The sequence below is a fragment of the Pleurodeles waltl genome, chromosome 8 (assembly GCF_031143425.1).
Source record: "Pleurodeles waltl isolate 20211129_DDA chromosome 8, aPleWal1.hap1.20221129, whole genome shotgun sequence".
In the NCBI taxonomy this organism is placed as follows: domain Eukaryota; kingdom Metazoa; phylum Chordata; class Amphibia; order Caudata; family Salamandridae; genus Pleurodeles; species Pleurodeles waltl.
This window is the reverse complement of record NC_090447.1, coordinates 705,916,535-705,988,623: the sequence shown is the minus strand read 5'-3', so window position 1 is coordinate 705,988,623 and position 72,089 is coordinate 705,916,535.

Sequence of the window (72,089 nt, the reverse complement as noted above, 5' to 3'; positions counted from 1 at the left end):
TGACTACAGAAGGTTCAGTTGGTGCCTACCCAAGATTGGCAAGAATCTCAATGCGTATGCAAAACTTTGTGTATAGGATAGTTTACACTCAAGTGAAGGACAATGTTGTTGCTGATTTTTTTGCCAGGAATGCCTGTTATGTTAGATAAATGTGAAGATGAGAAGTGGAATTAATTTAAGTAGCAATGATACAGAATCAGGGCTTTTCTGCAGTTAACAGGGATGAATAGTACAAGGACTATAGGGATGACCAAACTTTGCATGAAATTCTTTAATATTTTGTGAATGGCTGACCAAGAAAAGAATCCTTGAATTCATTAATCAAACCATATTGGGAGATAAGATCACAGTTGACTGTTAACGATGAAACCTTGTTAAGAAGAGAAAGGATTATTCCTCCTGAAAGCTTACGTGAAAGTCTCATGAAGTTATGCCATGAGGGGCATTCTGGTATTGTTAGAAGCAATTCAATTCTCAAGAATCTGTTCTAGTGGCCTAGAGAGGATTTACTTGTTGAGAGGAAAATGAGAGAGTGTTTTGCATGTTCAACAACTGACAAATCCTTGTACAAGGTATGCCCACCTATGAGTAATGTTTTTTCCCTAAGGAACCATGGTATACTGTTGCCATAGACATTATAGGACCTGTGGGTGAACAGCAAAAATACTTGTCAGCAGTTATGGATTTATTTTTTAGATGGCCTGTGGTTAGAGTAGTTGATAAGGCAGATACTGCCTCCATATTGGAATTTCTGGATGACACATTCACACATGAAGGTATACCTGCCTCTATTGTAAGTAATAATGGAGTTCAGTTTTTATCAAGAAAAGCCTAAACATATTTTGGCAAACTAGAAATAAAGCATAGAACTACCTTCTTGTATAATCCCAGTAGGAACAGTATGGTGGAAGTGTTTAACCATGTGTTAAGTGATACCATTCAGTTAGCTACAAGAAACAATGAGGATAGGATTACTATGACTGGAAAAACTGTTTGGATGTATCGTGTCACTTGCAACAAGGCTACTGGATAACCCCCTTTTGTGATTATATTGAAACCAAGTTCCAAGTATAATCCTGGATGGTTATTTTCAAAGGAGGAAGATTTTGGTCAAAAGAGGAGGTGAGGAACCGAAAGCATCTTTCCCATAACAAAAGCAAAGAATATTATGACGCTAAACATAGTATAAGCCCGCACATACATGTGAGAAACCCAGGGTTGGTACGCTACGGGGAGAGTAAATTCTATAACCCTAAGGAGGTGGTGGAAGTTTTGCAGAATGTAGTGAAATTAAAGAATTGCGAGGTGTAGAACTTGAACGGAATAGCAATAGCAAGAAAAATGTATTGTAGAAAAGATGGTGAATTTGAATGCCTTCAGGACGAAGTTGAGACACCAAGGGGAATATTTATAATTGGTTTGCACTGAAGTTGCATTTTTTTTTTACGCAAATTCGGTGCAGAACTAACACCATATTTATACTTTGGTGCTAGGCCCGTCTAGTGCCAAATTTATGGAGTTAAAGTCATTTTTTGGACGTGCAAACCTACCTTGGGTCAATGAGGTGCAAGGTGGTCATTCCCATGCAAAAAATTACTCTATGGCCTTAGCACCATATTTATCCCCCATGCTAAAATCACACACGGGGGAGTAGTGGTCAAATAATGGTGCAAAGCTTGTTTCACACCCTTATTTAATGCCTGGGTCATGGCAGGCATTAGGGGACCTGTGGGCCTATTTCCATGTTGGAACACTGTGAAATATGCCCACAAGTGCACACCCCAGGCCCCAGGGACACCCCCACCCGCACCAGAGGAGCAGCAGAGGATGGGGGACCCCATCCCCGGTAAGTACAGGTAAGTATATTTTTTTAAGTGCCATTGGGGGCCCTGAAATGGGCCCCCCCATACATGGCACTGGGTGCAATGGCCTTGCCCAGGGGACCTTGGTCCCCTGAACTGGCCATTGGGGTGGTGGGCATAACTCCTGTCTTTTCTAAGACAGAAGTCATGTGGTATGGATGGTTTTGCGTCAGAAAATGACGCTAGGCGGGTTAGAGTGATTTTTTAAATCTAATCTGCCTAGCGTACTTTTTTGGTACAAAACCCCCTTCTCCCATACCGCCAGACACACCTGGCTAATGTCATGCTTTTTTATGCTAGCCTACCCCTAGCACTGGCTTGCAATATTCCATAAATATGGTGCCCGGCTGGTGCTCAGAAATGTAGCAAGCCGGTGCTAAACTTTTTGGTGCAAAACTGTGTTAGTGCAGTTTTGCACCAAAAACTATAAATATACCCCCAAGTACTTTTGGAATAGATGAGCAGAGAGACATTATTAATGCACCTGGTAATTGTGAGCACAACGTACAAGGGAATTCTATGCAGGAATTTACCATAAATAAACCAGAGAATTTGGAATCGTCACAATGTACTATTGGCAACAGATTCAATACCAAAGACTTAAGAGACCAGATTGCTAGCCAAAACTCCATAAGGAGAATGAAGGCTCCTGGTTGGTTCAAAGATTATGTAGTAGGCTTTAGTAAGTAGTTACTTTGTGATACTGTAACTTGTGTGAGAGAAGGTTAATATTTATATATTTGATCTTCCTTAATATATATGCACCTTATTATTTGCATTTTTTTTTTTTCTTCTTTACATTCTATTTGTGTTTAAAGTGGAAAAGGGTTGGGTTGGTATGTTGCTTAGAAACATTGAATGCTTGGTCTGCAAGCATCCATGGAATGTTAGTATTCAACGGTGGAAGGATGCTAGCGTCAGTCAATGGCTGGACACAGGACTGTTAGCAGTGCCCAGATTTGCTCCTCAGCTGAAATAAACACCTTTGCTTATTACATCCAGTGTGCTCATTAGTCAACAATATCCCTTGCCAAACCTTCCAAGCATGCTAAGCAGCATCTCAACAGAACACACATGAAATAGATAAAAGGAAGGCAGAATGCCTTCCAGTGATATTTGCCATAACCATGTATCCAATAAGAATGATAACAATGTTTTGATGCAGTGACAGTAATGTGTAGATCAACTGAAATGAACTTCAAAGAGTGCAAGGAATACAGCAGTGATGGTTGTCAGTTTTGTACTTCAAAGTCACAGAACCTCTCATGTACACCAAAATGACTGAGTCATATAGAGTACCCCAACATATGAAGCCAATTAATTTGTTATATGACACTTCTTAGGCCTCCAACAAAAACATTGTATGTAACTAAGTATCACTGTGTAATGCATAATGGCTTTTGACTTTTTCAAAGGAGATGACTCCCATACATTTCCAATACAAATCATGCATTTCTGTACACCTCTACAATTCTCCAAATAATGATGTGCATGAAGTTATAGCACTGCACATTGTGTAACACCCCCTTTCTGAACAGGTGAAACCTCAAAAGCAAAATATGCCAGGTAACCCTTTGAAGATCTTGTTGTACACCAACGCAACTCTTTTCAAGCATCAATGGCAACACTGGGACATTGTAACTGATTGGGGTAATTAATAAACCACCTCACAACTACTAGCATGCAGGCAGTGCCCGATACACAGACAACACATAGGTCAGTAAAAGGCAAAGATGTGACCCCCTCCCCAAAATGAATTCAGACTTGATGACCATTGACATTGGAGGTTAGATACTGGAATCAACAGAAGATCATACAGTGTCAGAAGCACACAGCCACTGCTACGTAAAATGTCCAGTCCAGATCATGTAGATCTAGAGGCCATCCAAACACAGTTGGAGCCCAGATGTTACGTGGCTCAGCAGTCACAGCACGTCAGCAATTTCAAAATGGCAATAAACATTAAGGAAGCCATGTGGATGATCCCCCACTCAACCTGAGTGAGGAGACACTTGGCAAAGGCAAACGGTATGCAGGCTATAAGGGTGTAATCACACTTGGTTGGTTTCACTTTCAACCACAGTGGGGTGATTTCTGAAGAAAGGCACGCAGCTCCATTTCATAGTGCGCCACAGAAATGAAGACCATAAATCATGCAGTGCAGTGGAAAGAATACTGATCTCATGCATAACAGTGGTATTTATATGTACCTAGGGCATCTTGAACAGTACATAACTTCACAGTACTCAGTTTCATCATGCAGATTTAAAAAAAAGTCTTATGAGCAATCACTGATTTCCTAAACCTATGGTGCTTTAACAGAGACCTGCGTACCTATGAGTGTTTGACTCATTGGTTCATTTGTTTTTCAGTTAAATACTTTATTATTCCTATGCATATCTTCATGCGTGACAACTTGAAGATACTATGTTTCCTCAGAGGCACGTGCATGCAACGTGCTGCTCTATCTGTGGAACCCGCAAGTCAAAAAGCTTTGCATGATTTTGTAAAATTTCCTGTCACTTCATCTGTCCGTCACATGAGTCTGTGCCCATATTATGGATTGCTGTGATGTCCACCTCATGTGGTTGCACAAAGCTGTCTGGATATTCCTTTTGAGACATTCTACCTTATAGAACTAGATAGTGTATTGTGCAACAAACAACAATCATGTCATAAACAATTATGTGGCATTAAAGGAATCTAATCCAGCAGTAAAGGAATATAATTCAGACAGGTTTAGTCATGAGCCATCTGTGTCACACATAATTAGTAAGGTAAGCCAAAACTTGCACTTGGCATATTTGAAAATTTGTTGATGGTAGATTGATTGAACTGTTCATGACTACTCCTTAGGAACTTGGCTACTACATTGGTGAAGCTGTAGTTGCATCACAGATTGCCGGTTCATTTATGATCTGTGTATAGTTTTGCTTCCTGCACAAAGGTGCTGTATCTGTAGGCAGTGTTAATGTGAAATCCTGTGATGTGATGTACATGGTTGCCTCCAACACATATGGTTGTAATGCAGATATAGCACTTTGCGGCATACCAACTAGTTCTGTAATACGCCCTGGAACAAGTCTGATGCCAGTATATGCAGTACCACACTCACTTTGCATAAATATTTGCTTGCACAGCATACATCTGTGTTCATTTCAGCCCCGTTGTACCAATTGAAGTCTGTGTGAATACCAACATTTCCATTGTTTTTTTTCTGGGAAGGATGGCATTTAAGTGTTTTTACTAACTTCAGAACTGTGCGAAATGGTTGCAACTGTTTACTACCTCTTGGTATTCACAACTGCACTTTTGTAGTAACTTACACTTTTGTAGAAAGTCCAGCACTACACATGGTCAATTACTGGTACTATAACACCCTCCTATAGAAAATAATGAAAGTAGAGACCTAAAATCAAAACCCCATAGGAAATAATGCTAAATTTAATTAAATATTTAAAATAGTTAAACAAATTAATACATTAATATTAAATATATTCCCAGCAAAGATGCCGGGCTGCCCCCCAGAATAGATCTTTGTCACCTCAAAGACAAAAAGTTGGTAGACAAGATAAGGACACAGACAGAGCAATGTTTTCAGTAGAATGAGGGGTTGGTTTACTCTGCTTGTGTCCTCTGGGAAGCCTTTAAGGTGGTAATTCAGGGCCTTGCTCAGGCCATGAGAAGTGGAGAAAAAAAGAAACAGTGACTAGAATTTGATGAAGTAGAGAGGGAGGTTGCATTACTAGAAGTTTAGATGCTAAAGGAGGCAACGCCCAGCTCGCAAATGTGTCACTAGCTCAGCCTTAAAAAACAAGATTTGAGGGACCTAGCTGAAAATAAAGCCCAAGCACACATGACAGTGACACATTGCAGACTGTACAACATGGTGACAAAGCAAACAAACTAATAACCTGGCTCGAGAAGAGGGACAAGGGGAAGAAATTGGGTCCTAGAAATCAGAGATATGAGTGGGTCCAGCCACACCATAGGGATGGAAATAGCTGAGGCATTTGCGACCTACTATGAGAATGCTTACATGTCTACTGACAGATCAGTGGATGACTATATAGATCATATTAAGGATTTCCCCCTTTCCTCTCTCTCTGCTGAAGATGGGGGGAACAGGAGCAGGATTTGACAGTAGATGAGAAAGGAGGGCCCATGCGAGAACTACAATCGGGAAAGGCAGCGGGCTCAAATGGCCTGTCAGTAGAGCTCTACAAAAGCACAGCAGACAAGGTAGCGAAGCCCATGCTAAATATGTTTTGGGCTGCAACTGAGGAAACCTGCTTGCCCAAAGACCAGAGGTTGGCAACCATCGTGATTATTCCTAAAACAGGTATACTGCCTGAGGACTGCTGCTCAGACAGGCCCATATCACTTTTAAATCTAGAGGCCAAAGTGCGGGAGTAGACCTTAGCAAATAGATTGAAGACAGTAATAACCTCTGTAATACTTCTGAACCAATCAGGATTCATGTCTCACAGAAGAACCCTACTAAATCTACGGCACCTATATGGGGTGCTACATATGACAGTTGCCCATCGATCAGCAAAGGGTGTACTGCTCTTGATCCATATCTCATGGCCTTCAATAGCATTGAGTGGACCTATCTATTTGCTGCTTTGAGTAAACTGAGGTTCGGCCTGTGGTTCTGTGTCTGGATGAAGCGTCTTTGTCGAGACCCGATGGCGAGAGTGAGAGTCAATGGTACTTTGTCCCATCCATTCACCCTGCATAAGGGCACGAGACAGGGATGCCTCCTCTCCCGAATGATATTAGGGTCACATCCAACGCGGTTTTCTTATATACAACATGGCGCTGATTTAGAACGCCGCAACTTCAAGTTGGAATTTTTTCCAGGACCTTTGTATTTTGTACTTAGATGAGACCCATTTATTCAACATTTTTAAATCCATTCACATCAGATCTGAGTTTTTGATTTAACTCACAATGGTTTTGTCTGATTATGAATTAGCTAAATCATTTACTGGACATACCTAACATATATATGACAAGCTTTTTTCTTATATTTCTGTGACACGTAACATCATGATAATATTATACATACTTCTCTTGTATTCTCTACCTGGGGAACAATTTGTGTCATACTTATGTATATATTTGTTTTGGAGTTTGTCTATTTACAAGTTTTGAAATATCATTTCTCCTGTTAAATATTAGTTGTTTCGTACAGATTTATTTTAGGGCCTATATTGCCAATCAATTTTACAGTTTAAATCTCATCACACTAACAATTTAATTGTATAATTTGGTTATCTAATGTACTTTTTAATCTTTATATTCAGATTGCCAACAATTCACAAAATGGACCTAATTTGATGAGTACTTTAATGGTATGATATTTCTGCATGATAATTTATCTGATGACTACACCTTACTAACTCACGATGATTATTGTATAAACTTTGCAGTGCCAGCACTCTCTTTACTTCTTCATTGGTTCTGGATTTCTCATTTCCAGTCCAAAACTGAATTCTCTCATTCCTTAATATTTCATCTAGTTATTCATCCCTAAATATATTTTTTTAACGGACTGCCATACCTACACACCTTTAACCAGATATGAACTATATATATGAACCATTACCTTTTTCACTAGTTAGCACCTTTGTCAGGGTTCTTTTGCTTTCACTTGTTCTTATAGATTTAGACCTTGCACAACAGGGTGCACTTTTGCATGGTCCTCACTGATACCCTCTTCCTTAAACTTGAATAATCCTTTTTCTGATTTACTCTTACTTATTATTTGCAACCTTGGGTGAATGCATCACATGGGGCGAAACACGTGTCGGTTGTTCTCATATGTTACCTCCAGTACAATTATGAGCTTGGAATCAATAAACAGACTTGAACACAATACCAGAATCTGATGGATTATTGCCATTATCAGTGATTAACATTCTCAGCAAAAAAATTACTTCAACAAAATGAGTTAAGTGGGTTCTCAACTTTTGTATTCTTTGAGGTTTACTCACTCTGGGGAAAACTGGTGCAAACTCCGCCTTGATTACCCACAGTCTAAACTTATAATTTAGGGCATTAGTTATTGGAAGGGAGCATTGGACTTTGACCATTAATCTCAGACCCGTCATACAAATGTATGTTATTATGGACTGTTTGGCTTTAAGAGATGTCGAGAACATTCTATGCTATTCTCCTGTGATGCCAGTTGAGATATTGATTGTTTGAATCTGTCAGTGTATGCTGATCCGTTGTTCAATAAAAAGATGTAATTAAAAAAGTAATGTTATATATATATATATATACACACATATATATATTTATATATATACATATATATGTATGTATACATGCACACACACACATATATATAGAATGCATTTTTATTATTCAATTATGAAATATATATTTAAAGAATAGGTTACTAAATATTCTATACTGAAATGAAAAATATGTGCCATGTATTATTACAAATATGTTATTAAATATTTCGAATTAAACAATAAATATGTACTTTTTATATATATTTCTAACATTAATTCATATATATTTATAGTTTTGGCCATTTTAAATAATTTTACTTTAACTTTATATCTTAAAGGGTTTTATTTTAAATCTCAACATTCCTTATTTTCTCTGGAGGGTGTAGTAGTAACAATGATTGGCCATGAGTAGTGGTGGACTTACTACAAAAATGTGTGTTACTACAAAGATGTGCATTACTACAAAAGTGCAGCTTGTGAATATAAAAAGTAGTAAACTTAATCAAAAGTGTAATTTACTTTTGTGAATCAGGCACTCTTGGTGTGAGCTTACTGCAAAACTGTAATTTACATATCTCTACCCTGAGAGCAATGCAACTGGATTACTCTTGTGTGGGTGGGTGATGTCACCCCCTAAACCCCTCCATACCCCTCCCTAAACCATTCTTACTCCACCCTAACTCCACACCCTTTAGTATGCCCCTTTTCCCATCCACTTCCTTCAGTCTCTCCCACGTTTACTACTAAAAAGTATGCTTTCATGTGCAGAGACTCCGTAGATATAAGTATAGGCAGTGCAGAGTTGTAAAACTTCACATATAGTTTGTGAATTGCAATTTGTACTACGTTTTGTAGTACTTCAAAATGTACAACAAAGTGGTGTTTGAAAATCATGCCCAATAGGTTGCTCAACTCATAGTACTGAAACAGCTAAGATTCCTATATTAGACGATCTTCGTATTGTAGACGACTTGGGTCACTCATCGGCCTTGTTACTGCTAGATTTATCGGCCTCCATTGAAATGGTTTCTCACAAACATGTAATTGCTAAACTCTCTCAAGCTGGGATACAAGGCTAAAGCCTTAAACTGGGTTAAATCTTACCTGTCTTCCTAAGCAGGCAGTTTTTCTCCCGTCCTACTGCTCTGAATTTCAAACCATTGTGCAGGAAGCATCACAAGGCTCTTTTTTGCGCCTCTTTTTGTCCTTTGGCACAACCCATTTGCTCATTTGAACTGCGGTTGATGAGGTATGCTGACGACAGCCAGATTTTAACTGCGCTGAGTGACAATAGAAAATATCCTCTGCACGGTTTTTTAAAATATACGCTGTCCCTCGAAAAATGGTTAGGAAATAATGTCTGAAAATGTAACTCTGATAAGGCAAAAGTCTTCAACATCTCTTGCTAGAATTCACATTTGACCCCTGCCCCCATCCCTGACCTGATGACGTTTTATCTAACCATCACCTCTGGTTCCAATCCGATTCCTATTAATCACTAAATAGGTAAGGAAGTGTCATCAACCTGCTTCTTGTATTTGTCACGTCAGCGTAAGATCCTTTCACATCTTCCAGCACATACATGTCCTTTGGTAGCCCAGGTGACTATTACTAGTTGCTTTCCATTTGTTTGCCATCTTCTGCTGTATTGACGAAACATCTGCAAAGAATTCCAAACACTGTCATAGGGTTGGCCCTTCGGCTACCCCAGCAATCATCTGCTGCTTTGAATACGATGTTCAGGCTACTGGTGGCCAAAGACTTTTAAAGAGCTTTACTTGGTCTTCTAAGTATTTCATCACTTTGACCCTTCATTCTTACAACAATTGTTACATTATTACCGCCCCACTCCTGTGTTGAGATTTTTAGCACCTCATCATTTAGTCGTTTTGCAGTTGAAATGCTTACCAGTGGGTTATTGTGCTTTTTCTCTGGTAGGGGCTAAACTATGACATTCCCTACCTTCGAACTTGTACATTGTTAACTGCATACTTCCTTACAGGAAGCATTGGAAACGGCTGTTTTCTCAGTAGGCCAAGCAGTTTGTATGCTCTTATCTTTTGCTGGGTCAATCTTTTCATTAGTGTGTGCTCTGTATGGGTATTTTACATTAGATCACGTTCTAATGCCTGTGAGTGTTGCTGAGAACCCACTCCTGTAACACTGCAAATATTATGTTTTTTTTAGTCCAAAGCAACAAACCATGGGGCATATTTACAAGAAAGTCCTGATGAGTCACTTATTTTGCATCGTCCTGCGCCCCCGTAACAACACCACCTGTGTGCCGTAACTACAATATGCGCACCATGGCACAGGTTAGGACAATAGCATCAAAAATGTTTACGCTATTGTGGCGCTTTGCAGTATTTGTGCCAAAAATGATGGTGCTAATCCTGAAACGTTAAGGGAAACCCATTGAAAATAATGACAGCATCACTTTAACGCGGAAGCTAAAAATGGTGCAGTGAAAGCTTGCAAATTTCACTGCACCATTTTTAGGAGCCTCCTAACGGGGGAACGCCCCTCTTGCATACATTATGACTGGCGGAGGCATAATTTGGCACAAGCATAATTTACAGCAAGGAGTTACAAAATGGCGCAATGCATGCATTGTACCATTTTGTAAATATGGCGTGGGGAAATGGCCTCCTTAACGCTACGTTAATGTTAAGAAAATGATGCTAGTGTGGCATAAGGAGGAGCAATGGGCATGTAAATATGCCCCGCATTTGTTGCTAAGCTTCCACCATGCTTTGGATAGACCTTCCAGGATTTTAATGATTTCACAATTAAAAAAATACTTTCATATGGATTTGTGTAAAAAAACCACGATTTTTTACAAATGCGCCTAAAAAATGTACGTGATTCTACACTTTTTGTATTGCCCTCAGCAGCCACAGGATCAATAAAACTGGGGTGGCAGGAGAGTGACATTTTCTTCCCGTGTGATGCCAACAATGTCTTGTGAAGGCAAAACATGCCTCTAGAAAACCTGCTACCTGAAGAAAAAGGCTGCCGAAGACCCAGCAGGTATGTAAATGTCCTTGGTTTCATTTAGCAGCCAATTTCCTGGTCCCCCTTCCTGTGGCAAATCTTTTCCTTCACTGTGACAAATCTATTCCATCCGACCGGTCCTCTGTGTCCCTCGTCCACATGCCCCACTCACCCTGTTAAATTGGTCCTCCTGTTGCAATCACTGTGGCAACTCCTTTTCTCCCACTCCACCTCACTCGTATTCGCACCCCTTCCCCAACAGCACCCATTAGCAGTGTGCAAAACACAATGCTGTAGGGAGCTACTTGGCGGAAAAGGGCGAGAGGAGCTACTGTCACAACTCCCTCCTGCACTTTGTATCTCATTCTGGGAAGCAACATTTCAAAATGGGGGAGGAGACCACAACAAAAAGGTATAGCTGCACTCTTTCTGGAACCAAACATCTCTATTCACAGCTTTCTCCTGCTGCCCCTGATATGCTTGTGGTTATCAGTATTTTTGTGAGAAGCACATTTGTGCCTGTGGCAAGAATATAGCATAATCTTCATTTTTGCCTGCAATATTTTTGTTTTGTGGCTATATCACAGACCACAATATCCTGTAAGATCTTATTGGAGAAAAAAATCCTTTGGTACATGAAAATTGATCGACACAATTGTTTTTTTAATTTTGTGCGACACAGGTGCCTACCTTTAATACATCTGAGCCTCAGTATCGTATTAGCAGCGCTTGATTTGAGCCGGCAGTTTCCGATGGGGAGCACCAGTACTTATTTTTGAGGGCCGGCACTTAACGATTGTGCATCAGACATTTATTGTGAGCAAAAGACACATATGGGAAAAGTGGAGGAAGAGAAAAATGAAAAAGTATCACAAAGGGAAAAAGCAGAAAGCTGCAAGAGTGAGCTTAAGGGGCAGCAACTGACTGTAAATGGATTAAAGTGGCCCGAGGTGGCTCGCACATCTAAATGCAGCAGCCGCGTGTTTCAAAAGCGAGCTATGGACACTGCACGTTTTTATTTACAATTAAGCACTGCATATTAGTGCCTAAAACACAGTTTTGGTACTAATCAACTGATCCCCTCCGTTGCTTCTTTCTACATTGGCACCCAACACTTGCAGTAAATTGGACTAAGTTAGCCAGCGTATCTAATGAGAAGATTTTGTGATTGTGTTACATTACAAACTACAGCTTAAACTATGGCGGCAGAACACTGCAAAGAGAGCCCACTTCCAGACGGACAAGATAAATAATACATAAGATAAATCATGCTTTGACTTCTGGTTAAAAACAGCCCTGGAAAATGTTGTTCTCGAGGTACAATATCGTAGTAAACCCAAAAGCTACAAATAAAGTTTTAAAAAAAGTGGAATTAAATTATGTATTTTGATAGCAGAAATTTCCAGCTATATCGGTGTGAATCGTACGTTTTAAAGGCAGTTTAGAAGAAAAGCTCAAAAACGTGAGTTAACGGTGCAGTTCCCATGAACAATATATCTCTTCCTTAGAAAATTATGTGTGTGCCTACAAGAATACAGTTTACTTGATAGAAACACTGGTGGCAAATATTTGTGCAACAATGGAAGCAGTGCACATAAATGTCAGTAAATTCTAAGCCAGGAAAAATAAAAATAAAATAAAAAAATTATGAGAAGATATATAATGAAAACAACATTTCCGTGCTGTAATGGTTCAGCAAACTTTCGGTGCTAGAACAAAGCAACCAAGAATTGGAACTGATGATAGTCAACGAAGTATCCTGCCATTATTTAACTTTGGTCCCACATTGATCGAGTATGTAAAGCACACAAATCGTGGGTCAGATTTTGTTTTGTCCCAATAAGTAAGACAGTGTTGCTATGCCAGTTTTCACACCGGACTAGCATTCAAAGAACCTAGTAATGCTAATTTTCATATCAACAGCTTTTGAAGTCAACACTCCCAAGCTAATTTCCATATTGTCCCTATTTCTAAAGCAAAAGTGCCAGACCAGTTTTACAGGTACTCGGTGTGTAAATCACCAATACCATGTCAGCTTCCACATTATTCCTGTATAAAGCTTACTTTGGGATTCTAGTTGCTATGTTGCCCCATATAAGAAGCACACATCATAACAAGTTTTACTTTGGCCAGGAAAATATGCACCAATTATGTCCAGTTCTATATCACCCAGAGTGTAAACATTCTTAACCTCTGTTTCCACATTGTCCTAATAGGTAAAACAACATTGTCATGCCAAGATCGATATTGCGTCAATATGTTTATTAGATATTGCCATGCCAGCAGCCACATAGTCCCGTTTATAAGTCGTGCATTTCCATTCCAGGTTAAACATTTCCTTCTATGTCAAACAAATTCTGCCACACCAGTTAGTTTTCACATTGCCCAAGTCTGTAGAGAACAATGGCAATGAGATTTCCTTAATATTCCATCTTTATGGAGAGTACACATTCCTTTCCAGTTTATACACTGCTAATATGTAAAGTAAAACACTGCATGCCAGTTTCCATATTGCTCGGTATGTAAATCACACATTCCCATGCCGTTTCCCATTCTGCCCCGGAGTGACATGCACATTTTACCATCAGGCAGGAAAAGTAGGTTCTGCTGAGGTTCAGGTGGACAGCACAGTGTACCCAAAACGCAAGCGATATGCAGACTGTATCAGAAGTTCTCATGCTCAATTTAAATTACACCCGGAAAACAAACATTAATGAAAAGAAGATATCTGCTTCTAAGTGCACATCCAGACATTTGTAGTAAGAGTAGCAGGAGCATGGAGGGTGCAGGTTTGTATGCAACAATGTGGTCCTGTGAAAAGACACACTGCTAAAATAAACCATTATGGTTGATATCTGACTGGTGCAAGAGCCCCAGACCATGGAGTTTACGGGTCAGCAGTTCTACCCTATGAAGGGCTGTTGCTTGATTTTTAGGTTGAGCGCGAACGCGCTCTGACATATTGTAATATATCTGTGGGGTTTTAACCATGCCACCAGCACGCTCATCACTATCACTCATTCATGGGCGTGACTTTCCAAAATCCCTTGTTATAATTGGTAAATGGTTTACGTTTGTCATTCCTTGGGGCAGTTTTGTTGCCGCCTTGGCCATCGACCCTGTTAAATGTATAATTGCATGTTTGCCAATACGTTTGACTGAAAGCGAACATCTTTTTCCTTTTGTGTCTCTCCTTCGCCCTCACACTCATGGTGGCTGTGGCGTTTTGAATTGTCTCGTTTATGTCAACTGTTTTACTTTTCATTTTATATTTTTGTGGCAAAAAATTCCAGTTAGGCATTTACCGCGCTAATAGCTCTAACTCGAGCAAACGCAAGACCCATTGCATTGCAAATGCTTTTTTTTTTAGGTGGCAAACTGGTTGCTTTAGGCTACAGCATGGATATATTCCTGAAATACACAGTGAAAGAGATGACAGGTACACAGTGTTGCTACTGGCGGCTAATATTTCTTTTGAATATGTTCAAACGGTATTGTTTCAAGATGAAGCATGATCACCACACATCATTCAATGAGTGTAGTTATTTCTTTGACTTATTCTTGGTTAAGATTTACACAAAGAGGAAGAGTTAAAAACTGTCTTTTCTCTGGATAGTGAAATGATTATCTTGCGAAACTGATACTGAGGTGAACGTTTGTATTCTAAGGAAAAAAGTGGGACTCTTGCCATGGCAAGTTTTTCGTAAGGATATCTTTTTGGTTTAGGGCCAGCTTAGTAGCTTAGTTAATAAGAGCTTGCCAGCAAACTGGGTCTGTTACATAAAGGCAATGTAATGTAGATGTGAACCCACGTCTTGATACAATACAGGCACATGTTTCTCATATTTCTGTATTTTGTTTTGATGCTTTAGATTACTGCATTAATTGTATGTTTGTATATTTTCAAGAAGTACCCTCTGGGAGGAACTGTCCCTTAACACTCATGTATCTTTTCAAGGAATACCCCATGAAACTTTGATCTCCAGCACCCAATAGAACCCAGTTCTTGTCAATCTAGTTTAAAAACGGCGATATCCTTCTGGCTTTCTAAAGAAAAGATGTTGTCTTGTTGTCAATTTAGTTCAACTCAATTTTAGTAAGTAAGGCTTGTACCCATTACTACCTTTATTTTGGCCACAACTACTCATGTGTAGAGTAATCCCACTATGAACAGGTTAGTGTTAGTCGCCTTCCTTATTCAAGGGAAGCAATTTGAAATAAATAAAAAAAAACTCATAACGGATCTATGACATTTCTGAAAAGAATACACTCAATATTTCATACAATCAGCTTATACAAAAGTTAGACCAACCCCTATAATCTAAACCTCTGAAAAATGTCTATCTGCCTAATTAAGGCAAAAAACATCAGGAAATTCAACATTCTTAGGCATACAACGTATCATAACTAGCTAATGTAATTTTAGCCACAACAGTCATTTTGATTAAGGCATTAAAATCATCCAAATCCCATTTAGGGTGTCTATTAACTGTGTTTTGGCTTGCCCGAGATGAATGTTGTTTTTTTCAGGACAAACACTGAAATGTATTACACTGTCACCTCAAATGATGGCTTTTGAGATTTATCACTACTAATGTCAATACAACTGCATCAATAAGGTAATCTGGCACACTGAATTAAGACAACCGTCAGAAATTGTGAAATGTGTTATGTTAATTTCAAGTACGTATTGTTATCAATCAAACTTAGAGTGAGCAGAAAGGTATGCCAGTCTATCATTCTCACAAATAAAAACTAGCACTTTGCATATATTACTGTCATTCAACTTAAATTGGGGGACAGAAATGGGTACTATGCACACTGCTGGCAATTCTCTCATGGGCACTCATTACTAGGGTTTCATAAGAAACTAATGATTATGTTAGGCATGCTCTGATTACCGTGCACTGGTTCCACCACTGAGGTGTGCTCCATACTCAAAACACCACATCAAGGGTTGCGGAAGACCCAGGAGGACTCTGGCGACTCAGAAGGTGAGTGCAGGAATGCTGCTTGCTCAGGACTGGAATGAGGCCAAGCACTGGCTCAGATTCGAGTCACTCTTAAATACTCAGTAGGTGTGACTGAATCCTGAAGAGCACACAGCTCACATCAGAGACTGGAAAGTTCCAAATGGGCGCTGTGGAAGAACATGTTTGAGCATAATGGATTTGACCCTTACTAAAGTCAGGTGCAAATGACAGTTGGAACCAATAACCCAAGGCAGGTGGAATCAATACGCTTTCACAGGTGGAATCAGTTAAAATTAGCAGATGGAGTCAATAGGTCATGGCAGTTGGAGCCAAGAATCATGGCAAGTGGAACCAATTGACATTAGCAGGTGGAGTCAATAAACCTGGAAACACATGATTCTTCTTAACTAGTGAGCAAACCAAAACAAACTAAGAGAACAACGGTACATGAGGTTCACAGAGTTTATGTGCTCTGGGAGGGAGCCTCTTCTCCAAGACGAGTTTCTGTTCCTGGACATTTAGGGGTCCAATGAACAAACTTGTCTGTGTATGTGCACAGCCACCTCCAGCTAATTTCAAACTTAAAACAAAATATTTCACACTCTGGCAAAGACCTCAAAACATTCATCCTTAGAACAATGTTCGATTTCCACTGACAGAGTCATTGGTAAAACCGTCCATAATCATTCTCTTTTCTGTATGACTTAATATATGTGTATTATTAGAAGTTTCATGGATTGCAATCTTTTCAGATAAATGTACATTTTATAGTGTACTGTAGTATTTTCCAGGCATGTAACACCAAGCTTATTATTGCTTATCCCCTAAATACTGTGTTTGAAAAACCAAATAACAATTCACAATCCAATATGCCTACTTTGCGGAGACATTTACACAGTTGTTGCCAGACTCAGTCAGCAGGGGAATAGTACTTATCAAATGACTCTGCTTTGAGCTTTGCTATGATCAATACCTTACTACATGCTGAGCACTCAATCTGGGCGTAACTGAACTAAGGTTCTTCAACAACAGAAAATCTCCAACAGCTTCACTGGAAAACCATGCATGTTGCTCACTCCAAACTATAAACCAGACTTAAAACCCAAGAAAACCATGAAGGGTGATTGTTCTTCTCTTTTACAGCCTGATGCACATTTATGGTAATGGCATAACCATTACCACATTCGAATGATTTGACATATTCTACATGATCAATATCAATTACTCAATTTTAGCAGCCACATATCAAATACCATTCCATGGTGTTGCCTTCCTTAAGGAGTTCCTCAATCGTGTCTTTTGCCTTCAAACAGTGCCTCACAAAACCATAATCATGTAATGCTTCAATCTGTGAATTTTATATCAAGGACAAGAAGGCTCCACCTATGTAGAACATATGGGGTGCCATCAACAAACTAACAAGCAACCACCTCACAAGGCCTTACACCATTGACTGAGAGGTTCAGAGAGGTCTAAGGTTGTTGGCAGGCCAAGAAACAAATGGGCAAAAAACACAATGGATTAAACCCAGATCTTTATGACTGGGGGTAAATATTTGCATTGGTAAGCATTCCGTTCAACATCTGTTCTTTTTGCTTTTGTCACCCTAAGAGGGAAGGTTATGCCTGGGCATGGGTCCCATGGTCACTGCGCCACCGGATTCAAACTAGCCTGTTTGATGAGGGGTGGTACCCCAAAACTGGCCAGGATGCTTGATTCTGGTCTAGGGAGGACCTGGCCTGGCAGTTTGGGCTGGACTGTTCCCATGGGAAATAGGGTCAACACTGATTTGCATATGGTTGGGTCCAATTCAGGTGGTATGATGGTCAAATAAAGGATGGATTAAACCAAGATCTTTGTGTCTAGGGTGAATGCATGCATTGTTCAGCATTCCGTCCATCATCTGTTCTTTTTGCTTATGAATCAAGTGAGGGGCAAAACTAAAGCAACCTCAGCAAGCTCAGTCATGAGAGGCACATACTGTTTAGAGTACTCTGCAAGGGGGGGCGTGGCCGGGCCACGAAACAAGATGGCCGCTTAGAGCGAGAGCTCCGCGCCGAGGCGGTCCCGGAGGGGCGACGGGGGCGAGAAGACAGTCGGACAACACACCGGGTTCGGTGCCCCTCCACCCCTACAACAGCGGCGACACGGAACCATGTCCGGGGACCCCGTAGGAGCGGGACGCAAGGCAGGAAACTCGCGACTCGCCCCAGGCCGATAAGGCCTGGAAAAAGGGGGCGGAGTCGCGTCTTCGGAAGACCGCGGACGGCGTGCCCGTAGCGGCAAGGAGCAAGCTGAACAGGCCGCAGGGACTGCGGGAGTCGTGACGACCCGCATCCATCTCCCTACAACGCCAACAAACACCCGTGGACCTTCCCCCCCCCACAGGGAGACGGGAAGACACAGCAAAGGGGTGCAGCCCCTTCGACAGCCGGGAGAGAAACCCAAAGAGAGGTAGGATCGAATCTCTTCAAAATAAGAACGGCATCGCCGGAGGCAGAGGCACGACTTCTCCCCTCTTTTCCATTGCAGAGGGACAACAAAAACCCTCCCGCTGAGATAATAAACTTTCTCCCCCCCCCTCCAGACAACTAATACTGAGGAGGGCAGAGGGGCACGACGGGAGGCACGTGGAGGCGAGGGGACGAGAGGGGTGAGCGACTGGGGGGGCACCGGGGATGAGGAGAGCCAGAGGGAGCCAAGAGAACAGAGATACAGGAGAAGGGAGTGGACTGACACGAGTGTAAGCCACCGAACATCTATATCCTTATCGGAATCTACGGAGGGAATCTTGGGCCCCACGTGGTCAGACTCTGTAGACAATTGAGGCGATGCCCGGCAACAAACCGAACCATAAACCTGTCAGCAAGCCTGCACGACAACTATTATTCTCAGAAGCGCTACAACACAAACGCCTAACCCCCACGAAGATAAACCCTCAAACATCGCCACCTTTAAACGAGTTCACCACGATGCCTGATAAAGATCAATGCACGACTATGGACAGGATACTACAAGAGATCACCACCGTCAACCGCCGCATAGAGGGGATGGACGCCTCTATAACTTCATTGACACTAGAAACCAAATCCATGCGATCTGACATTGCCGGCTTTCAATCTAGAGTGACAGGGCTAGAACAACGCATGGGATCACTAGAGACGCAGATCAACACGTCTCAGGTGCGAGAACAAGACTTCATCTACCTCAGGAGCAAACTAACTGACATGGAGGACAGGAGCCGGAGAGACAATATCCGCATACTTGGGATCCCGGAAAACGAAGAAGGCTCGGATATGCAGACTTTTCTGACCTCCACTCTTCCAAAAATGATTTCATTGGACTTTGACCCGCCGCTAGAATTCCAACGGGCACACAGGATAGGCCCAAAACGCTCTGACAACTCCTCAAGGCCCCGCCCAATCATCGCATGCTTGCTGCGGCATAATCAAACCCGACAAATACTCCAAGTAGCACGCAACCACGGCCCTTTCCGAATAGACCAGCACGAGATCCGAATAACCGCCAATTACTCCAAGGAAACCAACAAACGTAGAAAGGCTTTCCTAGCCCTACGACCCCGGCTTCGCAAACTAGAGATGAAATACGGTCTCTTTGACCCTGCAAGAATGTGGGTTACAAAAAATGGAGTATCCAAGGACTTTTATAACCCCGACGAATTGAGACTCTTCCTTGACTCTTTCCAATCCCAGCCTATGGACTCTTACAACACAGACAGTGAGCATGACATTGTAGGAGGCAGTGATAGGGCCGAAACCCCCCACTCGGGAATAGAAAAGGTGAAGACGGCTCTACACGACACCGGAGCCAGTCATAGAGGTAGAGACATGGAGAGACTAACTAGATCATATGATGACAGGGGTCAGATTTTACACGCAGTAGTAACCCACACCCAATTATCGGAAAGAGACAAATCCCGCTCCCCTTTAAAGCCTACAACTGGGTCTTCTTGAGAAGGTAACGCGACAAGACGACTTATGGGACTATCGCCAGAGAGTCGAAAATAACAACTATAGACTCCGCGGAAGGAAGAGTACCTTTCCAGATCATATGTGTATTACTATTGTAATTGTCTAAGACTGCTAGTATCAATGTTAAAACCAGATACATGAAAAATATATGCTCTTTATGACTAGAGCCGAGGCCCTATAATGGAAACTACCAGTAAATCGTTATTTGCCCTCAGTACACAACAGATGATGATTACTAGAACAGGGATCAGACCCCACCAACTCACTGTATGTTGAATAAGGGCCCGGTCCCGACCCTATAACCCTATAACAAGGTAACAAGGTAACAGGGGCATTAAACAGATAACAAAAAATAAACACTAATTAACTATCATGGAACTTACCTTACATTCCACACACTACAAAGTATCTCATGGTAGTAAACAACAAAGTATGTGAAACTTTCCTAATACACACCACACTCGACCAGCGCCGACATTAGAACCGTTTAGCCCCCATTATCACCCCAAGGGATGGGACTAGACAACGTAAAGATAAATTAATTCCAATACAGGGACACACAATACGATATAACCTGAAACATATCAAAGCTCCCACTACTTGACTTTACCTTATTCTACAATAAGAAACTGGGGAAAAAAAAATAGAACACGAGGACATAATACAACATAATACCGCATAACAAAGCGAAATATTATGACATTCTACACTGCCACTCCACACCACATTATAACATCACAATGTAAATTATAAACTATTAGCTATTCTTTTCCCCAGATGTTCGTACCTACCCCCATCCTAATCATTATTACTATCTTAAACTATCACCAACAACAGAACGACTATGATGGTGGCACATACCAAGTAAGACCTTAGTAGGTCAGTATTATGATGTAATAATACACGGCAAGGAGTTAGTAATAGGATGAGATACGCACTATCCTCGCGTAACCCGGGGCTCAGCTACACTCATTACCTATCCTACGATTAATAGAGAGACGTTTGGCATAATGGCTCCTAACATGATAATGTGATAAGATGCCAGGATATGTTATGTTGATCAACCTAATATGTCATTGAACAGTTGTAAGGCGAGATGAGACGAGGCAGTGTTATAGTTGAAAAGAAATGCTCAGGAAGTATTATATTATACTGTATATTGGTATCTTTATGTACCCATGCATACGCGAGAACTATAATACTCTGTTTGAGCTCTCTCCCCCCCTCCTCTATCCTGCCCCCCCCTCCCCTCGCCAGCCGGTCTCGGTCTTTCTGTCTGCCCAGTCCCTACTTTAATTTACGACCCTATCTTATGAACTCCTAAACACCCTACGATACCATACAACATCAAGTACTAGGCACAACATCCTAAACACCATACCCCATCAACACCCGACACCCCCTCCCTCCTCTCCAGCGCCGCTCAGGTACTATAGTTATTAACCGATCATTACTTCTGCCAATATACACTTTAGTTATATAACTAATACACTAGCCACTAACCACCGATGAACAGACCCACTTCCCGATACATAAACATAAGCACTGCTGTGTGCCCCCCCCCCACCCCTCCTTATCACCGACATATCGATAACTGGCTGTCTGCTGTTTCCCCCCTTCACCCCCCCGATCGAGACCGCCCGACGGCACGAGAGCTCCGAGAGAAATCGGTCCCGCCGTTTACAGACCTAACGGACGAAGGAGGTTGGACTCCTAACCTCCCTCATCCCTACCCTTCTCCACTTCTTCCCCCAAATTGCACGCTCTCTTGCTATACTCTCAATCTCAACTTCAGCACACGCATCCATCCCTTCCCCCCCTTCTCCCTCTTTTCTTCTCCCTCTCATTTCTCCTTGCCTTCTTTTTCCCTCATATTTCCCCTCCATCTGGCTCTCGTCCTACTTATATTACCTCTCTTCCTTCACCCTCTCCTCTCTCTTCTCTTTCTTCTCCAGAGGATTCCCTTGGCCTCCACCAGCTACTAACCCCCGTATAAAATAAAATAAAATAAAACACCGTATCATATCGAAACACAACTCCCACTCTAACTACTAAGTCAATATCTCCCACCCTCCCTCTCCCCCCCACCAACACCAACCCCGGATCGAGGGTGCTTACTTACTCACAATTATCCAATATGTCGAAGCCCCACCCTCAAGCGACGCGACCATTATGCATACTCTCTTGGAATGTACACGGCATGACGAGCTATGTTAAGCGGAAAAAGATACTGTCCTATCTTCAATCCAAAAAAACAGATATAGCTCTGATTCAAGAGACTCACCTTGACACTCTGGAATCCAGTAAACTTAAACGGGATTGGGTAGGGAGGGTTGCCTTCAGCTGCCGTTCAACGAGTCAGGAATCTGGAAGTAACGGACCCCGCAAATGTGGAGTGGCGATACTAGTGCGTAAATCCCTCCCGGTCACTATCATTAAAACCTGGAATGATATGGAAGGAAGGTATATATTTGCTAAATTAAAACTAGGGGACACTGTTTTATGCGTGGGATCCGTTTACGCACCAACCGGCCCAAAACGCCCATTCCTTCTACAGCTAAATCGCCTCCTGACAGAAATCGGAACTACTCGATACATAATCGGGGGAGATTGGAATCTCGTCCAAGACGCCATAATGGATAGGACAGGCCCTGTCGATGTATGTAACAATCACGACAGAGCGCTTCTGACAGACCTGACCACTGACGTCGGTCTGGTGGACTGCTGGAGAATACAACACCCGAAAGATAAGGAATATACTTTCTTATCCACCGTCCATGGCACCCAATCGCATCTGGATTATTTCTTAGTATCACACACTGTAATCCCTCATATACAAGACACCTGTATCCTAGACAGTGGGCTCTCAGATCACTCCCCAATACTAATCCGGATCCAGGTGGGACTCTCCTTCTCTGGTCGTAAACCATGGCGATTGGCTGTACACAGATATCGCTCTCCACAAGGGAAGGAACAATTAAAAGCTCATGTAACCACATACATGGCCGAGAATTCAGGCACTGTATCCTCAAAAAGGATCCTATGGGCGGCAGCAAAAGCAACCCTAAGAGGGAATATGATGCGAGATGCAGCACTGGCCAACAAAGACAGAATAGCCCGCCAAACCACCTTAGAGACCACGATACAGGACCTCACTAAACAATATACCGCCCAACCATCCCCTAGGCTGTGACACGCCTTAGAACAGGCCCGCATGGCACACAATGAACTCTATACATCTCAGGCGGAATACGCACTGCAAAAATTGCGAGGCCGCCATTACGAACAAGGGGAAAAAGCAGGTCGCCTCCTAGCGGCGCAGCTTCGACAAAGAGAGGCAGCCTCTGCCATTGCGGCATAACATCTTCTTCAGGAGCAGTGCTAACTCGCCCACAAGACATTGTAAACGAGTTCGCCAAGTACTACCGACATTTGTACACTCCTGAAACAACGACAGATCAAACACAAATGGAGACATTCCTTGCCGCGGCCAATCTACCCCGTCTGTCTGAGGCAGGCAGGGCCCTCTTGGACGGTAACATAAGCAAAGAAGAGATAACCCAAGTTATAACAAGCCTCCCGTACCATAAATCACCAGGAGAGGACGGATTCCCTGCGGAATTCTATAAATGGGCTGGGGAGAAGGCAATAACCGCAGTACATGAAGCACTGACGGAAGCATGTCAATAAGGCTCCCTGGGCGCTCTATCCAATAAAGCCACGATTGTCATCTTGCCTAAGCCAGGGAGAGACCCCCTTCTTTGCGGCAGTTACCGTCCTATCTCCCTTTTGAATGGGGATGTCAAACTCCTAGCCAGTGTTCTAGCAGCGCGGGTCCGCAAGGTGATACCATCGTTGATTCACAATACCCAAGTAGGATTTGTACCAGGCCGTACCTCCAGAAATCATATGCGAACTCTTTGCCATACACTGTTAGAATCCATACAATTACCTGACGAAGCCCTAGCCCTGTCCCTAGACACGGAGAAAGCATTCGACCGCATTGAGTGGCCCTACCTATTCACAACCATGAAGCATTTTGGCCTGGGGGAACAATTTATCTCTAAAGTACGTTTATTATATGACCACCCCACAGCACAGGTTAACTGTGGGGGCATCATGTCAGACCCATTCCCTATCGGAAGGGGCACACGCCAGGGATGCCCCTTGTCGCCACTTCTATTTTTATTGGCCATGGAACCCCTAGCTGCCACCATACGAAATTCTCACCAAATAAAAGGGATCCATATCACCGGGGGCATATCCAAAATATATCTCTACGCAGACGACATTCTGTTAACAATGTCCGATCTAGAAACCTCGCAACCAGCACTACTTTCCACTATAGAAGACTTTGCATCCCTATCCGGATATCGGGTAAACTGGGATAAAAGTGAGGCACTACCATTATCCCGCATAACGACGAGGGCAGCGATACATGGCCTTCAATTCAAATGGACCCCGACCCGCCTTAAATATTTAGGAACGTTTATTAACAGAGGTCTAGAACATATGGTCAGGGACAACATAGACCCCCTTATATCTAAAATGAAACAAGACTTTGCCAAATGGTCCCTACTAGGCCTGTCCATGTGGGGCAGGACACAGGCGGTCAGAATGGTCACCTTACCACGCTTCACATACGTGTTAGGCATGCTTCCCCTACACATACCTCTTTCCTCACTCCGATTAATAGACGCATCCATAAGGGCCTTCGTCTGGGGCTCCTCACGCCCAAGACTGAAACCTGCAATAATACTGGCACGACGGCTCTACGGAGGATTAGGACTACCCTCGGTAGAACAATACTCTCTGGCCCTACAACTCTCACAGCTAATATATACGCTTCCGGATATAGCCGATCCACCGCAATGGGTGATCACAGAGAAACTCCTATATGGACAGTATACGGAGATGGGAGGAACATACGCCGACCACGTTCCCTTAATTAACCCCATCCTCAAGGCTACAAACACAGCGTGGTGCAGAGCCCATCGACTACTAGGAGTACACCCCTCCCTGCATACTCAGGCTCCCATAGCAGGGAATAAAAGCATTAAAATAGGAGGGACTATTCTCAGATGGCCCCAATGGTCCGAGGCAGGTATCCACAATATATCTCACATAATAGATGGAGATAGCTTCCGCACATTCGCCTCCCTCCAGGAAGAATTCGGTATCCAAAGTAACCAGGAGTGGCGATATCTACAGCTCAAACACTGTATGCGGAGAACATTAGGAACCCCCCCGTGGCTGCTCAAAACCTCACCCATCGTCACCTATCTTCAGAAATGGGGCCGACAAAAAGGCGTCTTGGCTGGCCTCTATGCCGAATTAACTAACCACCTTTACTCTCAGCCTTTACTTGAACGACTACGCTTAAAGTGGCAGGACATACTAGAGATAACCTACACGGAAGAAAAATGGCCAGACATACTAGAAGCCCTCGACAGGGGCGTACGTGAAGCACGCCTGAAATTTTGCCTATTTAAAATCCTTCAGGGATGGTACTGGACCCCCGTTAAACTCTTCAGGGCAGGGTTGATACCTCACGCGAACTGTTGGAGATGCACAGAGCCATATTGCGACCAACTTCATATTTTATGCCACTGCCCCACGGTACAGTCACTATGGGACGCGGTACGCCTCGCCTTATCGGACTTCATACAGATACCAAAACCGACCCCACCAGCATTTATCATTCTACATGACATTCGCCCGTATCCCTCCCTATCGCGGGCACATAAACGATTAATCCACACGGCGCTAGCCACGGCCAAAATATGCATACTCCGGCACTGGAGATCTAGCATTGCCCCCACACCCATGGAATGGATGACGGCCATGTATCAAACGGCTACCCATGAACGAGTGATTTATAACCTACAGGACCAAGCAGAACAATTTGAGGAGGTCTGGCGCCCATTCTTGAAGAGACCATGAAGCGGCTGGTGGATGACCAACGGATGATCAATGTTCAATGATCAATGATTAGGGAATATTAATTACCAATCACCCTCTGAGAATCTTAGACTGCGGAAACACATTTAATCTACTACTGCCCCCTCTCTCTCTCCCTAGCTACGCTATCCTCTCCTCTCTCTCTCTTTTTTCTCTCTCTCTATCAATCCACAGGCCTCTAATTTTGTCACATGCCCGAGACCCTGAACTACCCAACATAGTAATACAAGTCGCTTCCTAACACAAACAAGGACTGAGAAATCAACTCATATAAGACGTAGACACTCTCTAACCGACCTTACCATATTTATCATACATATTATCTACCCCTAGATAATAATTTGCTACAGACGGAGAAGTACAGAACGACCTACTCTTAGGCCTGAACAAGCTAGTCTCAGGATACAAAGACCCCCTGCCTACCTCGAGTCTCTTCATTCTACATTCCCCGCAATTACCCTTCCTCTTTCTCCCTCTTTCTTTCCCTTCTCTCACCCTCCCCATTTCATATGACTATTTTGCCTCTCCCCTATACCAAGACCAACCCCTCCTACACAACCCTATCCTCGCTCCCCCTCCCCTTCCACCCCCCCCCACCTGTTTTCCACTCTTCTTCAAAATAAGGGTACACAACTCAACTATGCAACTGGGAATTTTTACTTATCTGACAGCACATGTATATATGCTTACAATGGAAATAATTGTGGTAAACGAACAAAAACAATGTTTTGAAAGCTAAACAGTTTGTTTATATGCTGTATGTACCGCCTTATATATTCTTAATAAAACTTTTGAAACTTAAAAAAAAAAAAAAAAAAAAAGTACTCTGCAAGGTCTGTGGGTATATGTATTAGTAGAGCTTCTGCCAACAAGGCAAGAGCATTTTCAGCAAACAGTTAAAATGCTGTTTAACCAATAATGGCACAGTGGTTCAGTGAATGTTTTACAAAAATAAACCAATAATATATGGGTTTCCTTTTTGAAAAATTAAATATCAATGCCACTGCTCGTGGTTTACTCCAAGCTTGTGGGAGACATTGATATTTTTATGATGTCAGGAACCTCAAATGACCTACATGCCTGTCCCTGCTGGAAGATTTACCATAAATAGGGCAGTCATCATATGTGTTGAGAGATGCGTTCTATGGTCCAAGATGTACATCTGAAAATGGAATTTGAAACATACCTAGACTTGTCCTATCTGGCATTGGACATTTCCCTGGGAAGCTGCAAATGTAGGGACTGATTTTGGTTCTGGGGGCCAGCATGGCCATTCACATGATGACTTTACCCACTCTCTTTCCAGCATCTTTAAAGTGCATAAGTTTGTTGGGCCAGTCAAAAGCAGTTTGAGTTTCACAGACATAGGGCCTGATTACGGGACCGGTGGTCTTGAGTCTGCCAGCCTCATGGTGGTGGTCAGGACGGCCGCTTCTGTGCCAATCTGCTTGCCACATTACGACCCTGTTGGTCAGACCGCCAGGGAACCACTGTCACCGCCGGGATTGGTGATCCCGATGGGCTGACAGTGGCTGGAATCAGGCAGGGCGGCACTGCATGCAGACGATCTTGTTGTCCGCCAACCTTTTCATGGCAATATCACTGCCATGAAAAGGCTGGCAGACAACAAGTGCAGGGAGCCACAGGGGGGCCCTTGCACAATGCACATACACTTGGCATGGGCAGTGCAGGGGTCCCCCTGCCCAGCACCCTTGCAATAGTCACTGTCTGGTGTGCAGCAGCAGTGCCGTTGGATCGATTATGAGTTGGCGCCAATGCTGTCGCAACTTTCCCGCTGGGATGATGGGTGGAAACCTTGGTGTTCGCCCATCAGCTCAGCTGGAAAATTGTAATGGGTCTGGCGGGGAGGTAGCCAATATGGCGGCAACCTCCCCATCAGAAGTTTGGCGGACAGGTCTATCCCACCGCTGAACTCATAATGAGGCCCATAGTTCTGGAAGCTGGACTGGCCCAGCCAAGCGACTACATAGAACGATGCTGACACATCTATGCATGGGATGGGGATGTTGCAAAGATGTGCAATTCAAATTCACCCCTACCACACCCCACCTAGACCTCTTCCCTGCTGTGTGAAGCAACAAATCCTTCAAATTACCACCAAGGAAGGCAAATTATTTTGGATGCTGCATACAATGCAGATCTCCAGTGTTTTTGTCCTTAAGGATGGCACACCACAGCTGAATTAACATTGCAAGCTGAATTAACATTACAGCTGTGAGCAGACTCAGCATCCCACTGACACAGTGGATATACAGTGGAAGAAAAGGGCTGCACAGACTCCCAACCTAGGCACTAATAATCCAAAGTTGTCTTGCGCAACAACGTGATACTACAGTGGGAGTCGCACCCACATAGTGATTGCACGCTAAATTTCAGAGCTTACAAGCAGCAGACCTGGCAGCCCTCCTAAAATGTCATTGACTTCAGGACTGAGAGAATGACAGTGCAGGCCTACTTGTCAGTCCAGCTTCTGTCCTTGAGCTATGCACAGAAAACACATTGCCCATCTGAAGGCCCCTTTTATTTTCTGAGAGCCTGCACTTCTGTGTGTCACTATTAAGCCAGAGACTCAGGGACAGCTGACTCCCCACCTGGTGCGACATATTTCACCAGTATCACAGATCCTTTGGAGTTTGCCTTGCAGAAACAAGAAACAAGCCAGTGAGCAAAGAAGTCATAGTTAGAGAAAGGGGTTAGACATTACTCTTTTTCATAATGCAAAATTTGGGCACCTTTCGCAAGGTGCTTGTCATTTGATCATTAACTCAGGTTTAAGTGTAATCTGGTGACAGTATCCCAACCAACAGAGCTTTAGTACTGGACATATGCTGCTCAATTAGGACACACGATCAAACTGCCAGAATGAAGTTTGCAATCTGTCATAAAATGGTTCATCAGTGTTATGCTATCTCTCCCCACCTCAGATGTGACACTTTCATCTAGTTATGGCTTTTTTAGACTACAGCATATTCGATTCTGGAAGTTGCAGTAGTTTTCTTGATAATATTGTCAATATTGGGCTGAAAAATACTAACAGGGAACATGTTGCTGACTAAAAAACATAGGGCTGGCTAAGCCTGTCACAAACACAAGCAAACACTTGATAGCTATCCATTCTCTGGCACTAGGTATATTCATGCTGTTTGAAGCAGATTGAGAATTCCCTTGCAGGAAAACACATAAGTGGCCTTCATCCTCCTAATTTACTGGAAGCACCTGGGTATGTGCACCAGCTCCACTATCATTACACTCCCACAAACAGCCTTTATGGCAGAATTTTTGTACTTATCAGAAAAAGCAACACATGAGCTTGACTACAGTCAGTGCTTACACCTTACACTAGCTTCAAAGTTTCCAGTGTGATCAAAACACCAAACATACAAGGAATCTACATTACAAGCATAGACGTCATTCAGGGGTCACCAGGGGTCGCAGCTGTGACTTCTGTCTTGCCCTTTGCTACCCCTAGCACTGCCTTAGTGACCCCTGGGCTCAGAGGTAGCAAATTCGGTGCCAGGAACACAGGGGCAGCTGGGGTTCCACTGTCTTTATTTTCTGTCATTTATTATTGCACTATTTGTGAATAATAATATTAATATATTACTTAGTATTAGTGTAATAAAAATAGAGTACAGTTAGCTGGAATATGACCTTCCATGGCAGCTGATGTAAGTAAAAAAAGCTTTTAAATGTATGTTGTGTGTGTGCTGGTGAGTGAGAGTGTGTTAATGTGAGAGAAAATGTATATGTGTGAGTGTGTGTGTATGTGTGTCTGTGTGAAAGTGGAGGTCAAAGGACATGTGATGTCACTTCTGCTACCCCTAGCATTTCGCTGAATTGATGTTCATAATTACAAGGAAATTGTGTTTCTGGCAATGGAATAGGGTGAAGCCTTTGGAAACCATGATCTACTTTTCAAGGGGTTCGACGCTTACAGAAAACAGAGATGGGTTTAATGGGGAAGGCTACGTATCACTGAAATGAGAGGTCAATGGATTTCATTCAAGTAGCACAAGTGAATTGCATAAAACATCACATTCTAAAAGTCAAAGATGGCCTTTTCTGTTCAAACTAGAACTCACCAACATCATCCTTTGTCCATGATCATAAAACGTCTACGCTGATCATACGCTCTCCTTTGCAAAAGTGACTCTTCCCAGGTGCTGCGAGAAGCGGCCTCTGTGTGGAAACGAGCTTCACAGTTCAGCAGCATGTTAAGTTGTTCCCTGTCCTGCCTCTGAAAGATGGGAGTCAGAAGTGGCCGGCTGACAGCTGTGGATGTATTCAGTCGACTCAGCTGCCAGGCCCAAGTTCAAGCCCATAAAACCAGGGTGCATAGGCTAAAAAAGCTATCTTCTAAGATGTACAACTGGTGTCATTTCTGACTTCCCAGTCAATTTGGCTATATACCTTAAATTGAGAAACTGAGATAGCAGCCCACTGAAAAGCCAGTATAACTTTGCTAATACTAACAGTGCAAAGCCAGCAAATTTTCACTTCGAGGGAGAACAGATCTCTGCATATTTCCCTTTGTCAGGTCTATTGGCTTTGCCAATTTTTTTAGACATGTTGCACAGAGGCGCAAGTTGCTGTGCAACATGGCTTTAAGTGAAGAAAAAAGCTCTATGATGCGGCTACCATTGACTGGGTCATTTTTTTTTTTTTCCCTTCACTTTAAGCCATGTAAAAAACATTTTTTTATATATCTGCTAAGATCACATTTGTATATTTTTCTTAACAGCAGTTAGCAAAATCTTTTGCAGTAAAAGTGTCACTCTTGCTAGAGTGCACAGTGAAGCAGTGGTCAATCTTCTTCAGGATCTTTTCAGAGTGCTGGGAGTTAGCATCAAATCCATATTTACAACTCTGTGGAGCCCATTTGGCTTCATAATGAGGACCAGGAATCAATACTGAAACTTATCAAGTTTATTAACAATTAGTGATCACTACAATATATGAACATAGCAAAAACAGATTATAAAGGTACAGAATCAATATCGGCAAACTGAAGTGTTGAAAATGTTACATTTCTTCAGTATAAGGCATATAAGAATTACAGTCACAGCAATGCAAAAACTACGAATTAATAATTGAAATTATATTCTTCTCTTAGTCCGACACTTTTCAATCTTTATATGGCACCTTTGGCTAACCTGGTTCGCTCATTTGGGGCCCAGATCGTCTCCTATGCAGATGATACGCAGTTGATTGTGCCCATTTCCCATAATGTGAAAGACACAAAGGAAAACTTCCAACGCTGTATGTTAGCAATCAACAAGTGGATGACTTGCAACTGGCTTAAACTGAATGGGGACAAAACAGTGATTATGTGTTTTGGCTGTAAAGATTCCCCTTGGGATAATAACTGGTGGCCGGCCATTTGTGGGTGTTGCCCGTCGCCTGTGCCAGCTGCAAACAATTTGGGTATTATGTTCGATGATGTATTGTCTTTTAAGTTACAGATTAATCACTTGGTCAAGGTCTGTTTTTAGACATTAAAAACTCTTAAGAAAATTCTTCATCTTTTGGAGGACGACCTTAGACGTCTGGTCGTATTGGCACTGGTTACTTCTAGACTGGACTACTGTAACTCTTAGTTGCTTAATGCTAATAAATCTTCCTTAGATAAATTGCAGTCTATTCGTAATGCTGCAGCTCGTTTAACTTTAAATATTCCCCATTCTATCTCTGCTAAGAGTTGTGTGACATCTCTTCATTGGCTTCCAATTAGGAAGAGAATCATGTTTAAAACACTCTGCCTTACGCATAAAGCACTTCAGTCGGTGGAATGCGATTATCTGAAATCCATCTTGTTGTTCTATCAACCTCCAAGACACCTGAGATCATCTTCTAAATTTATGATCAAGGTACCACATTGTAAAAAAGCGAGATGGGGAGATCGGGCTTTTAAGGTGGAAGCAGCCAGACTATGGAATGGTTTGCCTCTCTCGATGCGTCAAATACCGAATCACTTCTTCTTTAGGAAATGTCTTAAAACCTGGCTTCTTAGTGATATTTTGTGTTCGTTTTTCTTTATTTATGGTCTGTATAGTGCTTTGATGCTTTTTGCCGGAATGCGCTCTACAAATACTTTAATACAATAATACAATACAATAAAGGAATATGGGGCCAGAGGTATCAACGTGCTATTTTCAATTTCCTAAATAGCAATTTCAAGCAATCGCTATTTAAGAAATGCAGAATGGTACATAAGAAAATAGCGACTCCCTAATAGCGATTCCTATAGAGGCACAATCACTATTAGGGAATCGCTATTAGGAAGTGTGTCTCCCTTCATTTCTATGGACCCAAAGGCCCATAGGTATGAATAGTTTTGTATTTCCTATTTTGCAATTTCCTAATAGGAAATCACAAATTAGAAAATGCAAAACCAAGGCTGCCTAGGGGCCTAAGGTCCCCCTTTATTCACCCCAAAAAAACAGAGGTGCACTTGTAAATGTGTGCGCTACAGGGCACTTTAGAAAATTCATTTTTTGTGCATTTTTAAAAAGTGCAAATGATTGCCATCAACTTAGAGTTGATGGTAATAACATATCCTAAATGCCCATTTTGCATTTAGGAAATGCTTGTTATGTGTTCTTAGGGAATCACAAATAGGAAACCCCTATTTGCGATTTCCTATTTAGGGACTTCCTATGTCTTTTTATACATCTGGAAAGGCTATTTTGCATTTGCAAATGGCCAAATTTACCAATTTGCACCATTTGTGAATGCAAAATGGTTTGCTACATAGGGTCCTTGGTTTCCTTCTATTCAGCAAAAAGAGAAGTAGAGACAACTATCTAGGTTCTAGGCTAAATAGAACCAGATTTGAAAAGTCTCAGAACAAAGCAAGGCAGTTGTCAAGACTGCAAAGACTTTAGTAGAGGTCCTATTGGAAAATAAAGAATTCAGTGTTAGCGTAAAGCTACGCCCTGTAGGGTCAAGGGGTCTAAGAGGACTGCACCTCTTGAAGTCTAAAATAATTCTAGTATTCCTCTAACAGTGCGAACACTAAATTAATGTGGAAAGTTCCAGGGGCATCCATATCTTCTGACCAGGTCACAAGAATCCCAATTATTTCTCCTGCTCACTGAAAGCACTTGCAACATTGAGTGATTCTCCCGTCCCACAGAACACTATCAAACATGTCCATCTTGATTACCTTCTTCACAGATAAACAATGAATAGGAGGCACAACGGATCATCCTGTCCATGCAGAGGTCTTTTTTGCTTGACCTTTCTGTCTCTAATACACAATACTCATTTCACTAGCTGAGCAATGAGGAATGTGCACCTGCAAAGGGAAATCATGTAAAATAAAATAAAACACATTTAACACATTAACTATAGGCCTGCTTGTGCTAACTTTACAAGCCACCACTTGTATGTACTTTTAACTATTCTATTATAATTGCAAGCACAATATTAGATAAATGCACACATGAGCAATAAATCATAAACATATGAACAAGCCTCTTTACGATAAAAGCAAAACTTCAGAATAGAAGTGCAAATAGGAATGAGAACTACAATTCTCATGTTAGCGCTAAAGATTAGAACTGTATGTGGCTAATCTATCTTATATGTCTCTCCTTTTCTCATGTTGTTGCAGTCCACGGAACACTCCTGGCTTACTTGTAGCCATTCACTTGACTGCATTTATGTTTTTTTGTGTGCACTATTTTTTTGTGTTTCTCTCTGTGTTTCAGGTTGGTCTTCTTTTCATCCTTTATCATGTTGGTGAAGCTTTTATCCATTTTATGTGTGTTGTTTATCTGTATATTTTCCACAATACGTAAACTCTTGCTGATAGTTTAGATTTGTTTCAGCAACCCTTTGTTTATTCATTACCTTTTTTTTTTGGAGACAGCGTGTGATTCACCGCGTAAAGGCTTTGAAGTTTTGATTAATTTTGCATGTATTGTTGTTTTAGCTAAAAGGGGACTCCATCACATCCGAAAATATTTTTGGGGTGAAAAGTCACGTCAGGTGTGCACATTTATAGCCTTTAGAAAGCTGATTTCAGACTAAAATGTGCTCAACCGAGGGGTTCCTGTTTTTTTTCACATTTTTAGGTCGAGAGTAGCGTTCGGCCTCCTGTATATTAAGGTATACAATAGAGCAAGTTTCAGTGTTTTGATTCGTTAATTGCAGTGTCCTTCAAAATTCCTTGCTTGCTAGTGGTCAGTTCTTTCCTTTGTCCTGCCTTTTTTGATTTTGGGAGCAGCACAAAGTACTGTGTAATTACGCTATGTCCTGTTTATCTCTTCTGTAAGGGACTTTATTTTACCATTTGCCTGTTTGACTTCAAGACTGTGGGTGCTTGTTCAGTCCCTCCTCCCCACTAGCTCCCTTTTCAAACATAATAAAACAGAGGGGTGCTTTTCCAGGGCCAGCTTGCATGTTGTGTAAACATGATTCCCTTCCTCATGCACAGTTTAAAAAGGTCACGGTAAAACACGACCTTTGTGTTTTTGTAAATTGCGCTGTACAACTTTTGTTTTCAAAAACTCCGATTACAATGGTGTCTACCTTTCAGCGTGCTCTAGCAGCAGGGCTCCAAACGAGCAGGACGGGAAAACCTTGGGCGATTCACAGCTTCACTTTACGGTATTTAATCTATTTAGAAAGTGTGCCAATGAACTCTTCTCTGAATCTGTCTTTCTGTGCGTCTGCCATGCTTGCCTCTGCTTACGTGCATCAGTCATCGAGTGCCACACTTTCTCTGCAAGTTCCGAACGTCTCTTTCTGTGCATCTGTTTGTCGTGTCACTCTTTCTGTGTGCCTCTATTTGTTATTGAGTCCAGTTATCGAGTGCAGCTTCACCTCCAATTCACGGCCCTTCCGGTATTTAATCTATTAATAAAGTGCTTAAAAAAAAGGTTCTCTGCATCCGTCTTACTGTGCGTCTGCCAGGTCTGGTTCTCTTTGCGTCCATCCGTGAGGCACAGCACAGTCACTATATGTAGCACATCAGGACAGCTAGGCAGTTCATGAGTACGTAAGTTTATTACTTTATTATTGGCTGGCTAAGGGAACATTTGGCAGTTTCTCAATTGTCTGTGCTATCACAGAGTGCACCTGGTGCCCCAGCATGGAGTTTTCCTTCTGTGGGCTGCTTCCTGAGTGACGATGACGAATGACGAAGTTTTGCGCCCTCTGTACTTTTAGTCTTCTATATGTATTCATTAGAATTGCCAGTGTCGGAACTGTTTAAAATTGTGCCTGAAGTATGGTATTTATTGGCAACCGAAATAGCGTTTACTGCCCTTAAAGCACGTTGCTGATCGGTAGCAGACTTTTGTACTCCATTCGCCCATTTTTTCCTCATCTCCTTTCTCTTCGTCATGTGTGCTGTGTGTCTGCATTGCTGCCCACTTCTCATTTCTTACCCCGTACCTCACTGCTTTTCACTCTGAGGTCTGCTGGAGAAAATGATTTCGGAATGGGGTTTTCTTGCCACTGTAACTCCTTTGAGTCAAAGTCAGGGGTGTAGCTTGTTAATATTTATACTCCTAGCCCTTCCCCAGCGTTTCTGTTAGTCAGCCAGAACTCTGATAGTGGGGTGGTGAAAGTGATATTCTATTCAAGTTAGCATGGCAGATTAAAATTAGAATGCTAAATGGAAATGTTTTCATTTTTTGCTCAGATAGAGGAAGGTAAATGGAAGTGTTTTAGTTATATGCGAGGCCACTGGAATTATGTGACAGAGAGGACCAAATTATGTGGCTGGGTTTACCGGAAAGAAAAGTCCAGCTCTGTATTTACAACGCCAATAGCTCTAACTCTCGCAAATGTGAGACCTATTGCATTGCAAATGCTTGTTCATATTCTCTGCCTCCTGTGTGCTTTTGTTTGCCACTCCTGTCTTTTCTGTTCCACCCCCTCCCCGGCCTCTCTCCTGCCCTCCTTTCATGTCCTCTCAGTTCCCGCACACCGTTCCAGTTATCATTTATTTTTTTTAAGCTCCATCAGTGTTGCCAATTGGTCTCGTGGACAAGAGCTTTTGGCGTTGGTAACGCTTGTTACAGTGAGTAGTGAGAAGGCAGGCCAAGAGAGCAGTGATGCAAAATCGAAGATGGGGGTTTCCAGTGGAAAGGTGAAGTGTTAGCAGTGGTAGGTTTACTGGAATGCTCCGGACGATGAGGGAAGTGGCAGAACTGTAGGTGGGGGAGGGGTGGTTGTGAGATAGTGTACATTGGAATGTGCTTAAGCCGGGATAATTGAGTCATTATTTCCTAACCTGCACATCCATCCACAATGTGTATCAACAAAACACAGACACATACGTGATTGGACTAATCCCCGCTTCCAGTTCACTGCTGATCCAAAATGGTGTGTTCACATAATCATGTGAATTTCAACACCTCATCAGGAGTAGTAAGCGCTATAAATAAAATACAATTTAAATAACTGTTTTCAGTTTTTATATAGCACAAATGCGACCCAAAGGAATTGGAGGGCTTTACATAGGCACTAGTTACTTTACACCAGGTCAAATTAATTTTGTTGTGGCACACGGCCATTAAGCAATTTGCCCAGAATCACAGGCTGTTGAGTCGGCACTGAGAATCAAATGACGTTGCCCAATTGCAAAACGGACAGCTCTTACGGTATCATCACACATCCTCTCCCACAAATGTAGTACAAACATGTTTAAAGGATGATATATATCACAATCTCTAAAAGGACACTGTAGGTAATTGCGCTCTATCGCATCGGGCGACATCACTCAGAAATGAACCTAGAAAATAAATACCTATTCAAGTCTACAGTACACAAAAAACATAATTAAAAAAATACACAAAATAACACAATATAATCTGATAATTGTAAATGTAAACCAAATTAATTAACTGAATGTTCCACATTATCCAATGACATTGGTACCATCTGATTAATTCCCCAAATCATTGAAACATTCATTAAACTATGATAATTGCACAACTTCTTTCAGTTCCAGATGGGTTCAGTAGGAAGAGTCCCCCCAAGAACTGCATACATGGAAATGTAGCAAGATCTGAACCTATGTTTCAATCTCATTGGAATATAAATGACAAAAACTTGGGTTCATTCTTGCCTGTTTCATCATCTCTCAACATCAAGGACATGAAACGGACCAACCCAGGAAGCATGTATTTTCATCTGCATTCAGAGATGGGCAGGATGGTCACATACCTTTCATGCGGGGGCTTAACACATGCCCTTCAGCCGACCTTACAAAGGGTAGCCTACCTCTTCAGGTGCTCCCCCAAACCTTCTGGGGGAGCTCAATCATGCCAAGGTCAATGAATATCTGTGAGAGATGGGCAATTCAGGGGCCTATCGTCATCTTCTATGGGGGGGGGCATCATTTTGCGTTATGCCACTGCTCACATGGTATCGACGTTCACAATTTGGCGTATATCAAACATGAAATGTTGACTCACATCTGTATACCAAGTTCAAGCAGAACAATACATATTTGGAATAAATTTAGGAAAACATACACAATCATCAACAAAAAACCTCATTTTTTTTTTGTGCACACCCCTCTGGTCTGTAATGGTCCCTCCTTCCGACAACTCCTGATGACGATATCTCCACTCCACGCTACTCAGTTAATTTGCAGTTGCCCTTTAATTGAGCTCTCAATGTATCTGTTAGATCTGGCAGCTTTTTGGTGTGTCTTGCTTGTCTTTTTGCCTTCTGACCTCCTGTTTTTATGGCATACTGGACTCTGTTTCTGCTGTTTATTGTCTCTGCACACTTTATCACTGCTAATCAGTGCTAAAGGGTAAGTGTTCCCTATGTTAATTGTATTGGTGATTGGTTTATCCATGATTTGCATATTTGATTTATTAATAAGCCCCTAATTAAAGTGCACTAGAGGTGCCTAGGGCCTGTAAATCAAGTGCTACTAGTGGGCCTGCAGCACTGATTGTGCCACACACAAAAAGTCACCCTATAAACATGGCTCAAACCTGCCACTGCAGTGTCTGTGTGTGCAGTTTTAAACTGCCAATTCGACCTGGCAATTGTACCCACTTGAGAGGCCCAAACCTTCACTTTTATTACATGGAAGGTACTCCTAGGGTAGGCCCTAGGTAGCCCCAAAGGCAGGGTGCAGTTTATGTTAAAGGTGGGACATGTACTGGTGTGTTTTACCTGTCCTAACAGTGAAATACTGCCAAATTTGTTTTTCAAGGACTACCTCTCTCATAGGTTAACAAGGGGGCTGCCTTTAATTATCCTTTAAGTGTAGTTTCCCTTTGAGAGCAGATAAAGATTTGGAGTTTGTGGTCTTTGAACTCACTATTTAAAAATACACCTTTTCGTAAAGTTGGTTTTTAGATTGTCAGTTTGAAAATGCCACTTTTAGGAAAGTGGGCATTTTCTTGTTTAAACGATTCTGTGCCTCTGCGTGCTTGTGTATTCCATGTCTGGGTCAGACTGACAGTTGGGCTGTTGTGAACTCCCTCTAGACAGTGACACAAAGGGAGCTGGGGTGTAGTCTGCAAATCCTGATGGGCCATCTGGGCTAGAGTGGGGGGAGGAGTGGTCACTTACACCTGAAAGAGCTGTGCCTGCCCTCTGCCACACAATGCAGTCTCTCAACCCCTGCTGTGTGTCTGGGGCCAGGCCTGGGCAAGGCAGGATCTTGTCAACAACAGAGACTTTACTTTGAAGTTTCCCTACTTCAAAGGAGAAAGGAGTATAAGTAGTGAACCCAAAACCCCAGACTTTTAGAATCTTTGTGGATCAAGAGGAACCTCTGCCAAGGAGAAACGCTGAAGGGCTGGAGAAGGAGTACTGCCCTTTGCTGTGTGTGCTTTGCTGGGTTGGCCTGCAGTTGCTGCTTCTGCCTCAAAAGAGAGAAAAGGGTGGACTTTGCTGTGTATCTTCCTTGAGAGAGTTCTCCAAGAACTTGGAGTAGAGCTTGCCTCCTGTTGGAAGTCTAAGAGACACCAGGACTTCAGTTTCATCTGCCTACAGCACTGGGAACTGTGGGCCAGATGTATCAAGATTTCGGTTTGCACATCGCAAATAGCGAATTTTAAGAAATCGCTATTTTCTACATGCAAAATGGGATGTATCATAATTGTGAGTCGGAAGTTGCGATTTCTTAAAATTTGCTAACGCAATTTGCGACGTCCAATTACCGGATCGCAAAATAAATAGAAATTCGGTATCTGAAAATCGCATGCTGTTTCCAGGAGCCACACCCACAGGAGCAGGGTGAGAGACACAGCCCAGCACCAGGGAGCCCGATCAGTGAACCTGCAAGGATCAAACTGCACCATGGCCAATGATGGGAAGGGGAAGGACAAGGGAGACAGAAAGCGCAAGATCACATTCAGTGAGCAGGAACTGGAGGTGCTCACTGAAGAGGTTGTCAGGAACCATGACAGACTGTTTGGAAAGAACTCACTACAGGTGCCAGAAAGTGAGAAAAGGAAACTCTGGCTGGAAATCCAGACAAAAATATATGCAGTGGGTACTGTGCAGCGCACTGTGGAGTGGAAACGCAAGAGATGGTATGACCTGCGTTCCTGTGCTAAAGAAAGGGTAGCCAGCAGGCTACAGGAGGCAAGGAGCACCGGAGGAGGACCACCCACCCACCTACCATCTACACCACTGGAGGACATGGTAGAACCCACACTGCTCCCTGAAGCTGTCAGTGGGGTCACTGACATTGACACCTCAGGTACACCCAGCACCAGCAAAGGTAAGGCCAGTAATGAAGTGTATCCCCATATGTGCATGTACACATTCCCCTTAGAAAATAGCTATCAGTGCAATGCAATGTGATAAGTAGTCCATGCCACTTCTTACATACAAAGCACCGATGCCTTATGGGAGTGCTAGTCCACAATCCTAACCTACAAATACCACATAGATAGCAAGTAGGTGTACAACCACACAGAGGAACAACACACACAACTCACAGTGATACGATGTAAGTGTACATTTATTACTATTGTGCAACATTTTGTGGTATATCCATAAATGACATCCTGCACATTGTCGTTGCAGATGTCTCAGGCCCTGCCGCAGCAGAATGTGGAAATGTGGGGGATGTTGAAACATAGCCACAGTCCGACTCGAACACCAGTGAGTCATTGAGTATTGCACCAACTAGGCGCAGGGCAAGGGTGTTACCTCTCCCAGAGTTGAACATGGACTCAGACGAAATGCCAGATGAGGTCCACACACCACCCCCAGAAGCTACATCCACAGGAAGACAGCAGTCCCTGCCCCAGCGTCAGTCAACTCCCCTCAGGAGGTGTCACGAAGCGGGCAGACAGTGCACAGATGAAGGAGCGGGCCCATCAATCTTTGGCAGTCTTGAAGCGTCCATGATGAAAGTGCAGTGCCTACAATGCAAACACATGAAGTTAATGCACAGGCAGTTGGTGTCAATTGATCATAACATGGGCACAATGCACAGGCAGTTGGAGTGTCAAAATGACAATATGGTAGTACACCACAAGCAGTTGGAGTCTCTGCATGATGGACAGCAAAAGCTGCAGAAAACACTAAGGAGTTGACAAACGCCATTAAGGAACTCTGCACTGAGATGAAGCATGAGCGTGTCAACCATCGCAGGCGCCATTACCAATTCATGGGAATGTTCAATGGGTTCTGCAGATCCGTCAATCGGCTCGCTACTTCAACTACCTTGATCTCACAACGTGCTGTGGCCGCACAGGTGGAGACGGCACATTGCAGTTGGGACGTTGCACAAGAATTGCTGCAAATAACCAACGTTCTGGATGCAATGCAGACAGCATGCAGTGCTACAACCAGTGAACTGGATGTTTGGGATAGTGAGGGGTCCTCTAGCCTCAGTAGTCTTACAGTCCCTGTGATGGATCCTAGGCGTCGCAGTGCCAGACACAGTACTGCCTTTGACCCCACTACAGGAGGTTCCAGCGAGGGCACTGCGCACTCAAGTGGAATGCGTGGACGTAAGAAGTGACATTGAGGGCTTCAGGGGACTACCTTCACATGGAGCAATACAGTAATACTATGATGTCAATAGTGTGACACTGTTAACTGCTCATGTCTGCCTATAGTGCATAGCAAAGTCCTATTGTCACATATGTTACCTGAGGTCAAGGTGATAAAGATGCTGACTACAGGAATACATATTAGTGAGGTTGTGTTTACATTACTTACATCAGAAATGGTTGTGCGTGATGTCTGCACGCCTTTGCCTGCCCTCTGCTGCACTGGTCCTGTCTGCTGGCTGTAGGCGTGGTATGGGATCATCATCATCATCCTCATCTGAGTCTGGCTCTGTTATTTCCACTGGTGTGCCCCTGGTGGTTGATATATTGTGTAAGATCGCACATGTGGCCACTATTTTACATGTTGTCCCTGGGTTGTACTGTAGTGCCCCTCCACTTTTGTGAATACACCTGAAGCGGCTCTTCAGCATCCCGAAAATGCACCTCACCACATTGCGGGTTGCCCTGTGTGCTGAATTGAACCTCTGCTCTGCTGGTGTTGCAGGGTTCAGGTGGGGCGAAATCATATAGGTGCCCACAGTGTAGGCACTGTCTCCTGGAAGGTACAGAGAGTAAAATGAGTACTTGTTCCATCTGACGCCAAACTGACATCAATGCAACATTGCAATGTTGCTTTTTACCTAATAGATGGCCTTCACCAAATTCCCCAGCTAGCAGTCTTGTGTGAATTCCGCTGTGGCGGAATATGTATGAATCATGTGTGCTCCCTGGGTACCTGGTGACGAGATCTGTAATGATGAAGGATCCATTGCATATCACCTGTATGTTTATTGAATGTTGGTTTTTACGGTTGCGGTACTTATTCTCTGTAGCCGATGGTGGACAGAGTGCAACATGTGTCCCATCTAGGGCGCCTAGGACATGTGGGAACTGTGCTATCTGGTAGAATGTGATTTTAGTGTGTTGTAATTCCTGTGGGGCATGGGGGAATCTGCTGTACTGGTGTATTCTGCTAAGCATGGCATTGAGAAATGCTTTGAGAAATCTAGAGAGGGCACTCCGTGATACCCTTCCAGCTGCTGCTATGACCCCTTGATAGCTCCCTGAGGCTCGTAGGTGCAGGGAGCATAATACCTGCACATGGGTGGGTATGCTATTGGTCCTGTGTGTAGGGCACTGCAGCATTGGTGGTAGCTCAGCTATCAGGTCAAGTATCATGGCTGAGCTCAACCTGTACTTCTGACAAATCTTCTCCTCTGTTTGGTCGAAAAGGGTTATGCGCACTCTGAAAACGCGCTCCTGTCTCCGCCTCCTTCTCCTCAAATCTGCCAAGATCCTCATTCTCCTTGCCATCACATAGAGTGCAGCCATTGTGGAAAAGAGGCTGACTCATTCTGGGCCTCTTTTTATAGTTTGCACCTGGTTACCATCTGGTTTCAATTGTGGTAAATTGCATGTGCTAAATGCCATTCTGCGAATATTCGCAAATTGCGATTTTATGATGCATCGCATTGCGACATGGTTTTGCGTGTCGCAATCAGCGTTTTGCAAATAACAACATGATCTACCGAATCGCTATGTGCGAGTCGCAAATCTAGGTCGCAAATTGCGATGTACAAATAGCGATTCAGTAAGTCAGGCAAAACCATGTCGCATTCGCAAAAATTTGCTATTCTTGCGAATCCTTATTTTCACGATGCGAATGCCTTTCATACATTGCAAAAGGCATTTTTGCATTCGCAAACATCCGATTTTTGCGATTCGAACCTTTTACGAATGCAAAAAAGCATGATACATCTGGCCTTGTGTGTTTTGTGCTGTTCAGGAAGAAAAACCACTGCAACGCCATCAACGATGCCGCTTGCCTGCTGAAGCTGTATGGAGCCGCACCACCCCACTTCACACTGCAACCCTGGTCTCACCGCCTCCGCCATCTGACTCCACTACCGAGCCCCTGCTTGGACCGTGACCTGTGGAACCCGCGCTCCAGCATCACCTTGCTCACACAACAGCCTGGGCATCCCCGACAATGCCTCTCTGGCTAACACCGGCACCGCTGCCTGCACCGTGGCCTGTGGACACCGCTTGTGAGTGACACAAAGCATTGTCGAACCCGCACCACAGCCCTGGTCCAACGACGTAAGCACCATCGACTCCAGTGTCGTCACCAGGCATCCCTGTCTGTGCCGCGACCCGTGGATGCTGCACGGAGGCCATCATGTGGCGCCAGCTTGGGCCTACCGACAACAGCGCTTCAGCAATGATGACACCGCTGTCTGCACTGTGACCTGGTGACACCACACGTCGCACCGCCCTGCTTCACACCGCAGCCCTGGTCTCACCTGTGCCACCGGATGCCGTCATCGAGCCGCTGCCTGCACCATGACCTCTGGGCACCGCTTGGCACATCATCCCGCTTTGCACCACAGCCCCAACACCATCTATGCTAGCGCTCCTGACTACATCAGCCTGGAGTTCGATCTGCAACACGTGTGACTTCAAGGGCCTGACGACCCCCGCACCGACCTACAGAACCGACACCACGACGCCAGCGATGCTGCTCTCCAGATCTCATTGCGAGGATCACGAGGCCCTGCAATTCCAAAGGTACTGTTTGCGGGTCTTCCCAACAATGTTGCTGGCCTGTGACACCACGGCCTGAACTGTTAGTTTTGTTGATCACAATGCCATGATAGCCCTAGGTGGAGCTATCAACTTCAGGGAACTGTCTTTTTAAGTAACTCTTGTAAAATTCATATATTTATTACTGTATGTTGGATTTTTATTGTATTTTGTCTTATTTATATGGACAAATCTTGGATATTTTTCTAAAACCGGTGTGGTGTCCTTTTGTGGTGCTTTCACTTATTACTGTGTGTTATGCGCAAATGCTTTACACATTGCTTCTGAAATAAGCCTGACTGTTCGTGTCAAGCTACCAAGGGGGTGAGTAGGGGTTATCTGAGCGGGTATCTCCCTTATCCTGACTAGAGTGAGGGTCCCTACTTGGACATGGTGCAAACCGACTGCCAACCAGAGACCCCATTTCTAACAGTATCCGTAAACATTTACGTAACAATTAATAAATGAACCATGCCGTTTATCGACATTGAAGACATTGAATTCAATGTATTGTTCTGAGATGTCTTAAGATGGATATTTGCTTTTTCTCAAGTATTTTGACATTTTTTATTTCGTATTTTACTTTTCTTTCTAAAATGGTTTCCAAACAAGTGTTAGCAAAGCCAATAGATTAGCAATCTCTTTATAAACGTGAGACCTATTGGCTTTGCCAATGCTTGTTTCCAGAAGTAGATAAACTGCCTCTGCAGTCTTACATCTGGTCTTTGGCATTTGCACAGGATTTTCCATTTGTGACCAGAATACACATGACTTACAAGTAACCCATGTAAAACAATGTAATTTTAAACACATTTTTCATGTTCAGCGAAGGTTATGTTCAGTTGAGTTGCTTGGCTGGCCCCAAGAACCCACAATACCACCTATCGAGTGCGATAAGTAAACCAGGCAACAGGATGTATTTCCCATGCCCAGAGTATAGCTGTACTTCCTACGCATGGAGAGTATTTGTACACAAAAAGTATTTTACCGAACTTCATTAAGATTAACACAAACCTAGAAAAGCTTGGCGATTTGTTGTGCTACATGAAAAAACTTGTATTTCAGACTCGCATTTTTATGGCCAATAGCACCTTGACTGATGTTAAGAACAGCAAGGCATTCTATATGTTTCTCTAGCATAAAACACACAAGTTAGGCAGATTTACAAGCTCTAGAGCCAAGTTATTTAAAAACCATCATTACAATTGTCCATCTCGCATTAATATCGACTGCCTAAAAATATAAATTGCATGGCAAATTGGACAGAAACATCACCACAAGAAGAAACAATTGCTCTGACCATTGTTTTGGCTTTCGAGCAGTGAAAAGACTATGCCAAGGTTCACTGGAAGACACAGCACAAACACAGCATAAGTGGAGGCTGTGCAAGGTTTATATCACTAACAGAAATGAAGTGCAGCAGTGCAAGCTTTCATCATGTGTACAACGCAGTTAAAGCACAGCCAACAAAAGAGCAACAGAGAACAAAAGAGAAAGCGTCTACTGTAGTTAAAGCAAAGAACATAGGTGGTCATTACAACCCTGGCGGACGGTGTTAAAGCGGCAGTAAGACCGCAAACAGGCCGGCGAAAAAAAAAAGGGAATCATGACCGTGGCGGAAACCACCAACAAAGACAGCCACTTTAACACTCCGACCGCCACGGCGGTTCAAACAAACAGCGCGGTGGTCACCGCCAACAGACAGGTGGGAGACAAAGTACCGCCCACAGTATCACAACCTACCAATCCGCCACCTTTTCCGGGGCGGATTCACCGTGGATAAAAACACAGCGGAAACAGCCATTTCAGTGGGAAAACGCTCACCTCTACACACTCCACGAGGAAGGAGGACACCATGGACCCGGAACTCCAAATACTCCCTGCGATAGTCTTCCTGCTCCTGTACGATCATCAGCAACGCCGGCGCCGAAGACAACGGTGAGTACTGCATCTACGACATGGGGGAGGCAAAAGTCAGGGACACACACACGCAACACCCCCACCACCACCCCGACCCGCACCCCCTACAACACACACACCAATGCATATCCAAATATTACAGTAACAACCCCCAAACTCCCCGGAAGAATGCAAAGACATAAGGAAATGAGAGGAACCATTGTAATATAGCAAAATTCGGTTAGCAAATATATACATATATACACTATTAACAAAATATACATCACGAATAGTAGTCCAGGTAATGCACCATTCAATGTCCGTGGACCACTGGGCCCAAAATGCATGGGCGAGGCCCACACATGATACCTGAGCAAAACGGAGAGAACACTGCAGGGGCATCAGATAGAAATACAACAGGCACCTCAGGGGGAAGGGGGGGCACCTCAGCCGGATGACAGCACCACGCCAGATCCACGAGGGGGCCCCATGCCCATTGATGTATCCTGGGGAGTGCAAAGCCACAGTCTCTCAAGTCTCTACAGTGGGTGGGTTGCCCACTGCCATATCCTGGGGAGTGCAAAGCCACAGTCTCTCAAGTCTCTACAGTGGGTGGGTTGCCCACTGCCATATCCTGGGGAGTGCAGAGCCACAGTCTCTCAAGTCGATAACAGTCTCCACTGGTTCTGGAGGGGGACTGGTGCCCAGAGTGCTTCTTCCTGTTAAGGACAGACGGAGTGGATGCTGTTCTCCACTGGTTCTGGAGGGGGACTGGTGCCCAGAGTGCATCACTCTCCCCGTGACGGTCCCAGTTCCGTCACTGCCCCTGCCGCACATGGGCTAGCGGTGCTTGAGTTGGCGGTCTTTGCCCTGTTCAGCAGTGCTTGCCCTGTTCAGCAGTGCTTGACTTTGCTGTCTCTGACCTGTTCAGCGGTGCATGCCATGGCGGTCTTTGCCCTGTTCAGTGGTGCTTGCCCTGTTCAGCTGTGCTTGCCATGGCGGTCTTTGCCATGTTTAGCGGTGCTTGCCCTGTTCAGCGGTGCTTGCCATGGCGGTCTTTGCCCTGTTCAGCGGTGCTTGCCCTGTTCAGCGGTGCTTGACTTTGCTGTCTCTGACCTGTTTAGCGGTGCATGCCATGGCGGTCTTTGTCCTGTTCAGCAGAGCTTGCCCTGTTCAGCGGTGCTTGACTTTGCTGTCTCTGACCTGTGCAGCGGTGTTTGCCATGGCGGTCCCTCATTGCCCAGCGGGGCTGTGGCTGCCGGGGGCCTCCTGGCCAGTGACGATGGGACTGCCCTCCTGGGCACTGACTCTGGCGGTGGCCTCCTGGCCAGTGACGATGGGGCTGGTGGTGGCCTCCTGTGCAGCGTGGATGATGGTGGGCTTCTTCCCAGACTTTGGCGCTTTCTTCTGCCCCTTCCCCACCTTGGGAGGAGTCACGGCTGAGTGGACAGTCCCCCAAGGACCCTTGTGAGCGGCTTTGCCGGCTGGAGTCTTCCCCCCAATCACGTCGGGCACTGTCCAACTTCTGGTGCTTCACAGGGGGAGACTGTCTGTGCTGTGGCTCCGTGTCACACTGGCTGCCCTGGTGCCCGGTGCACTCCACATACCTCTAACAGGCACCACTGGTCCCGGAGATTTTTTGGCTGAGGTGCTAGTACGGGACCTATGAATTGAATGGGGGGGGTGGTGGGAAAGAGGTCAAGGTTGCTCAGGAAAAGTTTCTGATGAACACCGGGACGGGTAGCTTGAGGGGGTCTGGGAGTGGAGGAAGAGGAGGTGGTTGTAGGAGGTGTAACTTTTGTTGATTTGGGTGCAGGTGCATGCGCTGTAGGCTGTTGTGAGGTGGATGGATGTTGGGTGTGTGTGTGCCCGCGTTTGTGTACTTTGGGAGGGGGCGTCACAGACACACTGGGAGAGGACACAGGGGACGTGTAAATGGTAGTGGGGGTGGTAAGTGCAGGTGAGAGGGGTGTTCTGTTGGGTGTGCTGGTGCGGGACATAGTGGCTGTAGTGGTAGTGCATGCAGGTGAGAGTGTAGACGAAACTGGGAGGGAGGAGGGAGACGAGGAGGAGGGGACACAGTGGAGGCAGTGGATGTTGGTGTTTCTGTATGTGTGTGATGCTTGCGTGAGTGCCTGTGGGATGTGTGGTGCTTATGTTTGCCTGAGCTTCCCTTGTGTGTTGACGTGTGTGCAGGCTGGTCTGATGGTGTGCTTGGGATAGGCTGGGGTACAGGGGATTGGGTCTGGGTGGCGGAAGTTGGAGGGGGGAGGCTAGAGATAGGGACAATGGCTGCCATCAGTGTTGAGGCCAGAGATTGCAGGGTTCGATGAAGGGCAGCCTGACCAGAATGAATGCCCTCCAGGAATGCATTACTGTGTTGCAACTCCCTTTCTACACCCTGGATGGCATTCACAATGGTAGACTGCCCAACAGTGAGTGACCTGAGGAGGTCAATGGCCTCCTCACTGAGGGCAGGAGAGGTGACAGGGGCAGGGGCTGAGGTGCCTGGGGCGAAGGTGATGCCCACCCTCCTGGGTGAGCGGGCATGGGGCGAAGGCTGAGGGGCTGCTGAGAGGGCGGTGCTCATAGGGGGGTGGCGGCTGTACCTGTAGAAGTTGGGGGCACACATTTTGCCACAACCACAATGGAGCTCCCATCGGAGGACGAGTCCGTGTCGCTGGTTGCTGATCCTGTCCCCGCCGTGAAGCTCCCCTCGCCCTCCGTCCCACTGGTGTATTCTGAGTCCGTGTTGTGGCCCTCCATGGCCATGTGGGATGCAGCTCCCTCGTGCTCCGGTGCCACTGTACCCCCGCCTGATGATGCTGATGCACAAAAGAACAGGGAGAGCACAAAAAGGGGGGGGTACGACAGAAGACAGACAAGTTGAGTGCATGGATTACCGCTACCGTTGGCGGACAATACAGACACAGCAGCCCCCTGCACTACGCCGCGCTGTTGGGCTCTACTGATGCAGTTCCTGGGATATGGCCTACATGGCTATGGCGGACATCAGCACTCATAGATGACACAGGGGCATGTATACCTGTACTTGGCACTCTACAGAGGTGGGGTGGAGTGACACATGGCCTGCATTACGGAGGGGCCTAGCCTACGGAACTCGCCCCGGCCTAGGGAAACCCACATCCCTAGCCTTGCCATGTGGCACATGCATTCACAGTCCTTCATGCTCGCTGAACTCTGCCCCCTTCCTTCTTACAACCAGCCCTCTCCACCCAGGCATACCCCATACAACTTGCTCCCAGTGTACTCACCTGTTGGTCTGGAGGACCGTAGAGTAGCGTTTACTGGGGGAGGACCCCGTACACGAGCTTCTCCAACTCCTGTGTAGTGAAGGCAGGGGCCCTTTACCCAGACGCACGAGCCATTGTCTCTTCCAGACCGAGGTCACAGCAGCACTTGCAGTATAGGTCCTCTCCTGTCAAAGATCAGGTATCGAGTGATTCAACAGATAGAAAATGGCGGTCATGTCCATGGCGGTGATGTCCGCGGCGGTACGTATCATCACCTCCGGAGCACTTCGTCATTGGCTCCTGGGACCCATATGGTCCAATGTTAACCAATGCAGCATTGCGCAGCGGTCTTTGACTGCCTACCGCGACGGTGTACAACGCCAGCGCAGTTACCTCACATCCCATTGACCCACTTTAGAGGTCAGGCAGCCGCCATTTCAGGGGCCCACATGGCTTAATTTTCAACTGCGTCACACATACCTAGGCCTGGACTCAACACACATACAGACAACTTTTTGGATTATGTTTCGTGTTCTGTGTAGCTGTGGGTACATACCTCTGAGTTGCTTGACTCTGTGGTCGCTGTTGTCCTTCCTAGGCACCGTCAGCTGGGACATGTGAGGAGATGTCGGAATCCTCCGGTGTACCGACCGCTGGTGGACCTGTTGACAATGGAGGAGCGACATTTAATCATCACCTACAGGTTTGACCGTGCCACAATCCAAGAACTGTGTACCCAGTTGGAGCCTGACCTGATGTCAGCAATCCGCCATCCCACAGGGATCCCCCCTCAAGTGCAGGTGCTATCAGTGCTCCATTTCCTAGCAAGTGGGTCTTTTCAATTAACAGTGGCCATGGCATCAGGGATGTCCCAGCCTATGTTTTCCAATGTGTTGTCCAGAGTGTTGTCTGCCCTGCTGAAACACATGAGGAGCTATATCGTTTTCCCTCAGGTGGAGGATTTGGCTACTGTTAAAGGTGACTTCTATGCCCTTGGACATATCCCTAACATCATAGGTGCCATTGATGGGACCCATGTGGCTTTGGTCCCCCCCACAGGAGTGAACAGGTGTACAGGAACCTGAAGAGTTATCATTCGATGAATGTACAGATGGTATGTTTGGCAGACCAGTACATCTCCCAGGTAAATGCTATGTTCCCTGGCTCAGTGCATGACGCCTACATCCTGCAGAATAGCAGCATCCCTTATGTGATAGGTCAACTCCAGAGACACCGTGTGTGGCTATTAGGGGATTCTGGTTACCCCAGCCTGTCATGGCTACTAACCCCAGTGAGGAATCCCAGGACCAGGGCAGAGGAACGCTACAATGAGGCCCATGGGCGGACTAGGAGGGTGATCGAACGCACCTTCGGCCTCCTGAAGGCCAGGTTCAGGTACCTCCATATGACAGGTGGTTCCCTATTCTACTCACCAAGGAAGGTGTGCCAGATCATCATCGCCTGCTGTATACTTCACAATCTTGCTTTGCGACGCCAGGTGCCTTTTCTGAAGGAGGATGGTCCAGATGACGGTGTTGTGGCAGCTGTGGAGCCTGTGGACAGTGATGAGGATGAAGCAGAGGAAGAAGACATTGACAACAGAGACTCAGTCATCCAGCATATTTCCAGTGACACACAGGTGAGAACACTTTCTTGCCTACTACAAGTACTTTCACACTTCTACCTCTATCCTGTCTGTCAATTTCAAGCAGTATTTGGTAACTGAGTTGTACATTTCCATTACGGTTTCACAGGTGTGGTTACCAACGTGTGTCATCTGCTTGCATTCTTCATGGACTTGTGATGTGTGACATAGGTATGTTGACATTACATTTGAGAACGGATTTTGTCACTGTCATAGCTAATACACATTTTCAAAACCACAGACTGACTCCAGATTGTTTTGTGCTTCAAGGGTGTTTATTGAAGTGCTCAATATTGGAGGGGGTGGTAAAATGGTGAGAGGTGATGGTGGAGGAATGTCCATGGCAGAGTCCAGTCTATTAGTCTCACAGGTGCACTGCCCATATGGGCATAGGAAGTGGAGCTGGGGCAGTTCCAATATGGAAAGGGTTACAAAGTGGGACAGTGGGATGACAATCAGGGTGGTCTCATTTCTTGCTCTGTCCTGTTCCTGGCTCTCAGGGACCGCTTGCGGGGTGGTTCTCCGTCTGCAGGGGGTGGGGTGCTGGTGTGGTGGTCCTGTGGCAGGGCGTCCTGTCCACTAGCGCCGGCGGAGGTGGTGGGCAGTTCATCGTCCATGCTAGTGTCAGGGGCCCCTTGGAGTGCCACGGTGTCCCTCATGGTGTTCAGTATGTCCTTCAGCACCCCTACGATGGTGCCCAGGGCGGAGCTGATGGTTCTGAGTTCCTCCCTGAACCCCAAATACTGTTCCTCCTGCATGCGCTGGGTCTCCTGAAACTTGGCCAGGACCATAGCCATCGTCTCCTGGGAGTGGTTGTATACTCCCATGATGGAGGAGAGGGCCTCGTGGAGAGTGGGTTCCCTTGGCCTATCCGCCCCTTGTCGCACAGCAGCCCTCCCAGTTCCCCTGTGTTCCTGTGCCTCCGTCCCCTGGACCGTGTGCCCACTACCACTGCCCCCAGGTCCCTGTTGTTGGGGTGGTGGGTTATCCTGGGTTCCCTGTAGTGGTGGACACACAGCTGATTGACGTGTCCTGGGTACGGAGGTATGGGCCCGCTGGGTGGGTGCTGTGCTTGTGTTTCCAGAGGGTGGAAGGTCTGTGTTGGGCTGTGCCTGTGCGAGGGGAACCGACTGTCCCGAGGCCCACAATGGTCCGGGCTGGTCATCTGGATCCAGTTGGCCAGAGCTGCTGTCATCACTGTGGGCCTCTTCTGTGGGTGGGGTAGAGATGTCTGGACCCTCCTGTCTGGTGACGTTGGGTAGTGGTCCTGCAGGGGTGTAAAAGCATGATTATTGCATGTGTGTGTGTCATGGTGTGCAATGGGTGGGTGAGCGTGTACCCCGGTGCTAGCATTCCTGTGTGGGGGCTTGTGTGATGATGGTTGGGGGGGTGTTATGGGTATGTGCAGTGGGCATGCTTTAGTGATGGGTGTCCATGCTTTGTTGTGTCATGCAGGGCTTGGTGTTGGGATGGGTGGTTTGTGTTATTAGTACATTAGTGAGGAGTTGGAGTGATAGGGGAGGGGGCGAGGGTGGGGGTCTGTGATAGCATGCAGGTAGGGTGGGGGATATGATAGTTAAGATTTGACTTACCAGAGTCCATTCCTCCACCGACTCCTCCGAGGTCCTCAGGATGCATAATGGTCAAGACCTGCTCCTCCCATGTTGTTAGTTGTGGGGGAGGAGGTGGGGGTCCACCGCCAGTCCGCTGTACCGCGATGTTGTGCCTGGAGACCACGGAACGCACTTCCCCCGTAGGTCGTTCCACCTTTTCCTGATGTCGTCCCGATTTCTTGGGTGCTGTCCCACTGCGTTCACCCTGTCGACTGTTCTTCGCCATAGCTCCATCTTCCTAGCTATGGAGGTGTGCTGCACCTGTGATCCAAATAGCTGTGGCTCTACCCATACGATTTCCTCCACCATGACCCTGAGCTCCTCCTCGGAGAACTTGGGGTGTCTTTGCCGTGCCGTGGGGTGGTGTGGGTGATGTGTGGGGTGGTGTATGTGGTGATGAGTGTGGTGATGTGTAGTGGTGTGTGGTGTTTTGTGCGTGGATGTTGTGTGGGTGATGGTGTTGTGTGCCTCTGTGTGGTGGGGTTGTCTATGCTGTGCAGTCTCTCTGGCCTTCATCAATAATTTTTGATCGTAGGGGTTTGTGGGTGATGTGGGTGTGTGTTTTATATTGTGTTAGGTGTGTGGGAGTGGTGTTAGTATGTGTATCAGGTGTGTGTATTTCGAATTGTCCAATGTGGCGGTGTTTTGGAGATGTGTGTGTATTTTGAGCCCAGCGGTGTGTACCGCCAATGGAATACCGCGGTTGAAAGACCGCCGCGTGGATTCGTGTGTCGTGATAGCATGGGCGTGTTTCTGTTGGCATGACAGTGGAGGTTTTGTTTTCGCCAGTTTATCATTGACCTTTGGTGTGGCGGACTTGTGTGGGTGTCTGAAATTCGGCGGATTCCGAGATGTGGGTCATAATAGCTGTGGCGGATTTCCGCGGCCGCGGCGGTGTATTGGCGGTCTTCTGCACGGCGGTAAGCGGCTTTTACTGCCAATGTTGTAATGACCCCCATAGTGTAATCCTCTGTCAAAAACACTTGTAGGATTCGTCCCGCTCTGAAGGGTCACCCCCAAACTTTTGCCTTATTTCATCCTGTTTTCTGAACCCATTTCTGTTGGCTTTTAGGATTCTGTGCACTTTACCACTGCTAACATGTCCAGTACAACTGGTTTACACCCAATTAATACATTTAGGCCCTCATTACAACCCTAGCGGTAAAGTCCACTGACCGCTGTGCTGACGGCCTCCACCATACCATGTCCGCTACAGGTATTATGACCCGCACCTAGAAATCCTCCACAATACAGACACCCATACAAGTCCACCACACCAAAGGTCAGTGGTAAACTGGCCGTACTAAAACCCACACGGTTGCGCCAACAGGAATACGCCCACACTATCACGACCCACGAATCAACGCGGCATTCATTCAACCACATTAAACCAATGGAGGTACACACCGTTGCGCTCAAAATACACACACATTTACAAAACACAACCACATTGGACAATCCAAAATACACACACCTGACACACATACACACACCACACCCACACACTCACACCACTATAAATCTCACACCCACATTACCCACAACCCCTTACAATGACATTTTTGGAAGAAGCAGAGAGAGAGAAAAGCTAAGACAACACCAGCATTCAGAGGCACACAACACCATCACTCATACACCATCCACGCACAAAACACCACACACCCCAACACATTACCCCACACATCACACCAACCATGACCTCACACATCACCCACACCACATCATGGCACCTCAAAGACACCCCAGGTTTTCTGAGGAGGAGCTCAGGGTCATGGTGGAGGAAATAATCTGGGAAGAGCCACAGCTATTCGGATCACAGGTGCAGCAGACCTCCATTGCTAGAAAGATGGAGCTATGGCGGAGAATTGTCAACAGGGTCAACGCAGTGGGACAGCATCCAAGAACACGGGATGACATCAGGAAGAGGTGGAACGACCTACAGAGGTAGGTACGTTCCGTGGTATCCAGATACCAGACAGCCGTACAGAGGACTGGCGGTGGACCCCCACCTCCTCCCCCACAACTAACAACATGGGAGGAGCAAGTCTTGGCAATCATGCATCCTGAGGGCCTCACAGGAGTAGCAGGAGGACTTGACTCTGGTAAGTCATATCTCTACTATTATATCCCCCCTCCCTACCTGCATGCCATCACAAACCCCAACCCCTATCCTCACACCCATCACCCCAACACCTCACATATACCCCACTATCACAACCCACACATCCCAATACCAAGCCCTGCATGTGACAACAATGCATGGACACCCATCACAGACCTGCATGGATACCCATCACCAAAGCATGTCCAATGGAGAGACTCACCCAGGGCACACAATCACCACTCACACAAGGGCCAAGGCGATATTGCAAGCACAGTAGTAGAGGGAAACACACCAATTGCACAAGATGGCAAACACAGATACAATAACAATGCATTTACACCCCAACAGGACCCCTACACAACTTCACCGGACAGGAGGTGCCAGCCACATCCAGTCCCCCCACAGAAGAGGCCCACAGTGATGATAGCAGCTCTGTACGCCTGGATCAAGATGACCAGCCCGGCCCATCAGGGACCTCTGGGCAGTCAGTTCCCCTGCCACAGTCCCAAACCACCACTGAACCTCCACCCTCAGGAAACACCACCACAGCACCCACCCAGCGGGCCCATGCCACTGTCCCCAGGACACGTCAATCAGCAGTTTGTCCACCACTATAGGGACCCCAGGCAACCCCAATAACACAGGACGATCAGGGACTTGGGATCAGTGGCAGTGGGCACATGGTTCAGGGGACAGAGGCACAGGATAATAGGGAAACTGGGAGGACTGCGGTGCGACAGGAGGAGGTCAGGCCCAGGGAACCCACTCTCCACGAGGCACTCTCAAACACCATGGGAGCATACCACCATTTCCAGGAGACCATGGGCACGGTACTGGCCAAGTTTCAGGAGACCCAGCGGCTGCAGAAGGAACAGTACCTGGGGATCAGGGAGGACTTGAAGTCCATTAACACCACCCTGGTCACCATTGCAGGGGTGCTGGCAGACATGGCCAACACCATGAGGGAGACAGTGGCATACCACCGGGCCCCTGACACCAGCCCGAACGATGAACAGCCTTCCACATCCGCCGGCGCTAGTGGACAGGAGGTCCCGCTACCGGACCAACAGGCCACCAGCACCCCACCCCCTGCAGAAAGAGAACCACCCGCAAACCGTCCCTGCGATCCAGGCACAAGACAGAGAACATTGCCAAGACCCCCGCCAGGAAATAAGACTCTTTTGATTGTCACCCTTCTGTCCCACTATGTCACCCTGACCACCTTAAACTGCCATTGCTCCACTTCCTATGCCCCCTTGGACAATGCACCTGTGATACCGAGACTGGACTCTACCATGGATATTCCTCCACCATCACCCCAGCCCATTGCACATCCCCCTCTACTTATTAGCACTTAAATAAACACCCTTGAATCACAAAACAATCTGGAGTCAGTCTGTACTTTCACAAATGTATTATTACAACTTCTTCGACAAATATCAATGTAAATGTTCATTTGCACATATCAATGTATGACAGTTGTTGGGCAGCAGTAAACATAGCAGAAGGCAGAATTAGGTACTCAGATCTGTGAAATAGAAAGCCAAAGTGAACTGTCAGGGTACATACACAGAGGTTAAAAGGCTGACTTATACAATGTCCTACAGTAGTCAGATATGAGCAGTGCTAGTCTTGCCTGTGTCTCACTGGAAGTACTGCATGATGATGTTGTTTCGGTTGTCAATATCTTCTTCCTCTTCCTCCTCTTCCTCACTGTCCACAAGCCCCACATCTGCCACAAGACCAACATCAGGGCCATCCTCCTGCAGAAAAGGCACCTGATGTCGCAATGCCAGGTTGTTCAACATACAGCATGCCACGATGATCTGGCACACCTTCTTCGGTGAGTAGTATAGGGAGCCACCTGTTAGATGGAGGCACTGGAATCTGGCCTTCAGGAGGCCGAAAGTCCGCTCAATAATACGCCTCGTTCCCCCATGTGACTCATTGTAGCGTTCCTCTGCCCTTGTCCTGGCATTCCTCACTGGGGTCAGTAGCCATGAGAGGCTGGGGTAACCAGAGTCACCTGCAAATGTCGATGGATATCTGTTAGACACACACCAACCCTTAGGGACTACCCCATACCCAGACACCTATTCATACCATGTGGGGACCTTGGGCTCACATGTTAGCCACACCCGGTGCCTCTGGAGTTGCCCCATCACATAAGGGATGCTGCTATTCCTCAAAATGTAAGCGTCATGCACAGAGACAGGGTACTTGGCATTCACATGAGAGATGTACTGGTCTGCTAAACACACCATATGCACATTAATTTAATGGTAGCTTTTTCGATTTCTGTACACCTGTTCATTCCTGCGGTGGGGGGACAAATGCCACATGTGTACCATCAATGGCACCAATGATGTTGGGGATATGTCCCAGGGCATAAAAGTCAGCTTTCACTGTGGCCAAATCCTCCACCTGGGGGAAAACGATGTAGCTGCGCATTTGTATCAGCAGGGCAGTTAACACTCTGGTCAGCACGTTAGAGAACATTGGCTGAAACATCCCTGATGCCATGGCCACTGTTGTTTGAAAGGAACCACTTGCCAGTAAATGGAGCACTGACAGGAACTGCACTAGAGGGGGTATCCCTGTGGGATGGGGGATAGCTGACATCAGGTCTGGCTCCAATTGGGCACACAGTTCATGGATTGTGGCACGATCAAGTCTGTAGGTGATAATGATGTGTCTGTCTTCCATTGTCGGCAGGTCCACCAGGGGTCTGTACACCGGAGGATGACGCCATCTCATCATCTGCCCCAGCAGATGTGCCCTGTGGAGGAGAATGGGGAGCAGAGGGTCATGTACCACATAGGTTCCACAAGTGTTTTTGTAGTAATGTGAGTAAATCCGTGTGTGGCGTTGTCTGTCCGTAGTTCTGCCAAAATGTGCTGTTACGCAGTTAGGTGCCATGCCATGTGCCACCCTGAAATGGCGGCTGCCTGACCTGTAAGGAGGGACAAGGGGAAATGAGGTAACTGCGCTGACGTTGTGCAGCATCACGGTAGGCGGTCGAAGACCATCACGCAATTCAGCATTCGTTATTATTGGGCCCTATGGGTTCCAGGAGCCAATGACGATGTACGCCGGCGGTGACGGTACGCACCGCCGCGGACGTGACTGCCATTTTCTATCTGAACAACAATAATATCGACAAGTTGTGGCTGTGTATAAAAGGTGCGCACTTCCAGAGTTTCTATTGTCTTGGATATCGAAAGTTCATGATAGGAAGTCTTGTTAGACGAAAGTGAGTGCTCAAGTGGTAGTACACCCAGCCACAGGGTGTGTAAGCTGTTACCTAAGCAAGGTCACAGTCCATATATGAGAAGAAGAAACCACGGCACATCACAGGCTCAAGGTGAAAACAATGTATTCCTTGGTGATAAATCTGGACAAAAATCCTCTGATCTCATGAAACGCACTAGATAAGTGGTTTGGAAGCACTGTACAATTTTCATGTTTGTGAAAAAACAGCTGACGCGTGTTTCGTCATCATTGACTTTTTCAAGGCTTTTTAGATATAAAGCTTTAAGATTATGTTTGAACGCACTCCAATTGTCAAGAACTGTAAAAATTAGTACAGATAGTGGCATGGATGTATTCAGAGTCCTGAGACCATGGTAAGTCTGCAACACGTCTATGCTTTCTGTGCCGTATGTGTGTGGCGTTGCCCCCTCTTACCATGGCTCTGGACTCTGAATACATCCATGCCACTATCTGTACTAATTTTTACAGTTCTTGACAATTGGAGTCCGTTCAAACTTAATCTTAAGCACCACCGCAACAACCGCCACCTGCACCGCCATCTGTGCTGCCATCTGCACGGCAGCTGCCACAACTACAGTCACCAGCATATTGCCCAGTGGGCAGCCGTCCGAGGCTGCAGGAGATGGCCTGGTGTCTCCCTCCACTACTACAGAACCTGCACCATGGGCAGCACCACCAGCATCTCTGCCGCAGACACCACTGCAGCCACCGCCACCTGCCCCGCGACGTGCCCACCCAGTGCCACTAAAGTGGACATCAGCAGCATCCCCCGTGGGCAGCATTCCGAGGCTGCAGGAGACGGCCTGGACCCTACATACACTACATGAGGCACCACCACCAGCACTGGCACTACCAGCAGTTTGCAGCCTGAGTCGCCGCAAGGTGGAGTGTGGCTCTTCCTCCATGGAGTATCATGCTACCTGTTCCCTGAAAATCTCGTGGCTCAGACACCCAGGTGAGGGAATGGGAACTGCCACCCCCCAGGTGCAGCATCACTGTGCACCAAGCCCCCTCCAGAACCAGTGGAGATAAGCATCCACTAACACAGTCCTTGGCAGGATAAAGCACTCTGGGCACCAAGCCCCCTCCAGAACTAGTGGAGAAAAGCATCCACTAACACAGTCCTAGGCAGGATGAAGCACTCTGGGCACCAAGCCCCCTCCAGAACCAGTGGAGAAAAGCATCCACTCACCCAATCCTTGGCAGGATGAAGCTCTCTGGGCACAAAGCCCCCTCCAGAACCAGTGGAGAAAAGCATCCACTAACACAGTCCTTGGCAGGATGAAGTTCTCTGGGTACCAATACCCCTCCAGAACCAGTGGAGAAAAGCATCCACTAACACAGTCCTTGGCAGGATGAAGCACTCTGGGCACCAAGCCCCTTCCAGAACCAGTGGAACATGTCATCGACTTGAGAGACTGTGGCTTTGCTCTCCCCAGGAGCAAGCAGTGGGCAAACCACCCACTTGAGACACTGTGGCTTTGCACTCCCCAGGAGCAAGCAGTGGGCAAACCACCCACTAGAGAGACTGTGGCTTTGTACTCCCCAGGACCAAGCAGTGGCCAAACCACCCACTAGAGAGACTGTGGCTTTGCACTCCCCAGGAGCAAGCAGTGGGCAAACCACCCACTAGAGAGACTGTGGCTTTGTAATCCCCAGGAGCGAGTAGTGGGCAAAGCACCCATTTGAGAGACTTGGGCTTTGTACTCCCTAGGAGCAAGCAGTGGGCAAACCACCCACTTGAGAGACTGTGGCTTTGCACTCCCCAGGAGCAAGCAGTGGGCATGGAGCCCCCTCAAGGAGCAGTGACGTCGTGCCATCATCCGGCTGAGGTGTCCCCCTCCCCTTCCCCCTGAGGTGCCTGTTTTTTTATCAGCCTGATGCCCTTGCAGTGTTCTCTCTGTTTTAAGGCAGGTGTCATGTGTGGGCTTTGCCCATGCTTTTTGGGACCACTGGTCCATGGACATTTAATGGGACAGTGTACAGATCTGTGTACTTGCTGTAAATATTTGTATATACTGATTATTTAATGTTCTCTTGGGCTATCTGTTTGTTCGAATATTACACTAGTTAAACTCATTTTGTTTGGTCCTTGCGTTCTTCCAGGGGGTGTATCTGCGATGTGATTGGATATGTGTGTGTGTGTTGTTGTGGGTGGGGGTGTTGCATGTGTGTGTGTCACTCTCTTTTCTCTCCTCCCGTCCCCTGTGTGCTAGGTGCAGTACTCACCGTGGTCATCACTGCCGTCCTTCGTACTCCTGGTAGATGAGGAGATACAATAACATTGGTAACACCTGTAGTTCGGGCTTCATGGTGTCCTGTTTCCTCGCTGGGTGTTGAGAGGTGAGTGGTTTCCCTTCCAAAGACTGTTTCTGCCGTGCTTTTGATGGCGTTGGTACCACACCGGCAAAGGTGGCAGATTGGTGCCTTGTAATAGTGTAGGCGGTACATTGTCTTCCTCCTGTCTGTTGGTGGTTACCGCCGCGGTGTAGCTGAAAAATATGCTACTGGGCGATGAGCACCTCCATGGACCTGAGTCAAGACAGACAATGAACATGCATCACGCTCATGACAAAACAATGTGAAAGGCTTCGTGTAGTCAGGCATACCCAATGCTGGAGCTCTGCACAAACTCTCCCAACTCAGTGAATGCTCTCATTTCATCCTGATCTAACACTATGGGATCAGTGACATCCTTATGAGTCAATTTCTGCAATGGTTTTGACATTTCTGTTAAAGTGGCTGTCTGTGTTGGCAGTTTCTGCCATGGTCGTAATTCCATTTTTTTTACCATGGCCTGTTGGCGGTATTACCGCCGCTTTATCACCGCCAGGGTTGTGATGAGGGCCTTAATGTACCTGTAAAATCCCTTGCATTTATGGTACCATGGGTACCCAGGGCCTGCAAATCAAATGCTACTGGTGAGCAGCAGTACACCCACTAAAATAAGTCTTTTGAAACATGTCTCAGGCCTGCCATATTCACCTGTTGTGCAGTAGTTTTAAACTGCCAGTTCAACCTGGCAAAATAAACCTTTTACTTGACCTAAACCTTACTTTCTAATTCATATAAGCCACACTAAAAAAAACACCCTAAACAGCCCATAGGGCAAGGTGCATTGTATTTAAAAAGAGGGCATATGTTTTTAAGTTTTATGTGCCCTGTTATTGAAAAACTTCCAATTGTTTTTCACTACTGTGAAGCCTACCACTCCCATAGTATAACGTTGGGTTACCTTATTACATTTAGTGAGTGCTAACCTTTGACAGGTAGAAATGTCATGTTTGGACTCAAATGCATTGTAATTTAAAAGCCTCTATAATGGTAAAGTTTTATATAAGATTACAATTTTGAAACTGTCACTTTTGCAAAGTTGCCATTTTCCTGCTCTAAACTTCCTGAGGCCTTTTAGGAGCTTACCTGAGTCTGTTAATTCCTCCCCTATCACAAATGCGTCTTGGGACTAGGCAGTGAACAATAGGACCTGTAAATAGCTGGGAGAATGCCATTCTGCCAGGATGGAAGGGGCAAAACTGTTCACTGATGCCTGAGGCCAGCCATGCTCTCTGAATAGGAAGACTAGACCAGCTTCCTTCATCCTAGCCTAACCTGTATGACTCCAAGGGTCAGATGACTGATCTACTGTTCTGAGCTACAGGGACACAACAAGCTCCAGAGGCAACTCTGCAACTGCCCAGCTGACCTGCAGCAACTGGCCCTGCCTGGACCTGCACCTGAACGTGCCTAGACCTGCAAATGGACCCGCCTGAGCCCTGATGGCCTCTGCTGGAGTGAGCTCCTGATTCCCAAGAGGTGCCCTTGGCTGGTATCACTTAAGCGCCTCCTGTGAAATCCTGAAGCTTTGAACACTGCGTGCCAGACTTTGATAAGGTAGCATTTCCAGCTGGACTAACCTGGTCCCTGTATCTGGCCTGCACTCCCTTGTGGTCAGCCTGAACTTGTGACTTTGTCCTGGTAGAGTTCAACCAGATACCCACTGTCAACACGTTTTGCTTCTTGGCACTGTTGAACTAAATCTTTCAAATTGCATATCTACAGTTCTACTGATACGATTTTTGTCATTTTGGTCTTGTTTTATTTATTAAAATGTACTAATTTTGTCTAAACTGTTAGGGTTTTTTCTTGTGTTGTTTTTTTGTTTTCACTGTTTGTGTGCGTGGTATAAATACCATACACATTACCGCTAAGTTAAGCCTGGCTGCCTTTGTGCCAAACTGCTAGAGGCTTATGCACAGCTTAATTTTGTGAATTTTGTAGTTCAGCCTGACAGGGATTGTGGTTGTTGCTTGAGAATGGTATCCCCCCTCAACCAAAAACCCAACTTCCCATGGGCACACATGTACAAACAAGTACACAGTGCAGAAACATAATGTCAATTTAGGACAGGAAACTGGCCATGAGGCAATACATGATTCTGCGCTCTCTATCCTCAGAAAGCTCTTAGGTGCTGAAAGTATGGGTGCGGGGTGTTGTAGCACCCCCAAAATGATGTCAGCTATGGTTCTGAGATCTATGGTGACATCATTCGTGAGGTGGCTCCTTTAAGAGTGCCCTTCTGTGTAGTGAGGGTCAAAGTAAGCTCTGACTTGCAATAGGAAGCCTCAGGGTGTTGGAGCGGTAATCTCTGTTGTATCCCCTTTGAGTATGTGAAATTAGTTCCCTTGTATCAAGAGGTTTTGCCTGTATTGAGAGCCAGTCTTAAGGGATCTTGTTTATGTAAGGTGTGGTGTCTCTTCTACTAAATGCTCTCCCTTGGGTAGGAGGTGGTATACCTGAGATATAAATGTTCTCCCTTACTCAATATTGTCTTCCCTTATAAACTGTCCCTTTTACTCAATATTGCCTTCCTTGTATTGGTAACAGTAGTTTATTCTTATTCTGGGACTCTCCATGTTGGGGAGGGGGACTTTCCTTGTATTCCTCGATCTCTGTGATACATTTTCCTGGGGTTCTTGTGTTTTAGGGGTACCCATACCAATGAGGTGTTTCCATGGCTTTGGGATATGCATCTCTGCTATGAGAGAGATGTCTAGCTTCTGTATGTATGGATTTCCGTGGTGGTTAGGGTTTTCCTGCTTGCATTAAAGGTGTAAGAGATATCTGATTGCATTAGAAATAACTCTGGTGTACGGTGTCTCAGATGTAATAGAGGATCTCTCTGGTAATATGAGGCCTTCTCTTATATTACTGGGTCTCCATGGAATTAGGGGTCTTCCCTTGTGTTTGTGGGTCTATCTATCCTTATATGTCTGGATCTGTCTTGTGATATGGAGTCTACCCTTGAATTTACTGGCCTCTCTGTCTTTATAGGGTCTTAGATGCAACAGTGGTCACCACTTATATTACTGTGGTGTTTGCTTGTATTTTAGGATCCTATCAGTGTTTTGGTATCATCTCTTTTATTATAACTTCTCTTTAGTGCTAGCTTTTAATGACTTTAATCAAGGCTATCCTTATGTTATAGATTCTTTGTGATATTAGGAGGTTTCACCTTGTATTGGGGTAGCGCCTTTGTAATAGAGTTGTCTTTAGTGTTGTAGTGTGGTCTTGCCAGTATGTGAAACTAATTTGACGATCTCAATGAATTTTGTTGTCAGGAGTAAGCAGGTCTCAAGGGAATCTCTCCTGGCAGTTGGGGTCTCAGTGGAGCATGCTTTAATGAGTCAATCACTATGAATTTGAGGCTCTCAGGGGAATTGCTCCTGTGTTATTGCCTCCATGAAGCCTGCAAATCCTAGGCACAGAGGTCTCAGGGGTACCTCCCTACTATTGAAGTATCTCCTCAATCTGAGAGGATATATATCTCCCTTAAGAAGGGCATCACATACTCTCACAATATCTGGTCTGATGTGGTGTCTCTTCCAGGCAAAGGGGTCTTTCATGTATTCATAAGTATCAAAGGGCGTTTTAGTATGGAGGACCTTCTCCGTAATATGAGACTCTCAAGGAGATCTGTCATGAATATGAGATTTTCTTCCAGATATTGGGATCTCGGTAAGTAGGATAGCTCAAAATTGGTTTGTCCATTGTAAAAACAACTCAATGGAGGGTAGTGATAAGTTTCTTCCCAGTATGTGGGCCTGACTTGGTGTTACTTCAGAAAATTTGTGCCCCATAATGCGGTTATCAGAGGGTCACACCATAATGTAGGGTAATGACCATTGTTCCTTTGCTGTAAGACCACCCACAGTTCCTTGTCCAGGTGTCTGATGCTCACCTCTTGCTCCAGCACCTGCCCTTATCAGCTTTCTTAGGTAGCTTAGATGGGAGCTCCCCCCTCGGGGTGCTTACTTTGTCCATTGCAATGAAACTCTTCCATGCACCTCAGTCCCCCGCATCTATTCTGTGTAGCTCGGCACTCTGTGGCTCTCCTGCATATCTCTGTGTTCTGCACTTCATCTGCGAACTATTCCATGCACCTTTTCAGCACGTCACTTTGCTCTGCTCTTCTCATGCATTTCTTGTGACCTCTACACTTTGCATCTCTCATGCTCTAAAAGATGTTTCAAGGGGCTAGTAGCTTTATAATAATGTTAGGGCTGAGGTATGGTTAGCTACATGCAATGCACTTATACAGAAAACAAAGATTACATGGACCCTTTCCACACCTAAGCTCAGAGCACCCAATAAGAACGCAAGTGGACTGGACAATAAATACAGAAACTGGAAGATTTCCATGAGATGAGTGCTTGTGAAACAGCTATTTGTTTAAAGTAAGTACAGTCACAAAGGCTAAACTAGTTAGTGTGGGACCTATCTCACCTAAGCAGACCTTGGCTGTGGGCAAGCCTCCAAAACAATTGCACTGTGAGAGGAACATTAATGTTCACTAATGTATAGAACATATTAACAAGAAAGAACAGTAGTGCTACAGATAGGAGTCATTAATTAGAGTTTGATTATATTTGAAAGTTTTTAATAAATCTTCTAGTGATTGAATTATTTATAAGCAATTTATAAAATTCTCAGTACAATTACAGAACAAAGCATTAAGCATGCTCCATAAAATCCAATCCCTATTCTAAACTAATTTAGAGTGAAAAAAGCATCAACAGAACCCATAAAGAGCTCTGTCCTTGAGAGGTGAACATCTAAAAGCTGCATTAGGATAAACATGAAAATCTGGGAGTGAGATCCAGGAGAAACAGCATCTAAATTATTGGCATAATTATTTGTAGAGTAGGCTCATCTCTCGTTGGCATTTGGACCTCTACAGAGACAGGTGAATAGTAAGTGATGTGACTCCTGGCAAAATCAAACTGTAATGCTATCTGCAGTCACCATAATTTTGTGATTCAAGGCTGTTCTATGTGTTTGAAACCGATAGAATGATTTGTGGCTCTGTGCACTTGTAAGAAAGCACTAACCTGAAATCCAGATCCAAAGGAAGTGATGAACAGTTCTCCACTTTACTATATACATGGCTACCCATTCAATAGAAATATGAAAGTTAGCAGTAGAGCCAGTGTTAGAAATGGGGTCTCTAGTTGGCAGTGGTTTGCACCCTGTACAAGTAGCGACCCTCACTCTAGTCAGGGTAAGGGAGTCACACAGCTCAGAAAACCCCTGCTCACCCTCTTGGTAGCTTGACTCAAGCAGTCTGACTTAGCTCAGAGAAAATGGGTAATGATTTTACACACATGCAGTAGCACAGTGAAAACACCACAAAAGAACTCCACACCATCTTAGAAAAATAGCCAATATTTATCTGAGAAAAAGATCAAGACCAAAATGACAAAAATCCAACATTCACAAGTATAGATATCTCTTTGTAAAGGTTTCAAAGAGTCTTAATCCATAGGAATCAATGGTTGTTTACTTTTAGCACAAAGTACCTGGGATGCGTTACAAATGAAGACAATTCATGGTGCAGGGGAGGTGAGGCGCTGAAAAGCAAAGTGATTTGTCAGTTCCTTATTGCGCAGGGCAGGTGATGTGTTGATTCTTTCCTCACAGGAGAGGCGATGCATGGAATTCCAGACACACAACCTCAGTTCTGTACTGCGGTCCAGGGTAGATGAGAAATTGATGCTCCAGGAATGATGTGTGAGAAAGCCAGATGTGCTGTGTTGATGGACTCACGGGGAAACAGGCGCTGCATCAGTTCTGCAGATGCAAGACAGGCGCTGTGTCGATTCTTCAGCCACAGGAAAGCCGCTGCATCATCTCTTCTGCTGGGGTGCATCGGTGCATGGATTTTCTCCTTCAGGTCACCAGCTTACATTTGCAAGGGCCCAGGGACTGGAGTTTGTACCACTTGACAAGTGAGGACTCTCAGCAAAAAAGCCCAGGAACTGGTAGATGAAGTCTTAGATGTCTCTGAGACTTCTCAACAGGAGGCAAGCACAGTTTAAGCCCTTGGAGAACCTTGGAAAGCAGGATGTAGAAAGCAAAGTCCAGTCTTTCACTCCCAGCAGAAGCAGCAAGCGGCAGACCAGCAAAACAAAGCAACAGGCAGATTCGTAGTCCTTCCTACACCATCCAGCTCTTCTTCCTGGTGGAATATCTTCAGTCCAGAAGTGTTCTGACTATGTGGGGTTAGGAGTCCAGTACTTATACTTATTTCTGTCTTTGAAACTAGCAAACTTCAACGAGAAGTCTTTGTAGTGCACAAGACCCTGCCTTTCCTGCCTTGGCGCCATATACACTCCAGGGGGTTGGCAACTGCTTTGTATAAGGACAGGCCCAGCCCTATTCAAGTGCAAGTGTCAGCTTCTCACGCCTCTCTAGCTCAGGAAGACCCATCAGGATATGCAAGGCATACCTCAGCTCCCTTTGTGTGACTGTCTAGAGTGAAATCACAAACAGCTCAACAGTCATCCTGGCCCAGACATGTGTACCACATCCAGGCAGAGGCACAGAATGGTTAAACAAGAAAATGCCTACTTTCTAAAAGTGGCATTTGAAAACTTACAATTTAAACAACAGCTTCACCAAAAGATGTATTTTTAAATTGTGAGTTCTGAGAACCCAAACTCCACATCTCTATCTGCTCCCAATGGGAAATTACATTTAAAAGATATTTCAAGGTAATCCCCATATTACCCTGTGGGAGAGATAGTTCTTGCAGTAATGAAAGCCAAATTTAGAGGTTTTCACTATCAGGACATGTAAAACACACCAGTACATGTCCTACCTTTTAAATACACTGCACCCTTCCCGTGGGGCTGCCTTGGGCTTACCTTAGGGGTGACTTACATGTAGTAAAAGGGAAGGCTGGGGCATGGCAAGTGGGTCCACTTGTCAGGTTGAAATGGCAGTTTAAAACTGCACACACAGACGCTGCAGGGGCAGGTCTGAGACATGTTTACAGGGCTACTCCTGTGGGTGGCACAATCAGTGCTACAGGCCCACTAGTAGCATTTGATTTTCAGGCCCTGGGCACCCATAGTGCACTATACAAGGGACTTACCAGTAAATCAAATATGTGAATCATCAATAAATCAATTACCAATACAATTTAGACAGAGAGCCCTTGCACTTTAGCACTGGTCCGCAGTAGTAAAGTGCCCAGAGTCCTAAAGCCAGCAAAAATGAAATGGAGCACACAATCAAAAATAGGAGGGCAGAGGCAAACCTTTTGGGGATAACCCTTCAATTTCCAACAGCAGGAGAAAGAGGAATGGAATAGGAGAGAAAATAAAGACACTGCATAGCAGCACTCTGTATTGTTACTCTGCTGGGTGGTGTCATCTGAGTGGATCATCTAAAAATGTGTAAGTGAATACTCATCTAACATTTACTTTAATATTTGCTATACCTCAGGAACATTTCTAAACATACTGGTAAACTCTGGTTATTCCTGCACTAAGGCATACAATGCCTATGAATTTCATTTGTGATCTGTGTTGGAAATATTACCTCTCCTATTCCCTAGTAATATAACTCTGTAATATTCTTGATTAACATTGTTACTGTATTTTCCCAAGTACTATCAGGTTGTTAAACTGTAATATACGATTAATCAGAATTGTGTAAATCATAATTACCCTAATGAATTAGTCTTCAAGCTTATACACTGTCTTAGATACAAATATACATGTCCAAAATCAGGTCCCATTGGGAACAAAGATGTGGGCACTCGTGTGTTTCTGCAAAATTGATTTATTGTCCAACAAACAAAACAGATGCGTTTTAGCACCTTTTATTTTTCAATGCAACCGACAGTGACTCGGGGTGGAATTTTAAAGCATGTAAAGCCAAAAATTAATCACAAGAGACGACAGGCAGAGACAACTCATACATGTTTAGAAGACTGGTGGCCATCTTACAATGTCTCATCTTAATGCCTACCAGCTGCAAAGGTGCTATTAATATAACTTCATAGTGGGTGCATTAATGTTATTTTTTTTCATAATTGTTTTTTGTCTCAACTGTAGTCACATCAAAATGCATCCAATTATCAAGCACCATAAGCAATAAGCAGGTTTAACAATTCATCAAATACAAAGCAACTCAAAGATGATTATTGTAAGACACTGGCAGCCATCTTGTGATGACATGCATACCCTGTATGCCCTTAATGTATGGAAATGAAATCAAACTTTACTTTATGATGATCAGCTCCCTTGCTCCATTTAGCTCATATTCAACAGCAACTTATTGACCCGTGATCACATCAATCCTGTGTATACTATTATCTCATATCAAAGTGGAAAAATAAATTAATTAACACATTAAATCAAAAGCACATCCATCCACCCTTATTGTCAAACAATCACGCCCTGTACGGGCTAACCCCAAACGGTTCATGTAATGGGTATTACCTTACACTTGTGCAGATCTGTTAAAATCTATTTAACAGATTTACACCAAATTACAAAAAGCACTCTTTCTGGACCAAGATTTAGCTTTCCGTCAAATTTGATGTTAATATGTTCAGTGGTTTGGTTTGTAGGCATGTTCCAAATCCCCATGGGCAATTGCATGGGGAAAACACATTTTCGGAACCCTCCTTCATTTGGAGCCTGCTTGATGAATTACCCCAAAACTTTCACAGCTGAACTGAGTGGCATACTAGTTTTGACAATTTCATAATTTCATAACGATTCGTCGAACAAAGCCAAAGTTGTAAGCACAAGAAAACATGCTACTCCAAAGGAAATCTGGGGCCTGATTTAGAACTTGGCAGATTGAATACTCCATCACAAATGTGATGGCTATCCCATCTGCCTTATTACGATCTCCAAAGAATACTATAGGATATTAATACAGTGGATGGGTTATCCTCACGTTTGTGATGGAGTATTTCCCTCCGCCAAGTTCTAAATCAGGCCCTAAGTCCTAACTATCACTACCTATGTAGAGAGAGCTTCTCCTTGATCATGGAACACAATCATGATCATGGCAAAGAGCAGACAGATTAAAATTAAATCACCAAATGACACCAAAGTGGAAAAAAATACAATGAGGTGAACTAGAGATATGCATTAAAAAAAATTAAGTAGGAATGGCACCAAGAAGTATACAGTGCTAATGATATTAAATGATAGAGGCAGACCGCGACTTCAGAGCAATTTGACGCTGACCGAAATGGAATGTAGGCCTGGGCGTAGTTTGGTGGTAAGATTGGAGGGGTGTGAGCTTCAGATTTTCCAACAATCACACCTCTTAAAATAGATTATAGAGAAGTAAGGAAGGAAGGGTGACGTAAGGAGCAGTAGGGAGTGAGACTAGTGCTGAGTGTGAGGAGTACTTATGATTCAATATTTTATAAAATAACTATTTAAGACATTTGAAACAGAAACAAGAGTGTGTGATTTTGTCTGTATTTGTATGTAAAGAATCCCCAAGTGAAATCTAACAACATTTATGAGGGAGGGTGTAACACCCCAAACAATCCCCATTAAGCTGCACCCCTAAATGCAGGTCAGATATACCAACCAAGTTTGTCCTGGTTAAAGATTTTACCTTCTGGCTTTAGTCCTTTAAGTCCCAATCAACCAAATAAGTACACTTCTGAAGCCCCCCAGGACTTAGAAACTCACAGGGTACCAGGCAGAGGATAATAACAGGGTCCAGTCTAGGTCCATTGGTCACTGATCAGTCAGTAATGCAGCAAAGGTCTCTTGTAGCCTGTTGGATTCCTGTAGCTTGAGCAGGAGGTCAGCTTTATGACCCTTAGAATCCACTTCTTTGTACTGGGTACAGGAGAGAGCAGATCCAGACCTTCAGTGCAGTTCACAGGTCACATATAGGAGGTTCAGTCCTCTTCTGATCTTCCTCAGGTTGATAAGTATTCTGAAATGGGTGCTTGGAGATGTCATATTTATGCCTCATATGAGTTACTGGATAGGAATGGCTATTGGGCACACCCTAACCAATAGGGTAAAGGTTTATTGGGCAAATCCTACCCACTATGGCAACTTTCAAGATGGTGTAAGTTTTCATCCATGCTAAACTTGAGGGCTGTGGGTCTGTATATGAAATGTACTATCCTAATCATAGTGGCATAATACTTGCTTCCCATATGTAACACCAATATCCATTTCAGGGCAGTCACTGTAGCCACAATAAACCCAGTGAAAGTATGGTAGGAGAAAAGTAGTGTTTTCAGCAACTAGAGCGCAGAAGCACAATAAATCGGTTAAGCTCCTGTTTCCCTTCCTTTCAAGTCTGTCCACAATGTTATATTTAAAAACCCAGAGGCAGAAGTCTGATAGAACAACATTAGGGTTTTCAGCAACCATATAGTGGATACGCAAGACTTGTGTTCCCATCCTGTTTCCCTTCCTTTCAAGTGCACCCCCAATGTTATATGTAAAGCCAGCAGATCTGTCAAGCAAGATTTGACACTGAAATGTCAAAAAGAATTCTCACAGCCCACCCTTGCATATTCTGTTCTCTGCTCACTTAGGTCAGCCTATTGTTTGCTCTTGGAAGGTAGTTAACACCTTTTCCGCCATCTATACAATTGCTAATTACTGGTTGACAGAAGTGGAATGATTCAGGGCATTACCTATAAGGGACTATAAGCGGGATGTCTATATTAACTTGAGCATGCATTCTTGAATTTCAAACGTCTCAGAAGCTCTGTGAATTATAGAAGATTCACAAAAATCTGAACAATCCTCCTGGTCACCCTATTGCCTTCGGCTGTGAATCCTTACTGCAATTACTTTGTCAATACATTGACATTTTCCTGAAACAGTTTGTTCCCCCTACATGCTCCTATGTGTGGGACAGCATGAACCAAATTCAACTGATAGAGGGTCTACTATATGACAACTCCCAGTCTTTGTTAGTGGCGATGGATGTGCAAGCTCTCTACACCAATATTCCTCAACACAAGGCCCAAGTCTAAGACTTCAGATTCAAGGGAAAACCCACAAAGGGTCCCCATTAACTTTTCAGAACAGTTCACAGAAATTCCACTCTCAAACAACTTGTTTTCAATTCATGAACACCTTCTTCAGGGGCCTGGTGTTGGTCTGGGTACCAACACACTCAGGTATGCACATGTTTTGCTTTCTTATATTTCCTATGATTTCTGTTCATTTCAGTGATGTGAGCTGATTGTTTCAATGGAATTCTCCATGAATGTATGACACATTCCAGGGAGCTACTTGGATGTGTACATGAATCTTCATTCAGAGTATTGGTGTTTCTTGGACTGACATTAAACCATTTATCTGGTTTGTGCACATTTGTGATCCATATTCCTATTTCTAAGTATAACACTGCACCAAGTATCCATTTTGAGACAGTCATTTTCAGCATGTGACTCTGATCATGCTTTTATTACTGGTCCCAAACTGTGCATGATGGATAAGTCATCTAATAGGGTATGTGTTAAGTTCAATTGAGACATACATTGATTTCTATCCATATCCCTTGTCCATATTCATGATAGAAATCATTTTGCATAGCATATACCTTTGTGTATGGAGTCACCTACAGATGCTGGCCATGCATACACATTCATGGCCAACATCTGTAGGCCACCTGTCGAGTTCCCTGTGAATCATAGTTGTTCTATAGTGGATGGTTTTCACCAACTCATTGCAGGCTAATTGGGAGTGTTCCTTTAACTATTTCTTAGTTGGGTTTTAATCTTTCTATAGGTTTAATTTGTATTTATTACCATGCTCAGGACATCTGAAGTCCAGGATCACTTGAGGGGTTGTGTTTGCCAGTGATATTTTTGACAAGTAGGCTGAACATTGGTGTTATTTTCCTAGGATCTTATTATGTTCCTCATAGGCACTAACAGTTCCTGTATCTTTCATAGGTTGCTACAATTTTATCCTGAGGATGACACCACTGAAATCACTTTAAGGGATCAAAATGTTGACTTGTCAATTTTAACCATTTTTACTTATGATGCCGGAGGTCGGGAAATCCTGAAAGCTTGATTCTATGGCATTCCAATTTGAATTTGTGTCCTTCTGGCTTAGACATTTATTTTTTATGCACACTGTACTGTCCTTGTTTGTCATCTCACTTCTTTTGCACTTACGTTGCATTGTCAGCAGTAGCACCTATTTGCCTTTGAAATTGTGATTACTCAGTATATATATAACATATGAAAAATATTTAAAATGATAATATCATTATTTATATCCTAATGATTGTGATAGTAGGAATAATGAATATGGTAACCCCTGCAGAATCACAGAAAGCTAGTTGTTTCTAGCTAGTCCAATTC